Source organism: Bidens hawaiensis, unplaced genomic scaffold (genome assembly GCF_021521415.1).
Source record: "Bidens hawaiensis isolate Kalapana, Puna unplaced genomic scaffold, B.hawaiensis_p1.1 tig00014471_1, whole genome shotgun sequence".
NCBI classification, from domain to species: domain Eukaryota; kingdom Viridiplantae; phylum Streptophyta; class Magnoliopsida; order Asterales; family Asteraceae; genus Bidens; species Bidens hawaiensis.
In genome coordinates, this window is record NW_027492261.1 from 100217 (window position 1) to 172305 (window position 72089).

A 72089-nucleotide genomic window follows, 5' to 3' on the forward strand; every position below is an offset into this window, starting at 1 on the left:
ACAATAGAGAATCTTGCAAACTCTTGATGATCACCAAAAACTGCAGGAAACCGACTTTTGCTGTGATTAGTGTTCCAATACGCTCCAAAGGATCTAGTGTACTGTCCAACGCTGCGTATACGCTAGCAGGGAGTTGCGTTCCAAAACGCTCCATTGTGACTTTTTGTGCTTTGTCTGCAACAACCTGTCACATGCTATCTCATCAATATAGTGCGTTTTTAAATATATGCAAGTCAATTTTATGAATTCACTAAATTCAGCATATATAAATATTATGAAATGTTATATATTTTGTCAGGTCAACTTGTTATTAACTATTTACTCTGTTTAAACTTAATGTCAATACATCAACTCGTTTATGATCTATTTAAACCTGTTTACAAAACTTATTTGACTTTTTTAAAATAAATGGAGGCAAATTACATGATTTTAAGTGAACATTAGTGGGTTGCCATAAAACTACAATATATTCATGATTTCAAGTTTGATGAAATGGAGATATCTGATAATCATGTAAATGGTACCTGGTTGAAGACAGAGTTGTTTAACCTTCGCCTGACTCGCTTCCACATCACCACCATGTCCAATAGCTGATACACTTATCATCAACCTTGAAAGTCACAAACAAACACAATTTCCGCATTGTTTTGCATCGGGTTCTCAAGAAAGATCATTTATTACCCTTGTACAATTTGAAACACAATCATGTAACATCATTTTATACTTTAACCTCCACCAAACCGCCAATTTCCATTTACCTATCGACCTTATTATCTTTCTATGCAAAGCCATGTCATCACCAACTTCAACTTTCAGTAAACCATTTACTTTCAGAAACATACGACTCTCACCCGTCAACCCCGACAGCTCATTCTTAACCTCCATTATCGACCCAAAATCTTTATCCAAAACAGATAACAATAACTCGTCTTCTTCAACAGATGTTGATAAACTCTTCAAAACCAGATTACATTCATTTGCTAACCATTTCATAACAACAATTTCATTTTCATTTGATATTATTGATCCAGAATACGCAACGTGACGTACTGATTTCTGTAAATGTGTTGGCGCCGCCCATAATCGCATAACCGCAAGCAGAGCAAAAGACGGTTTTCCATTTTGGTGAATGTAAAGTGAGTCTATTGGCCATGAACAGAGAGAATAAATGTCAGAAGGTAAAGGAATATACGCTTTGTCGTTCGGGTTATTATCTAATATAAAACCATAGTGTTCTAGAAGCTCTAAATTGGTATATGTTCCATAGCTCAATAAAACCTGCAACAACAGAATAATATAGATTATTTCATACATACCCTTACAAACTTAAAAAAATTTTCATATATACCCAAATATATATGAAATTTCAAACTTGCAAAATATCATATTATATATACCTATGCAAAACTAAAAATAACAGATATGCTTTTACAAAGTAATTAATATATAAAATATACCCAATTCATTAAAAGCGATTTAATAAATGACCATTTTACCCATTTTTAGCTAAAACTATTTTCTAACCATTTTTTATTTCAATTTTTTTTATTAATTTGACCCAGAACAATAGATTTTTTTTCAAAATATATAATCCATGTCAATCAAAATCCAAATCAAAATTAGGATCTAAAGAAATATAGCGGAAAGGGGTAGCATGGTCATTAAGTAAAAAATTCATTAACGTTGGATATATATATAATACTATTGGTTTTGGTTGGGTATATATGAAATTTTTCAGGTTTGTAAAAGTATATATAAAATTAATTCAATAACCTAAGGTTCAATATTAACAAACACATTAACTAATACCTGCTCTCCTTTTTTGTAGCTTCTTCTAGCATAGAAGCAGTATGCATCAAATTCTTCTTCAAATACGCCATCTGTCAACCTAGGTGAGTTAGTTGCCACGTCAGCTTCTGGCAAATCTTTAGAGAAAACATGTTCATCATCAGGTGCAGCATAATTGAACAAATCACCAACCGGACAAAAACACCCAGCGGAATCCCATGGAATATGCATTGTGCGCGAAGATATCTTCACATAATATCAAACACATTATAAACATGATAATATCAATAAAAGTTCATTCATTTCATTATACACTTACAGATGCAGAAGCCCAAATCCATGCCTTGAAGCTCATGTAATGCGGTTTGAACATAAGTTCTTCCATGACAGCTGTTGCACTTTCCCACTCGGTTTTTGTCTTCTCTAACGCTCTCTTTGCAGCCCAAATAGCATCATCCAGCTGCAAATCACTTAAAAGTTAAAACATTAAAAATAACATATAGTATTTAAGGAAAGTGATTATTTTTATAAGTATATGTAAAGATTAAAAAAGTATATTCTCACTTGTAAAGCTTGTATTTCAAACGGATCAAAACTCGCCAAGATATCATAATTTGAAGGAAACTGTGTCAAATATGGGTACCACCAAGACCGTTTTCCTTTAGAAACTTCATTCAGCAACGCGACAGTCAATATCTGCACTATGAAATGTCATTATTTCCTTGAACTAAATGTGCTCAAATGTGCCCTAAACAGCATTGCAAAGTAATAACTAATAATTCACATCAACTGAATAAACTTGCTGTATTTTGATCAATTTCACAGAAAACAATATATAATAATAATAATGCTGAGAATAATATTAACATTAATATTAATCCCATGGTTGTAAAAATCCCGCCTAGGCACCAATTAAACTCCGATTATTCGTTAGTCGGCACCCCACCGACTACTCGCCGATTAATCACGATTGATTAAAATCGGTCAAAATTGAAAATTGGTATATAATATCTATTCATATCTGAAAAATTACATATAAAATACAATCCGATTAATTGCTAGTCCCTAATAATCGAGACAACTCGAGCCAGGGTGGGTTCAAGCTTGAGCTCGAAATTAAACGAGGCAGCTCTGCTCGGCTCGAGCTTGAAGAGAGCCTAAGATCAAGCCAACGAACCGAGCCGAGCTTGGGTCGAGCTCGACACAGTTACAAAAATGGGCCGGCTCGGCTCATGTCATTTCAAATCCAGTTTTTTTAGCTAGTTTTATTCAAGCGAGCTACAACACTGATAATACCTGAGTAGAAGACAAAGGAAACTTTGAGACAGATATAGAGAGGTTGTGATCATTCAACATTAGGGTTTGAGAGGTCATTAAAGCAGATTTTGGTACTCTGAGTATCAATTCACCTTTTTGAAGATCACCCACTGCACATAATCCTCTCCTGAAGAAGGTTGTTATATTATTAGAATCAAACACAAATTACATACAAAAAGTGAAATTTTAAAGAGATTAAAACATGTCATTTAGTTACCCGCCGGCGTTGGGGAAATAGGATATAGAGAGAGATTGGCCCAAGCATGAGAGGGTTTGAGGGTTATTATAAGGGTTTTGTTGGTCGTTGGTTACCGGAGAATCTGACATTCCGAGACTGGTTGCCCATTTCATGAAGGTTTCGAGTTTTTGTGATTCGTCCATCTCCGTCGTCCTTCAACTCACCGGAGCCACCGCGTTAAACGCTTATACCCTCCGGAGACCTGAATGAAGCAAATGATTCACTATTCACTTGTCTGATCAAATTGGGCTGGGCCTCCATTTCCTTAAATCGTTGGTTCATAAACTGGTTTGCTTATCAAACCGGTTCGGGTCGGTTTTCCATAAACCGGTCTCAAACCAGTTTTTTTGTACGCTTCTAATTGGAAACACACCACGCCCCAACCCCAAAATACCCCCCATAGCTTATTTTGGCATGTAATTAATCATCTTAGATAGAAGAAATATATAAACACCCCTTTAAAACTAAGGTAAACCAAGTTAAGCAAAGTCAGCTCTGTTTAAAACTAAACCAAGCCCAAGTTTACTCTGGTTGCGCTCAACTTGTAAACAACCCTAATTTTGGGTATAAGTTACTAACATTCATACCAACATCCAAAAAAAACATTTCAAGTCCAACACTACATACTTAACCCAATCAACAACCACCCCCATCTCAAATCTAACACATAAATTATTTGGTTTCTCACACACATGCTTGCACGTGTGATTACTTAAAATTAGTCCGGTGATCCAAAAATGTCACCAACCATTAAAACTAAAAAGTTCCATTCCAAACTTAGAAAAGAAAAAAAAAATACCCCATTTACCAATGATTGAAATTTGAAGTATTTGTACATGTACTAAAAATATATTCTCTTTATTTATATAATGCTGGTATATACTTGACTACTTTACACAATATTATTGTAGGTAGGTTGGATTTGCGCCACATTTTATATATACTCGGCAGACGTCACCACCACCACCACCACCACCACCACCACCACCTGTCCTCAACCGTGTTCCAGACTCCACAATATTATTACGTCTCTCTCTAACCTTCAACCCCAAAACCCCTCTTTGTTAGTTTCACCTCGATCGTATCATTATCAATCATTATGGCCACCACCGCTGCTGCTCACAATAATCTCAATGCTAAACTCGTAATCATAATAATAATTGAACTAAATCTCACTCTTAATTCCTTACTTACTTTTATTTGATTATGTTGTTGTAGGTTTTGTTGGGAGACATGGGAGCTGGTAAATCAAGTCTCGTTTTACGCTTCGTCAAAGGCCAATTCCTCGAATTCCAGGTTAGCTTTTTTTTTATATTTCACTCTCTCCGTTAACCTTCACCTTCTAGGGTTTCAATTTCATTATGATATGATCGGATTAGTTGTTGATTGTATTTGTATTTACAGGAATCGACCATCGGAGCTGCTTTTTTCTCCCAAACCCTAGCAGTGAATGATGCGACTGTGAAATTCGAGATCTGGGATACTGCGGGTCAAGAGAGGTACCATAGTTTGGCTCCTATGTATTATCGAGGAGCTGCCGCTGCGATTATTGTTTACGATATCACTAGCGCGGTACGGTTGTTATTATTATTATTTGGTTGAGTTGAAGCTTTTTATAGAATTTTGTTTGTATCTGGTTGGAGAGAGCTGATTGATTTTGAATATTATTATTATTGTGTTTGGAAATTGGATTCACTTGCTGTGTTTGACTATTTTTAGGATTCATTTACACGAGCTAAAAAGTGGGTTCAAGAACTTCAGAAACAAGGTGAGAAGATCTCATCTACAACACTAAATACTTTAGAAGAAACTTTAATTGTTAAATGAAATTGTATATTATATGTGATTGGTGCAGGCAATGCTAACATGGTTATGGCACTTGCTGGCAACAAAGCTGATCTGGAAGACAAGAGAAAAGTGACAGCAGAAGTATGTAAATTTTACTTGTTTTTACTTAATTGAAATTGACTCTCAGGAGAAGAAAGGAAACTCATCTTTTTTTTTCTCACACAATGCTCATTTTATTTATTTATTTATTTTTTACTTTGCATCTTGAACGAACTCAACTGCTACATTTACTCTACCTATATTAACTGGAAAACACTAATCTGGAGCATTTTGTTTTACTTTAATATGTTTAAATCTATCTTTTTTGCGACCCTGTTTATGTTTTTACACTTTTTAGATGTAAGGCCCCGAACCCGGTAGCCCTACTTTAGCGTCGGATTTACTCATAAACACAGTTCTTACAAATCAGAGTAATTAACTTTCGCGGAATATAAAAAAAAACTTTCATAAAACATTACAGCAATCCAAAACTTGCCTTAATTAAACATTCTTGTCTTTCAAAATAAACGTCAATTAACATTAAAACATCTTGAGTCTTCAGATGCCAGTCTCCTATTCGCCCACCATGTGCCCGCTCAAGCTAGCTGTCTCATTCTACTCACCTGCGTGCATACTAAAAGTCAGCTACGCTGAGTGAGTTCTAGTTAATAGGACGCCATACAATTCATACACATACATACATGTCCGAAGATACATATCCATACTTAATCCGTTACCCTACTACCATACATACATACATATCTACAATCACTAACCTCAGTCTACCGAGAGTACGTTCATAGTCCGTCGTCTATACCTGTACTCAAGATCGTGAACACGTAAAAGGTCCGCAGTCCTTACCTATGTTCACCATTTATGGTACGTGCAAGGTCCGCAGTCCTTCCCTATACCATCCTACATCCACAACACGTACAAGGTCCACAGTCCTTCCCTAAGTTGCAACCTAAACCATAGCACGTACGAAGTCCGCAGTCCTCCCCTATGCTACCACAATACAAATACAGCACGTATAAGGTCCACAGTCCTTTCCTATGCTGATGCCTATCTATAATACGTATAAGGTCCGCAGCCCTTAACTACGTTGTCGTCTATTATCTGTAACACGTATAAGGCCCACCGTCCTTATCTACGTTCACATCTTTCATCAATATCACGTATAAGGCCCGCAGTCCTTAACTACGCCCTCACCTGCCAAGTCTATGTCCAACAGAAGCTAGAGGGATTTGCCATCCTAACTTACTATGTCGACGTAGAACTCACATACCATTCGTGTACCTGTATACACATACTTCATATATACAATAATTACAGTATAGCATAAGAACACTCTAGGCGTTCTTCACCTCATTCATTTATCGTACTTCTTGTCGGTCCGTGCAATATCCGAAGATCGTTCACGCCCCGGCAAGCATTCATTCATAACGATCATACATCATCCATTTATAACATTCATATCTTTATTTACAACCTGACAGTACGCGCAATATCCGAGGATTGTTCGCGTACAGACAATCAATCATTCATATCTATCACATATATCATATATGGAATACACTTACCACTTAAGGTAAGTGTTTTAACTAATCACATCGAGTATGCACACAGCCCCGAAAAACATAACAAGGAATGGGGCTAGAAACTCACCTGAATCCTGTTACGCTCTCCGTTAATCGTTATTCCCTTCTTGAGCTGTGCACGGCTAACTGTATAATATTTACATGTATCAATTAACTACTACTACTCATATTGTATTTCTATCTTTGTATAACCCACAACGAACGGGGGTCCGGGGGCAGCGCCCCTGGCAGCGGGGTCTAGGGGCGGCAGCCCCTAGCAGGGTCCAAGGGGCAGAGCCCCTGGCTGGGGTCGAGCTGACAGGTCAGCTTGGAAAAATTTTATTTCCATTAACTGTCTTAACACATTTTTCATTAGGTTTTTAATTTACTTTCTAATCTGCTAACTCCAGCGAACTTATCATTAAGCGAACTTAACATTAAGCGAACTTAACATTAAGCGAACTTACTGTAAGCGAACTTAGATTAAGGCGAACTTAGATAAAGGCGAACCTGTATGTCAGCGAACTTACATAAGCGAAGTTAACCAGCATGTGAACTTATTCAGTAAGCGAAGTTAACCAACGGGCGAACTTATTCAGTTAACCAGCAAGCGAACTTATTCAGTAAGCGAAGTTAACCAACAGGCGAACTTATTCAGTTAACCAGCAAGCGAACTTATTCAGTAAGCGAAGTTAACCAACAGGCGAACTTATTCAGTTAACCAGCAAGCGAACTTATTCAGTTAACCAGCAGGCGAACTTAGTAAGCGAAGTTAACCAGCAGCAGCTACGGGTTTGGTTTTAACAACATTTAAACCTTGACATGATGCTAACCATTCCCGTAAACGTTCCGCCATCCATTTCCGGATAAGTCTTAACCCGGGGAACCATAAAGTTTGGACCTTTAGGCTTAAAACGTTAAATACTAGATCTAAGGTTTTCTTTAAACGAACCGTACATGTTTATAGGTTCGTTAGGTTTGTTTTAACGTCAAGTTTGCTACTTTAATACTCGTTTATACCCAATCTTTGCTAGGTTCGAGTTTCACGGATAACCGTTCATAAAAACGTAAACTTTAAGGATAAAGGACATACCTTACGTGTTTTTAAGGTTACGGTTAGCTTGGTGATGAACTAAAATCTTGTATCTTGCTTTCACGCTCAAGATCTATTAAGTTATAGGCTCGGTTTGGTCTCGGATTGCTCCTTAGCTCGCGGCCGTATATGGTGTAGGAAGTATGTGTGTGTTTTTGAGTGTGTAGAGATTAGGATGGATAAATGGATGGAATGGAAAGGATTGGGGTTTAAGGGGGTATTTATACTCCCTTAAGCCCATGGACCGAAGGCCCATATTTCCTTTTGGTCCATATCTAATCCCATCTAATTATCCTACTAAGTCTTCATATTTTGCTATTATTATTATCGTTCCACTAACTCGTTTATTTCACCCGACAAAATAATATATTAAATATTACTTTAGAAATTTCAGGATGTTACATTAAAACATAAATGACATGATATATGATTCTTCCTTCGCCTGAACTTAATTGACATGTTGCTGGACCTCTCTTGCTATTATTATTTGTATTATTTATTTTTTTTACTTTTCCGTCAATGGTTTCTACATCCAGTATATTTGCGCATTCCTCTTCATTGCCATGTCACTAACTATGGATATATATGTACTATCCAAACTATCTAGCCTTTATATGTCACATGACATAATCCATTTGAAAGCTTATGTTGCATTTGTAACATTCAACAAAACAACTTAATTGCAGGGCTAGGCCCCCAAACTATCTCTTAGTGTTGTTTTTTTTATTGTTTATCTTTGTGAAAATCAATTAGTTGTAAATAGAATAACTTCTAAAAGGGCGTTTAGTGGTGAGAATTCACATTCTTTGAAGAGTACAATAGTTGGTTATTCTGAAAAGAAATGCTTGAATAGAATAATCTCTAAAAGGGTGTTTAGTGATTAGAATACACGTTCTTTGAAGAGTAAAATAGCTGGTTACTCTGAAAAGAAATGTTTTCAGTTGATGCAGGAGTTCTTTTAAATTGCACATTTGACTGGACTTCTAACTGTAGCTAATTTAACTTGCATCATAAGCTGTATTAACTGTGTATCCAATAAAACACTTGAACACTGGACATTACATGCAATTAATTTAATAACAATTAACTAGTAATATACCTACCACGTCCCTAAAATACCCTTATACTCGTCTCTTACAATAATTAGTAATTTGTCATACAGGAAGCTCGTGCGTATGCAGATGAGAATGGTCTTTTCTTCATGGAGACGTCTGCTAAAACTGCTGCAAATGTTAATGACATATTTCATGAAATAGGTATGCTTTTCTGTTTAGAATCTTTGAAAACCTGCACCTTTTAATTTATAAATCTTAATAATAGCTAGCTTTTTTTTTTTGAAACAGCCAAGAGACTCCCTAGAGCTCAACCTACTCAAAATCCAGCTGGCATGGTTCTTGTTGACAGACCAGCTGAAGGGGCCCGAGCTTCATCGTGCTGTTCATAAGTAATGTCTTAATTCTCGATTGATATTATTATATTCTGTAGTGGTTTTTGTTTCTTTATGCCCATTTGTTTGAAACTCTTACTGGAGTAGCTTGAAAATTTGGTATTAATAAAAGGTTTACGTGGGTAGCTGTCCTTGTTAGTTATGTGCGTTTTGATTTGCCAGTTTGACCCTCAATTGGACCTTTGAATGATATATAACCCTAAACAAGTAATTTTGTTATGATGCCGGATATAACCCTGATGGCAGGTATGATTTAACTGTAACTATGATACAAACGTGGAAGCAGCCTACGGTTTCATGGAATCTTGGCATTCTCATTGTTTGATAAAGAATGTGAATTTGTGGTGGGGTTTCTTGTTTGAATATGTACATGACATGCAAATGACTGTTTACTGATTTTTTTTTATGAAGATGATGTTGTGGTTATGTTTTAATAGATGGCGAGGTGTATGTGTGTTGTTGGGTTGAGTTGCAGTTATGTTCTTATAGATGGCAGAGGTGTATGTGTGTTGTTGGGTTGAGTTGTGGTGTCATCTTGTATAGGGGTACATGAAAATCACGAGAAATCAGTTCATGAAATATCTGTATGTTTATTCAGACATTCATCTGAACGATCAAACATTTGATTAAGAGAAGCCCATGGACGAAGGCATAATGTGCGATCCAGGGTTGACAGTGGCAAGTTTGAGCCAATCAACAAGTTGTGCTTCGATTTTAAAACAATAACATCACTTAAATGAAACAATTTGTTTAACCAAGATTTGTGGTTGGTGTCAAATCTTTCTTAGGAGGAGATTGTAAAGAAAACCAAACCATGTAACAGAATCATATATTATTTTAGCAAAACTTCCAACCTTACGTTTGAATTCAAACATCTTTTAATATGGTCAAAGCCTTTCATATTTACTTAATAGTGTTAAAAGTGGGAAGATGTTTTAAGTTTGATTTTGCTAAAAAGGTCCAACTATCAGTTCGTTTAACCAAGTTGCTCATTCGTTATCATATCATGGTCCAACCATGGATAGAAGGCGTAGTATGTAACAATGTATACTTGTTTTTGAATTTACTCGCTCTTCTATATAAGCGATCTTTACCAACACTCAGAACAGCCATGTTGCAGACTTAAACTTTTACTTTATATACATTTCAAGTGATATCTTTGTTTCTAAACACGCTTTATATTAAAAGTGAGATCATAGAGTAGTGTTGAGTGAGCCAAATTATAGTAAATGGTATCCACCAAGATGTATAATTTAGGCACATTTTTGTGACAATTGTGACAAAAAAGTGCCAACCATTAGATTCACACAATCTTTTACCAACAAAAAAAGATACAATTCATCTTAATGTTTTAAGTACCAAAACACACCACCCTCAAACTGAAATTAAAAGGCTTCAATTACCACCTGTTTCCCCTTCCATGAGATCTTAAATCACTATTCCTGTTGGATTTCCTGTTACCAAACCTCCTAAACACAACATGATGAAACAATCAGACTTCTGTATATCCAAACCATCATAACATCAACTATGGTCCAAATACTCACCAGTTACTTGAAGCTCTTGATGATGATGATGTTGGTTGATTCCTCAAGCTCAATGCAGCTAACTGATTCGCCAACGACCAACTTGGATCAGTGTCCGAGTTCATTGGCCATGTAACCGGAAGCACCAAATTCCTGTTGACAGTTACAAATTAACAAATATGTTCCAAAACCAACAGTGGTAACTCATGATCAAAGTTTGTATATTCAAACATACCCTTCAGTGCGTCTTTCCTTGCAGTGATTCATCATATTTACAGTATAATTTCCATAAAACTTTTCCATTAACATTTTTGACAGTTCTTCAAACTTGGCAGCAGGTAAAACATCCCAGACCTTTAACACTTGAGTGCAAACAGAATCTTGTGCTACAATATCAACAGCCCAAATTAAACACAAGTCTTGTGTAACCTTATACTTCTCAAGAAGAGCACAAGTTTGACCAGCTTTCTCTGGTTCACGCCAACCACTCGAAAGTTTGACCAGTAAAGAGACCACTTTGTTACAACTCTCATGGTTAGCAAGTCTTGCAACTGTTTTTAGGAATGTGTCACTAAACTTCACCTATAATAAGCCCAAAAAACCACTTAAGATGTGTTTATAGTAGATTACATATGACACGACTCATTAGTAGTGCGCTTTCATACCTGCCATTTTGCTTCTTTAAAAAGTAAAGAATCCGAGTTTAATAAGCTATCAAATTGGCCAAGTTCAACCAAAGCATTCTTGGTAGCTTGAACCAAGTTTTTGTCTTCACTAGCGTTATAGAAACAGTTACGGTTCTTAGCATCAGCAACTAAATGCTTCCAAATAGTACCGCTATTCACCAAAGTTGATTCGTTCCCCAATATCCACAAGCAATGTCTACATAAACATCAAGTTCGATTTACGAAAAGATCATGTGATAGGAAAGAAAAGTGAACTAAAAGGTCATATGTTTATTTACCTGGCTCGAGTCAGTGCAACATTTGTTCTCTGATGATTTGAAAGAAAACCAACTGATCCTCTGCTGTTACATCTAACTGTGGATATTATAATCACATCCTCCTCACTCCCTTGAAAGCCATCAACTGACCGGACATTCACAGTGAAGTAATCTTCATCACCTGTGTACTTCACACCAATCTTTTCCTGTAACGCGCTTACTTGAGCTTTATACGGTGATATGCACCCAACACTTACCTTTTGTTTTCTTGCAACAGCTTCTGTAAAGACAAACAAAGCTTAAATGCTAAACATAAAAAAATTTAAGAGATTTAACGGGCGCGTACGTTTGAAAAGATTTGCAACAATTTCACCAACAAGAGCCACTTCCATGACATTTTTCGTGCTATGACTCTGATCAAACTCCTCTTTAGCAGAAGTTACATTTATAAATGAGTACGATCCATACATGTTTCCATCAAGAAAACACTTCCCGTAAGACTTGCTCTTTACATTCACACCATCCAAGATACTTTTGTTATAAAACTCCCTATTTGGGAACCGGCTTATTGATGGATGCATTCGGTACTGAACATTTAGAAGATGCTTTAAATGCCCAAGTAACACAAGCCTCTCAAATAAGCTCCTTCCGAACTCAGCCTCCTCACAAATCTTAAAACACATTGCAATATTAGTTAGCTAGTTACAACTTTATACACAATGTTAGTACTAGTTATTAGGCCAAAGATAGGTTTCTGACTTGTATTTACTGAGGGTTTTTCGGTTTCCCTAATTATAATCACAGTGTTTAGTTAAATATTAATTTCAGATTCTTTTAAATATAGCAAAAATGTACAAGAAAGTTGAAAACCTTGCTTTGAACCATGGCAGGAAGTTGTCTCTCATCCCCAACAAGAATAACACGACGGAGACCATCAAGCTGCAGAGGTATAACAGATTCACATTCTTTGAGCTGAGCAGCCTCGTCAATCACAAGAAACTTCAATGGATTTGATTCTTCTGTAAGCAAGTTGATGGAGCTCGATGCTGTGCAGAATAGCAAATAAGCATTTACCAAACAAAACTTTTTGATTTCATAATCTTCCTTAAACTCTGGAAATTGCAGTGTCTCTTGAAGGTACTTGAGTTTTGAACGCTGGATTCGGAAATCGAGTTTAATATTAATACCCCTTATTCTAGCATCACGAACTCCATTCAAGGCATCTTTTAACCCTATATTCATTTCAACTATTTGTTTTATTGATTTACTGATACTTTTAAGAGATTCAACTACCACCACCATCTCTTTGGCCACCTCAACGGAAATGAAAGATGTTGGCATGTGTGTGTACAAGCCTTCAATACAAGATATTAGATGTTTTCCAAGAAAGTCGAATCCGTTCATCACAAACTCCTCAAAAGTCAAAAGTTCTGGCTTACAATTCTGTTTATCTGAGGCTTGCTTTGAAGACTGCTCATTTTCATCCTTCTTTTCACTTTTCAAAGTACTTACAATGAATGCCTTCCAGTTCTTAGCTTTTAATGCTTTCTTCATATGCAAGTCACTTGGCTTCTCTTTCTCGGTTTGCAATTTTTCATCATTATCACCTTCACTGCTGCTATCATCTTTCTCATCACTACAATCACTCTCACTTTCATCAGGCATTATCTTATCCTTTAAGTACAGCCGATATTGTTCCTCGGGGTCCTCAAGGAAACGAATCATCCACTCACTGCTACCTTTCCAACCAGATAAAGGAGCTAAGCAATCAGCAAGAATCTCGACGCGTGAATTTAAGAATATATCAGAAAGGTCTTCGCATTCGTCTATCTTCATTCTCTCTTTATTTCCAAATAAAACTATGTCTCCTAAACCGTAAGTATCATTAACCAAAGAGTCCCTCACTAATCTCATAACTCGTTTAGTAACTCCTAAAACCGCAATATTTGTAGGAGCACATGTTAGAGTTCTGCATTTCAACCTCAGCAAGACAAATAATAATGAACTGATTGTTTTTGTCTTTCCAGTTCCTGGAGGGCCCCAAATTAATTTTATGGTATTCTTGTGACCGCAGTACCTTGAAGCAACACAGTTCAACACAGCAGCTTCTTGTGAGCTATCAAGATTAAAAGATTTGAGAAATTCCTTAATCTTTAATAAAAGCATGTCTCTATTTTTATCAATACAACATTCAACACAACTTTCTTCAACCTGTTAAATCATTGTAAAATGTAAACTTATTTCCCAAAAAAGAAACAGCATTTTGTTTGAAACTTTTGAACAAACAAATTATAAAAATATGCTTGATATATAACATTCTTACAGAATGATCAGTTCTCAGCAATGCTTTAAACATCTCCTTTTTCTGATCTCCTACTTCGGCATGAAGTGCTTGCGAAATACGAATATTTGTTGTCAAGTTTGTAAGACACACGACAAAATGTCTTGGATCACTCCCATCCAGATTGATTGGTTTTGATGATAAAACCTGAAGTTCACAAACTGAACTTTTCACCTTCGTGCGTTGAACTAAAGCTACAAGGTAAGACATGTGTGGCCTCTTGAGATCATCCACACATTTTGGCCTTACATCAGTCAACGCGATAAGATCTCCGCCTACAGGCACATATGATCCTAAACGTTTTTGAAGAATGATAGTGTAAAACAATGATTTGGGAAGTCTAAAATCTTTAGCAGGTTGTATCCCGAAAATCTGTGAGGTAGGACAACTCTTGACTCCTAGGATCTTGCAACAAAGGTCAGCATGTGTCTCCTCAAAAAGTGGATAGATGAATGAGTTAGTATACTCAGATACCGACGAAAACGTCTTCGGAATCTCTGATACCTGCTAAATTAGTACAAGGTTCAAAGGTGACAAAAAAATGTGAACAGAAATAAAAAATAACAAGCAAACACCAGAAGAAGAATATTAAGCAAACCTTGTCATCGTAGAGATTTCTGTTAAGAACATCACTAAGAGACCAAGAAAAAACCTCAGTAACCAAAGGGTTACCCTTGTTTTCAGGTCTCTTCTTATCCTTAGGAACATCACTAGAAAACCAATCCATTAGATATGCCATCATGATGCTTTCCTTAAATCCTTAAGAAACCATGAAACAGCACATATATTAAACGTAAGCAATGTTGATCATCAGAATGTGCCAATTTCTAGTAAAGATTTGTACCTTAGTCCTTAGACCTCTAGCTAATCACAGTTACGTTCTTGATAGATGTTTTAATCAAAAGAAACATACATGCAGTTCTTGAATTCTTATTCAAGAAGAAGATGAAGGGGCATGGAATCAATCGAGTTGTGGGTTCCAGAAAGTCCAAGTTGTATCTTACATAAAATCGTTACAGTTTCCCAGGAGTTCAAATCTGGACTACACGTACTCCTATTTTAATACAATGTTTAAAACTTTGAGCATTCTCATTCAATCCTTTATTTTATCTTCTTTTTATACGAGAAATGTTTTTATAATTATAGTGATTTAAGGTGTTGTTTGTGAAGATTTTTTATAATTTAAAATGCAGTGATTTTTCTATATACAGAGTATTTGAAAAGCTAGTGTTCACCCCCTATAATTTTTTAATATATTTTGAGAGTAGTTGTGAGTGAAAGAAAGAGAAATGATAATAATACATATATAAAAAGTATTATTTAATTGAAAATCAAAGAGAAAATATAATGTGTTTTAGTGTAATCTTATATTTAAGAGCATTCTCATCCAACCCCATATCTCTAAACAAAAAATTACATTAAAATTCACTACATTATCTCTCTCTATTCCAATTAAACAATTCTTTTTATACATTTATCATTATTTTTTTTCTCTCCTCACTCACAGCCACTTTCGAAAAATATTAAAAAACTATAAGGGGTGAAGAATATCTTTTCAAATATACATTAAAAACCAATACATTCTTTAAAATATAAAGATTTTTTACTCACAACACCTCAAATCACTCTCTAAGTTATATAACATTCATAACATAAAATATGGGGTTAGATGAGAATGCTATAAGTTTTAAAGATGTAACAAAATAGGAGAATGCATTCTATTTTCTCTCTCAATTCCAATTAAGTAATATTTTTTTTATACTTTAACATTATATTTTCTCTCCTCTCCTTCACTCACAATCACTTTTAAAAAATATTAAAAAATTATAAGGGGTAAACAGTACATTTTCAAATATACAGAAAAACTAGTACATTCTTTAAAATATAAAAACTTTTCACTCATAACATCTCAAATCACTTTCTAAATTAGAAAAACACTTCTCACACAAAATAAATCAGATGAGAATGCTCAAAGGATGGGAATGCTCAAAATGATAAAAACTAATACTGTTAACAGATGTTGGTCATTAATGATTATAGGAAAAAACGTGACATTTTCTTGTGTTAAAAATATATATTACATTTCGGTGCAAACAATCTCTGTTTAAATTTGGTTTTTGGATGGATATGATGAAAACAAGAGGCAAAGTGATCAAAATGCGAAAGCGTGTGTTGACAATTGACACGTGTTTATTCCTTTAACATTCGATATATTTGGGTTCCTTGTGGCCAATGTTGTGGAGCTACTTAGCCGAGTTCAACGGATTATGCATAGAATGTTACAATCCCAAGATCAATCGATGTGGTTTATAAAAGACTTGATATTGCAATCCAAAAGGGACTAGTGACGCAGCTTGTTGTCAAATTGCCTTTTATTTTGATGTAAATAAATATTGATGTAATTGGTGTTTCATGGTGTAAATTAATATTAAGAGAACTTGAAGAAGGTTGTTGTGCTAAGACAAAAATGGAGGATTGGAGGGTGACGAGCTACCTTTAAAAGCCGGGTGAGGCGTCTAGCTAGAGCCACCGAGCTCGCATGATTTAAGCACCCCCCCCCCCCATCTTTTGAGTACCTGGCGAAAAGATTTTCCGTTTATTGAAACTCGCCAGTGGACCAATGGTAAGCAAAAAAATGGTAGAAAAAGTCAACATGTCACTCCATCTTAAATATGCCAAATATTATATATAAAGCGCGGAGTGATTGACATCTTAATTTTTAATAGGTATCAAACTTGTTGCTTTAAGTACAAACCATAATGCATAAGATTAAAACATCTTAGGACAATTTTTTCTTTTAATAATTTTGTCTTTTAGCAAAATCATGTATTAAAGAGTAAATTATTGTTTGTGTCCCTGTGGTTTAAGGGCGGAGTCACAACGAGTACTCGGAAGAAAATTTGAACCGGTTGAGTCCCTGTGGTTTCAAAAATAAACCATTTGAGTCTCTACCGTTACTTAACTTTGTTAGCTTCAAGATTCAATTCGATTCGACATTTTACTTTTATATATGTATATATGTTGTCACTCTGAGTCATTGAAGTTTCATAATTAGTCACCCATGAGTCCCATTTACCTTTTAACAAAAATTAATGAACTAGACTAATTTTTTTAATAAAAATAAACAAACCGAACCACCTTTTCGACAAAATTAACGAACCAAACTATTTTTAAACAAAAATAAACTGACTAAGCTATTTTTTTTATCAAACTAAACGAACCGAATCACTTTTTTTAACAAATAATTCATTTCGTTTAACAAAAATAAACGAACCGATATTGTCCTTTTTAACAAAACAAATGAATCAAACTACCTTTTTAACAAAATTAAATGAACCGAACTTATTTTTTAGCAAAAATTAACAAAGCAAACTTATCTTTTAACAAAAATAAACGAATCGTACTACTTTATTTTTACTAAACTAAGCGAACCGAACCACTTTTTTTAACAAGCACTTTAGTTCATTTCGTTTAACAAAAATAAACGAATCCAACTACATTTTAACAAAACAAAACAAAAAGCGAATCAAACTTATTTTTCAACAAAGATAAACAAATTGAACAACTTAACAAAAATAAAGCTAACCGAACTACTTTTTAACAAAAATAAATATACCGAAATACTTTTTTTAATACAAATAAACAAAATGAACTATTTTTTTTACTAAACTAAACGAACTGAACAATTTGCTTTAACAAAAACAAACATATCGAACTACTTTAAAAAAACGAACCAAACTTATTTTTAACAACAAAAAATCGAACTACTTTTTTATAACAAAAATAAATGAACCAGACTTTTTTTAAACAAAAATAATCTAACCGAACTTATTTTTATCAAAAATAACCAAACTTTAGTCACAATGAGTTCGATTCGATTACTTATTTTAGAAGTAGTTACATTCGTTTAGTTGAGTAAAAAAACAGTTCGTTTATTTTTGTTAAAAAGGTAGTTCAGTCGATTATTTTTGTTAAAAAGGTAGTTTGGCTCGTTTATTATTGTTAAACAGTAGTTCGGTTCGTTTATTTTTGTTAAAAAATAATTCAGTTCGTATTTTTGTTAAAAAAAAGTTTGGTTCGTTTATTTTTGTTAAAAAAATTAGTTCAGTTCGTTTTTTTATTAAAAAATAGTTCGGTTCTTTTATTTTTGTTAAAAAAAAGTTCGGTTCATTTTTTTGGTTGATTATGGTTTGGTTGGTTGATTATTGCTTGATTGGTTATAGTTTGGTGGTTAATTATTTAATTTGTAGGTAATTTTTAAAGAGGGACTAAATCTAAGCAATCAGTTAAGCACAAGGATTCATACGAATCATAAAAAAGGGTAAACTAGGAATTCCACATTTTCAGTTAACGGCAGGCACGCAAATGGTTCATTTTTGAAACTAAATGGACTCAACCAGTTCAATTTTTCTTTCGGGGACTCATTATGCTTCCGCCCTGAAACCACAGGAACGCAAACAATAATTTTCTCTGTATTAAATTTTGTCTTTTAGCAAAAAAATCATGAATTAAAAAATTATTACATGTTTTGTCCTTTAACTTTAAATACATTTTATTAATTTATTAATTTATATAAAAGTCACATATATATTCCTTATTTTAAATCAACTATCCCCATAACGTTTAAATGTTTATAACTTTTTCACATCTAATATATTTTTAAAAACATTACACCATAAAAACAAATATTTTATTCTTTTTAATTTGAGTATAATATTGCTATACTTTTTTTCATTTTAAATACTTAAAACTTAACATGTTACTTGATTACCATTAAGGACCGAAAAGCAGGTCGGGCGGGTTTGGTCATTCGGGTCATTGATCTAGAAGGTTATGGTTGGAATGGGTAGATACAATAAAAAGTTGGTTTGGTTTAGGTCGGGTCGGGTCGAAAAGGGTCAAGTCAGAACAGATTTCGGGTTAGAATAAGTTAGGCGGAACAGGTTGCGGGTCAAGACGCGTTCAATGTAGTGTTACATGTGCACCGAAACCTTATTGCGCGCGTACAATCATTGTGTGATGTGCTTACTAACACCAACTAAGCTTCCAATGTCGCATTACGATCATACTATCATCGGGTTACGTGCGTGCTATTGTGATTTGTAAGGTCACACACGTGCAGAAACGATAACACCGATTGCGTGTTCGATATCATGTTTGCATTGCATACCTCGCTACATCGCACAAACACCCAACTATCATATTATAAACTATTGCATTCATATTTGATCATACAATATTGCACATATATATACAAAAAAAATATGATTCATTGTGTGAACCTGACTTGATCGTCAGAGTGCACGTGGGACTTAACCTATAATGACTATTTATGTGGCCGCAACAAGAATTCTTAAGTTGTTACCCAAAGACCATACGTACAAACAAAAACGTCTTTTTAGATTTCAGCAGAGTAGTGTAGATAAGTGACAATAAGTCATAAAAAGAAAGTGGGTAGATATTTTAGAATCATCTCATAATTTCATCCTCTCATGAGTTCTACGCATTCTTAAGAGTTGCTGTAACATCATATTTTCGATAAAATTAATAAAAGAAAATTTCGTTTATTCAATAATATGTCGTGTATCGGTTTAGATAATAAACTATAAGAGGGTAGGCTTGGACTTTAGAAGATGGAATAAGAGATGGAATGGGTCTTAGGTCCATGGGCTTAAGGGAGTATAAATACCCCTTAAACCCTAATCCTTTTCATTTTCATCTATCTCTACACCATAACCTACACCTTCAAAAACACACATAGACACTTTCCTTTATCCCGAACCAAGATCCGAAGGTGAGAATCCAAGCTTGATAGTGTTAGAGCATCGTAACGAGCCAAAGCCGATATCAAAACTAGATCGCGTGAGTATACCGACTCGTTTAAGGTACGTTTATAACGGAAACTTGTTCATATAGGTTCGAATTCGTTTAGTAATCATTAGATCTGTATGAGTATGGTAAAAACGAATTAAACGTGATAATTCATGTTAAAATCCGTTAACATTTGATAGGGTAATTGTTAGTATAAGGAAGCCGTAATATATATCAATCAAATACACCATCTACACACGAAAGTTTGGATGTTTGGTTGATTGGGGTTGATAGGCGATGTGTTTGCGATTCCAATGATACCAGATTCGTGTTGTTTCATCGCGGATTGAAGATTAATTGCAGATACGGCGTCTGTTGACTATTCTATGTTCTTGACAATTTTGGCCTTGACAATTTGGGTCAAAGATTGGATAAGAACTAATACTCATTCGTCATGTTAAACGAATCGCCAGTCATTCGTTATATAGTCATAACGAACATGATTCATTCGCGTGTCTTTGATGACGAATGAACCCTTCATTCGTCATAATGAATTAATGAATGGCATCCGCCATTCGTTATTCATCCATTCGCTATGATAAGACAACGAATCAGTTCATTCGATATAAGATACACTTACAGACTCTTGTAACGAATGAGCCCTCATTCGTCTTATAGAAAGCACGAATGGCCTGGTCATTCGTTATGCACCCATTCGTTTAAGATCAAACCATTCGCTATAACGAATGGAACCATTCGTCATAACGAATGGGATAGCGAATGAGGCTAAACCAGAGGTTATTCGTTATAACGAATGAGTTAGATAGTAAAATAATAATTTAAGAATTCTAATGAAAATTGTGTTAAGGAAGTTAACGAAAATAAAATTTTTCCAAGCTGACCTAGCAGGTTAACCCCAGCCAAAGGCTCTGCCCCTTGGACCCCGCTAGGGGTTGCCGCCCCTAGAACCCCGTTGCCAAGGGCGCTGCCCCCGAACCCCCGTTCGTTGAGGGTTATATCAAACTAGAAATGCGATAAGGGTAGAGATAGCTAATTGATACGTGTAATTGTTATACAGTTAATCACGCCCAGTTAAAGAAAGGAGTTACCATTAAATCTGAGAAGAACCGAGTTTAGGTGAGTTTCTAGCCCCATTTCCTTATTATGTTTTCGGGGCTATGTGCATACTCGATGGGATTAATTAATACACTTACCTTAAGTGGTAAGTGTATACCTTCTATGATTTTATGTATGAATGAATGCTTGATGGTACGTGAACGATCTTCGGATATTGCATGTACCGCCAGGTATTAGTGTGATATGTTATTGTTTTACAAATGATGTATGAATACTATATGAAAGTTATGAAAAAGATTAAGCGTATGTGTGAAAGCACGTAAATTTAAATATAAAGAAGACAATGTATGGTTGTATGGAGATATGCTTAAAGGGTTGCATACCCTAATAATATATGCGAAGGTTACAGGGTTGCAGACCCTAATAATATCTTCGAAGGTTACAGGTTTGCAGACCCTAATAATATATGCGAAGTTTACAGGGTTGCATACCCTAATAATATATGCGAATGTTACATGGTTGCAGACCCTAATAATATCTGCGAAGGTTATAGGGCGGAATGCACTTTAAAACGTAGAGATAATTACGTATGTATAAGTAAGCTAAAACAAGAAAGCACGAAAGTATGAAAGAAAGAAAGGAAACATGTATGTATGAATGAACGTAAGGTAACAGGCTAAGTACGTAATATGTATCTTCGGATACATATGTATGTAAGTATGTGAATGTATTGTATGTTGCCTGATTAACTAGAACTCACTCAGCGTAGCTGACTTTTACTATGCACGCATGTAAATAGACTGAGACAACTGGCTTGAGGGGGACACATGATAGGATTGAAGTGGCTGGCATCTGAAGTTTTGTCATTATCTTTTGACACTATGTTTTATGTTATGTTTTAAAAGATAAGTTATGAATGTCTGACCTTTATTAATATTCCGCGAAAGTTAAAATTAACTCTGATATTTAGAACTGTGTTTATGAGTAAATTCAACGTCAAAGTAGGGCATCGAAACCGGGGCCTTACAGTTGCGAGACGTCTAAATCTAGATACAAGTAGTATTGTATTATAAGGATTTAATGATCGTGTCTTGTGTTCTAACCTCTAATGGTTAAAGACTATAGAATATTAAGACTTTAAAAACTGAAATTTATTTGTGTTAATCCACGTGATTTAATAAATTTATATGGAAACATATCTTATAGCATAGATGAGCCTCTTCTTTGGAGAGGTGGTGCACCCGTTTCTAATATAATCTAATCTATCTATATAATTGTCTACCACAAAATCCTATGTGTCGCTCTCACGTCACTCCATGCCTTCTCTAGAGACGCTAGATTGCTTGATTTATGATTTATGAATGAAGACATCTCATTGACTTAACCCGCTTTGACCCATTTAACCCTTACACGGGTCATAACATCTCAAATACCAGCTAACCCATTATTTGTGAAACCATGTCTCTCATACGCCTATTGCCCACCACTAACCCTAACATTGTTCATATTCGTCTATGGATTAAACTGATAAATATAGCTTCATTGATGCTAATTAATTATAAGTGGAACAAGAAAGCTCAATTGATGCTAATTTATAATATTAAAATTGTGGGGGGTCGGTGGTGCAATAGGTTTTGAAGAAACACTAACCGGACCCCGGGCAGGTTACTGGTAACCTGGGGGTTGGAGAGATGTTTCCCACGAGGGGTTAGACCCTTGGAAGATGGTTCTTCTGATAACCTGCAAAACAGACACCGTGAGCTCGTCACTGAGAAGGGGGGGGTTCCTCCTTGTGACCACCCTCCGGCGTGAGAATCAGACTAGATTGCTCTTTAAATATAAAAGTATATTAAGAGATTGCTAGAGCAGATATCAGGTATATATGATGATAATATGATAAGATCTGATGATCATACCATTTGTGGTATTTATAGCCGAAGGTAGGTTTCCAAGGGGTTTAGCCGGCCCAACACGCTACCAACTGTAACCTATGCACGTGCCCTGCCTGTGAGTGGTGGATAGGTAGCGGCTGACACAGAGCAGGCGTGTCGTGCACTCTTCCTCTTCTGCCAACTACAGGCTAGGCACGTGGTATGGCAGGAGTTGGTGGGTAGGCGGCGGCTATTGGTCACAGTGCTGTGGCGTGCTGTCTGCCATGCTGCTGTCAGTGAGCTGTCGCATCTCTGATCAGATCTTTTGCCCATACCTCGTCAGGTACAGTAAAAGATCCTTCAGTATACGGACTGGCTTATTTGGGCGGGAGTATTCCCCCTCCCGCCTCTGTGCGGGATTGCTCCCGGCTTGGCTCATTCCTTCAGGTGACACTGAACGATTGAGAGCTAAGTGCCTTGTGCGTGTAGCCATGCTGCGCGGGTGGCCTTCCCTCATGGCTTGTATCCGAGGCTACGGGAACAGGCGGAGTCCTTCACCATGGGAGGCATTTCCTGCGGGACCAGCTTGCATACTGCGCGTAAGGACGTCACTTCTCTGAGCATGGTTGGTCCTGCGGATCCAGTTGGTCTCTGCGCAGACGTCCCTGTTTAAGGTGAGTCTTGCGGGTCCAACTGGGCTCTGCTGGGACCTACCTCTTCAATAGGTCCCAGCAGAGCCCAGTTGGACCCGCAAGACTCACCTTAAACAGGGACGTCTGCGCAGAGACCAACTGGATCCGCAGGACCAACCATGCTCAGAGAAGTGACGTCCTTACGCGCAGTATGCAAGCTGGTCCCGCAGGAAATGCCTCCCATGGTGAAGGACTCCGCCTGTTCCCGTAGCCTCGGATACAAGCCATGAGGGAAGGCCACCCGCGCAGCATGGCTACACGCACAAGGCACTTAGCTCTCAATCGTTCAGTGTCACCTGAAGGAATGAGCCAAGCCGGGAGCAATCCCGCACAGAGGCGGGAGGGGGAATACTCCCGCCCAAATAAGCCAGTCCGTATACTGAAGGATCTTTTACTGTACCTGACGAGGTATGGGCAAAAGATCTGATCAGAGATGCGACAGCTCACTGACAGCAGCATGGCAGACAGCACGCCACAGCACTGTGACCAATAGCCGCCGCCTACCCACCAACTCCTGCCATACCACGTGCCTAGCCTGTAGTTGGCAGAAGAGGAAGAGTGCACGACACGCCTGCTCTGTGTCAGCCGCTACCTATCCACCACTCACAGGCAGGGCACGTGCATAGGTTACAGTTGGTAGCGTGTTGGGCCGGCTAAACCCCTTGGAAACCTACCTTCGGCTATAAATACCACAAATGGTATGATCATCAGATCTTATCATATTATCATCATATATACCTGATATCTGCTCTAGCAATCTCTTAATATACTTTTATATTTAAAGAGCAATCTAGTCTGATTCTCACGCCGGAGGGTGGTCACAAGGAGGAACCCCCCCCTTCTCAGTGACGAGCTCACGGTGTCTGTTTTGCAGGTTATCAGAAGAACCATCTTCCAAGGGTCTAACCCCTCGTGGGAAACATCTCTCCAACCCCCAGGTTACCAGTAACCTGCCCGGGGTCCGGTTAGTGTTTCTTCATTGGCGCCATCCGTGCATAAAGCTAGAACTACAATTTTCTCCAGTTTTTTCAAAACTTTATACAAAAGATGGTTAGAGAAATTCCGGTAACCACAACCCCAGCTATTGGGGGGAATACCGGCAACACAGTTTTTACAAACACTACTCCGGCTACCGAAGCCGGAGCAAGTGAAGTAAATTTTACGAACACTACCCCACTTACTAAAGCAGGGGCAAGTGCAGTAAATGACCGCCTACTGGGATCCACCGATACCCAGTTTGAAAAACGAAGACTCCCCCGCCAGACTCTCGACGAAGTCAAGGCATGGGCGGAGGCACGACAAAAGGAATTCCAGGCTGAGTTGAACGAACGCTTGCGTTCCGTGCAACAGGCCGACGAATTCGAATACTGGGAGGATGACTCGGAGGAATCCGACTCCGACGCGAACCCTCGTCATAAGGCAAAAGGGAAGCGTAAAGAAACGGAAACCCAACCGAAAAGGCATTTTGGACAAGCCTTCAAACCAAAAAGCATAGATGGAAGTCCACGAGACTTCTCTAAAACGTTCAGACCAAACGTTACGAATGCAGGAACGTCCAAATTTGCAAGGGACATTGCTGAAGCAATTGCCCCGAAAAGTGCTAAACAAATGCCTAACATAGGCACATATGACGGCCTATCTGATCCAGACGATCATTTGAACAGGTTCATAGCGGGGGCAACCGTTAGCAATTGGACGGAACCCACGTGGTGTTACATGTTCCAAATGACGCTGGTGGGGGCTGCTAGGGCTTGGTTTGATCGTTTACCGGTTAACCACATTTACGACTGGGCAGACTTCCAGCAGAAGTTTAGCCAACACTTCAGCCAGCAGCGAAAGTATACCGAGGAGCAATGGACAATCCTCAAATGCACACGGGAAGAAGATGAATCTCTGCCAAACTTCATCACTCGCTTCAACTCAAAGAAGTTAAGTTTGAGCAATATCAGCGAGGATCTTGTTCGCGCAGCCTTCATCCAGGGCGCGCAAGACCCAGAGCTTATCCGCACCCTAACGGGTAAAGATGGAATGCCATCCACATGGGATGGCATCATGACAGCAGCCAAACGCTATGCGGAAACGGAGAAGCAACTGGGTAGAGACCTTCCGCAGAACACAAACCTTTACACCCAGAGGACGAGAGAGGACAACGTCCTCACCGCCCGGTTGAACAAAAAACGGAAGCAAGGCATTTGGCAGTCAAGGGTAAACTTTGACACCTCATCCGGCTTACAACACCGATTGGGTGAAAGGGATAATGTAAAGCCGCACCGGAACCCCAGATGGACGCCACTTACCAAAAGCGTCACTGACATATTTGCTACTGAAGAGCTCCCATGGCCAAAGCCTCCAGAAATCCGACATCGTCACGATGCTGATCGGAGCAAGTACTGTGATTATCACAGAACAAAAGGCCACAACACTGAAGAATGCATAGACGTAAAAGACATGGTCGAAACATTCGTCAGAGATGGGACGCTCGCGCACCTCGTGGCGAAATAAAAGCTAAGCAGGCAGGCAGGTGCGTGTGGAACCACGGCTGGGGTAAACACGAATAAAAAATCAGCTTCAATAGAGACTACATGCTGCGTAAAGAACGAGATCCCGAAACAGGTGCGTGTCGGCTCGATGGCGCTCCCATCCCAACATGGAAGGGAGCTCATTTACACAGTTTGCATGTAAATCAATTCCAATTTGTAAAGAAAAGGCCAAGAGCCACTTCTAATGGAAATGATTCTCTCTAGAACATCGAAGCTGATGATTTTACATTTATACTTTTCTGGACACTAATATGCCGGTTTTCACCGCATAATTACGTGAAGTCATTGCATGGGAAGGCGGTCCTACCCGCACGAACCCAATAACGTAACAAACCTTCACGCAGGTCAGTTGAAGGGGAAAAAATTCAGCACCCAAAAATGAAAGTGCCGGTCTATCCGCATGAATCATTAAGGAAACTGAATAATAACCTGTCAACAACCGCGCGTCGAACGGTTAAAACTATCCAACACTGGACGACATTCATATTACGTGAAGTCGTTGCGTGGGAAGGCGGTCTTACCCGCACGAACCCAATAACGTGGCAAACCTTCACGCAGGTCAGTTGAAGGAGTTCATCCCATTAAATGAAAGTGCCGGTCTATCCCGCATGAATCATTCGAAGGAACTGCACCAACAACCGCGCGTCGAACGGTTCAAAACAAAATTCTTAAAAAGATGAGAAAAACCTACACGCAGGTCAGATAAGGGTAAAGTTCTGCCATCCTACTAAGTGCAAGTGACGGTTCTACCCGCACAATCACGAAAGAGGAAGCAAAACTTCACACCTATTATCAACCACGTTCAAAGGTTAACTTATCCTAAAAAGATGAGAAAAACCTACACGCAGGTCAGATAAGGGTAAAGTTCTGCCATCCTACTAAGTGCAAGTGACGGTTCTACCCGCACAATCACGAAAGAGGAAGCAAAACTTCACACCTATTATCAACCACGTTCAAAGGTTAACTTATCCTAAAAAAAATAAGAAAAACCAGCACGCAGGTTAGATAAAAATTAAAGTTTAGCCATCCTACCAATTGCAAGTGACGGTTCTACCCGCACAATCACGAAGGAGGAAGCGAAACTTTAACCCACTATCAACCACGTTCAAAGGTTCTTATTCTGAACACTTGGAAAATTGCTAATTTAAACATGCAAGTCATATGTTTATAAAGCAAGGAACCCAAAGAAGGAAATAACAGTCTTATACGCAAAAAGATTAATATTTCAATGATGTATTACAACAGTGGCCGGGTAACTACCCGCCTAAAAGAAATCTATACAAAGCTAAGTCTATCCTAGCGGTGGGAAGAGATCTTCAGGATCAGGCTTCAGGGCCACCTCCGCTTGGACCAGCACCGTCTGAGCGTGGCTGCCCAAGGAAAGCCTTAAGGATGTTTAGCCCATCATCAGCAGCAGCAGCCTCATTCACCTTCTCCACCACTGGATGCGGGAAGGCAGCGTACTGGTTCACAGCTTGGTCATAAGCAGCTTCAGTATTAACATTGAATAAAGGGAAGTTGGAGGGCGGAAAGCCTCTCTCAGCAAACCCTAGACCAAGCAGGAAGCCAGTCTTCTCCCCATCCTCATGAGAAGCGTTGAGGGCTGCGCTCATCGCATCGTCATAAGAGGTCTCTGAAAGGACCCGACGCGCAACCTACAAAAGAATACAAGTTAGAACATTTTCTAATTACAAGTAGAAAAGAGAGAAAAAAAGAGGATACCTGAGGCAACGCTTCTCGAAGTAGCCATTGGAGGGTAGCTTGCACTTCGTCACGGGCGCGTTCGGCTTCGCTTTGGTTCAGATTGGCAAGTAATACTTCCTTTGCGGCAGCCTCTTCGACGCCCTTAAGCTTCCGCTCGGTTTGGTCAAGCACCCCCCTCTGGTCAAGAATCTCTTGCAGCTTCTTGGCGTCTTCCATTGCCAAGGCGTCATGAGCATGCTGAAGAGCCTTTAATTTGCATTTAAGCTGCTCATTCTCTTCGCGAAGTGGCTCAGCAACAGCTTCAGCCTTGGCAGCCCTCTCAGTTGAGTTTCGCGCAGTCTCCTTGGCCAGCCGAAGCTGTTCATTCACAGCTTGGGCAGCCTTGGAGCGGGCCTCGAGTCGCGCCTGGACTTCAACCTCGAGGGCCTTGAATGCCTTCTCCTTATCGGCTGCGGCAGCGGCCAACTGCCGGTTCTCCTCCCGAAGAGCCCGCGCTTCAGATACATCTTTGGCGCGAGCTGCTTTTAACTTGTCGTTTTCACGACAAAGCAGCTCGACGCGGGGCTGCGTCCGGGCCTGGAGAACCCGAAGCTCATTGGTTAGCCTACCCTCTTGGTAGCTAGCCATGGCTTCCCCCAACGCACCATGAGGAGCAGCGTGGCGAGCCCAGTCCACGCACTCCACAGGGGTACGAAGGGTTGTTCCTCGGCGTATGTTCCATCTTGGAACATACACTTCATTGGAATCCGACACTGCAAAAGAAACAAAGGCAGTTAGGAAAAGATGATAAAAATATATAAGGGAAAAAAGAACCCTACGTACCTGTAGGGTCAATAACAGGCCGATAGCCGCCAAACCCATCACCTGAACCTAAAGGAAATCCATCCAACAGGTCAGGCAGACGGGAAGGTGGCATAGATCGGCGGGAAGCCTGGCGCATACCTGATGGTCCGGCCGTCGGTGCCGGTGGCGCAGGTATAGTGGCAGCCGCTGTGGTAGCCATGTTTGGCGCCACCTCCTCAGCAACAGTAACCGCCGGCTCCGTGAAAGATGCTGTAAAAATTGCACTCACGGCCGGCGGAGACACCTTCTCAGCTGGAACAGCCTCAGGAAGGCTGGAACCAGCGGAAGCAGGCGTAGACGCCTGGGTCGACGCCTCGGGAAGGCTGACCGAGCCTACCGTCATTGGCGGGGGAACACTTGCTCCAACTCCACCCTGGAATGCGTCAACATCCACACCTGCACAAGCAAAAGTGTTAGAAAAATTTATTTGAAACAACAAATTTAGACAAGAATTATGGGGATACTCACGGGGTTTCTTGAGCTTGAACGCACGGACGAGCGGGGGCGAACCCGATGGAGCCGGCCTCTTGACACCGGTAACCGTCGTCGTCGCTGCCTCCCCGGAGGTAACACCTGCAGCCTCCGGAGCGGTGGTCTCCTCACCACCGGGCTTCCCCGCAACCTCTGCATTATCTGACTCCGAGTCAGATAGGACTACCGGGTCGGTCGTAGAGGCCACCTTCTCCTTGCCCTTCCCGACGGCAGCCTTTTTCTTCCGCACCAGTGGAGGACCTTCTGCGGATTCCTCAGAAGAAGAAATGTCATGAACTCCAGCAGCAGGCACAGCATTGAGAGGTTCAGGGTAGAAGATAGGCTTACCTGGCCGTCGGTGGCTCAGGATCTCTTGGCCTGGCGGGTAAACCTCCACGAACCGACCCGCGGTCTGCTCTAAGATGGGCAACTCGTTCTCATCCAGAGCACGAGTACCCATCCGCGCGGGACCATCTTCCTCCCGCGGGTTCAGGAGCGACTGAAGATCGTTCCCCTCTGAAATCAACAAGAAAGTTAGTAAAAATCGAAGTCAGCAAAATGAAACAAGACGTACCATAAGGGACAGAGTTCGAACCATATTCAAGGACGATCGGAACCTTATCCGCATTCGCCGCCTTCCACACCCGGCTCATCCCCAACATCACCATCGCCGACTCCGGAAAACGGAAAACCGGGGACTGGACCCGGGAAATCTTCGAGAACCATTCCGCCTCCTCGTAGTTGAGGGCGGGAAGGTTCGGAAGCGCCTGGCCATTCTTGAACTTCATGGCGATGGGGATGGCGCGAGCGGATATGAAGAAGAACTCTCTTCTCCATGAGCGAAGACTCCGCTCGGTGGTACAAATCTTTAAACCCTTGATACGGGTTGTAAGAGTGTACCACCCTTGGATGCACCTCCATGTATAGAAGGTCATCAGGCGATCAACGAGGGGCTCAAGGCCCAGTATCCGGCACACCCACTCAAAGTGCCGGACCTTGGCAATGGCCATGGGGTGCACCTCTGTCAGGTGCACACCGTGCCTCTCTAGGACACGGTACACAAACTTTGTCAACGGAAACCTAAGGTTCCCGTAGACAAAGAATGCAGCATAAACCCCGATCTTGCCACTAGGGGCATCGTACACAGTATGGTGGGGTTCAGGAAACTCAGGCTCGAGAGACTCGAGCATGAACTTCCTGATGATATACTGGTACAGATCGACAGGAAGAGAGCACTGGCATTCGCCAGCAGTCTTCTGGTCATCAGCATCATGAGAAGACATGGTGGAAGAAAGACGAAAAGAGATTTCAGGGTAAAGCTTTACTGAACAGAAAAATTCGCCGGAAATTACTTGAGAAGAAGAGATGAAAGTGGAAAGTGTGAATTGCAAATAACCCTCTCCCCCTTTATATAGTAATCGCAATTAATGCGGTGAATTTAATGCGGAGGAGAGAGAAATCAAATGTGCAATGAAACTATGACACGTGGCAAAAAGCAAGCTGGCAACAGCTGTTGAAAGGACGTGTGCCAGTAATTTCGCGGCCACGCGCCCGAAAAATCGCTCCCACGCGCCTGAAAAAGCGACTGGAATGACCATGTTCTGTCACGTCACCATAACTCCCTGCACGTCCTGACACAGTCAGAAGAAACCGTCGCACGACGTTTCAAAGGTTTGGACTTATCTTTTCACCAACCTTTCGAATTTCAAAATTCAAAATTTAAAAAGAAGACGGATGCGGGTACAGTGTTAAGGCAAAACCCTTCACATACCTAGCACCCGCAGGGAATTGAAGCCAAGAAAACCTTGGCGAACAAGTAACCATAAGACGGATGCGGGTACAGTGTAAAGGCAAAACCCTTCATATACCTAGCACCCGCAGGGAATTGAAGCCAAGAAAACCTTGGCGAACAAGTAACCATAAGACGGATGCGGGTACAGTGTTAACGCAAAACCCTTCACATACCTAGCACCCGCAGGGAATTGAAGCCAAGTACCTCGGCAACCAAGTAACTATAAGACAGGTGCGGGTACAGTGTAAAGGCAAAACCCTTCACATACCTAGCACCCGCAGGGAATTGACGCCAGGAATACCTTGAGAGTAAAGTAACCGTAAGACGAGCGCAGGTACAGTGTTAAGGCAAAACCCTTCACATACCTAGCGCTCCGCTGGGAATTGAAACCAAGAAGGATCTTCTGGGCAATGCTTGCGGAAACGGAAATAGCATCCCCGCATAGCGGGAACATCGAGAACTACGTTGTTTGAAGCTCCAGGATGGAATTGGTGGTCTTAACATAATTGATCACTATGTTCAAAACTACCAAAACCTCATGGAAAATACATACAACTGGGACTCAATGCTCCTGACTTGCGAGGAGGTTACAGACCTACCCGCATCATACCCAAAGACCAAGCAGGAAACTCGGGCATTTCTGCAAGTGACAAGGACTTCCGCGGAAAGAATCCCCATGGAAAACCTTACAAAACCCTTTTCAAAACCCTTTGCTCAAGTCCAAAAGTTCACCTCACTTCATTAAACACTCATGAGAAGAACATTGGACTGGGGGGACTTGAAGAGGTAGGTCCCAGCAGAGCCCAGTTGGACCCGCAAGACTCACCTTAAACAGGGACGTCTGCGCAGAGACCAACTGGATCCGCAGGACCAACCATGCTCAGAGAAGTGACGTCCTTACGCGCAGTATGCAAGCTGGTCCCGCAGGAAATGCCTCCCATGGTGAAGGACTCCGCCTGTCCCCGTAGCCTCGGATACAAGCCATGAGGGAAGGCCACCCGCGCAGCATGGCTACACGCACAAGGCACTTAGCTCTCAATCGTTCAGTGTCACCTGAAGGAATGAGCCAAGCCGGGAGCAATCCCGCACAGAGGCGGGAGGGGGAATACTCCCGCCCAAATAAGCCAGTCCGTATACTGAAGGATCTTTTACTGTACCTGACGAGGTATGGGCAAAAGATCTGATCAGAGATGCGACAGCTCACTGACAGCAGCATGGCAGACAGCACGCCACAGCACTGTGACCAATAGCCGCCGCCTACCCACCAACTCCTGCCATACCACGTGCCTAGCCTGTAGTTGGCAGAAGAGGAAGAGTGCACGACACGCCTGCTCTGTGTCAGCCGCTACCTATCCACCACTCACAGGCAGGGCACGTGCATAGGTTACAGTTGGTAGCGTGTTGGGCCGGCTAAACCCCTTGGAAACCTACCTTCGGCTATAAATACCACAAATGGTATGATCATCAGATCTTATCATATTATCATCATATATACCTGATATCTGCTCTAGCAATCTCTTAATATACTTTTATATTTAAAGAGCAATCTAGTCTGATTCTCACGCCGGAGGGTGGTCACAAGGAGGAACCCCCCCCTTCTCAGTGACGAGCTCACGGTGTCTGTTTTGCAGGTTATCAGAAGAACCATCTTCCAAGGGTCTAACCCCTCGTGGGAAACATCTCTCCAACCCCCAGGTTACCAGTAACCTGCCCGGGGTCCGGTTAGTGTTTCTTCAGGTTTGTACTTTGTTTATCAACTTTTGTACGTCGGACTATGAACAATGGCATCGTACTTCTCTGGCACGTGTTCTCAAACTCCACTACACGTGTAGCTAACCGCCTTCTCCATCCATGCCGGATTCTCAAAAACGATTGACACCGTCTCTCTCTCCTTCCGTGTATATTACACTCCAGATCTACTTCCTTTCCACCCCTTGACGATGGTGAATGAACGTAGATTTCTACATGTTTTTGTCCTCTACCGATGACCGTTGTCGACGCCTGCTGTTGGTAGAGGTGGTTGCGGTTGTGGTAGGGGATGAATGTCCATTTGACGGTGGTGTAGTTTCCTTCCTCAATCGTTGTTTTCGGGTTCGATTCAGAGATGGTGTTCCGGTCACCTGTCTCCGCCATAACCTCTGTCCATTCCTTTATCTTTGTAGACTGAAACCTTAGAGGCGGTGATGGTGGTCAACAAATCTACATGGTGGCGGTGGCAGCCGATGATATGGTGATGAGAGGAATGAGGTTCTAGAATCGAACCCGACATGGTGTTTGTGGTCTCGCTATGGTGCTGCTCGCCTGATGTGATGTCTGACTTAAACCAGGTGTCTCTATATGTTTCAAATATTTTTCAACAAAACTTATCCTTTGGTTCATTGGTTGTATTCTCTTAGTAACGATTTGGAATTTAGAAATCAACTACCGATCCTTTATGCAATTTATCATGATATGCAGGCTTTGACTGACGGGTTGATGTGGGAGTCACATTGGGGTGAACATATTTGGAGCATGATTATTAAAGTTAATCATTTTATCAAACAAATTTTATTGTGATAATTTATTTAGAGAGAAGCAACTATACTTTCTTAAATTTCATCCCGAAAAACGTATGGGAACTGTTCAGGTAACGGTATTAATCTGGTTTCCATTTGATAGCTTGAATCCGTTAAAACATTGTAATTGGGTCAAACTGGTCAATTTGTGAACCCTCGATTATTTAAAGCGGTGATGGCTTCTTGAGCTTTAAATTCGACGATGTTGACTGAGCTTCCGTGGTTCCTATTTTTGATAGCTTGAATCAATTAAACACCATAATTGGATTAAACGGGTCAACGTGTGAACCTGTCGGCTACTTAAAGCTGTGATGGTTTCCTGAGCTTTATAGGCAATGTTTTCTGAGCCTCTTTGATTCTTATTTTTGACAGCTTGAATCGGTTAAACATTGTACCTCGGTTAAACGGGTCAATGTGTAAAATCGTCATTGGTTATATAAAATAAGATGTGTATATATGAAACTGTTGTATACAGATTTATTGAATTTTTGTTGTTAGTTAGTTAGTAAAATTCTATAGTTTTTTATACATGCAGATTTTTAAGTACACTTCAATAGTTTCACACGGTGGTGTGATGGTGGCGGTGGTCAGGCAGGTTGCATGCTCTACGATTTATCGCATACTTTTGCCGGGTTCGATTAGAAACCCCAAGTGGGTGGTCTGGTAGGATAAAACCCTATCGTCGGGTCCGATTCGGAACCCTTGGTGGCGATGGAGTGGTGGTGGCCGTTGTGACGGTGGTTGTGAGTCGGTGTTTTTCCGGCAGCTTTACTGTCTGTTTTTGGTCGATTTGCTTTGTAAGGGCTATGATGATTTATTAATTAAAATCTGAATATGAGAGATTTTGTGATGCTCTTGTCGCAGGTTTTCGGCCGTCTATGGCGGCCTTATCTAAGCCTATTTGTGATTTTCACTCTTAACGAGAATAATTTATGATTAAGTTTGCTTTATCGAGTTAAGTCTTAATTTTAGGTTAAAGATCATACATGATTTCCACTAAATATCATCATAAACATTTGTACACAGTGATTGATATTTGAAATTCATATGAATGGTTTTTGATGGGTATCTTTCTGTAGAGATTAACTTTTATGAAGCAATACACCAGCATACTTTGATATTACAAAGCAACACCACCTGCAAGTAGCAATGCTTCAACTTAGGCTATCTTTTGTATGTTGTAAATGGACTTGCAATCCTTCAACTTAGGCTACCTTTTTTATATTGTAAATGAACAGACGTAACGAATATGGGTTATGGGCATCATATAAACTGTTATACAGTTCTCGGAGGGGGGGTCGCACCTATCTCAATAAAGTTTATGATTGGTTTGAAGAGCGTCTTGAGATTCAGGCGATTGCAGATGATATAACTAGTAAATATGTTCCTCCTCATGTAAACATATTTTATTGTCTAGGGGGGATTACGCTTACTTGTTTTTTAGTACAAGTGGCTACAGGATTTGCTATGACCTTTTACTACCGTCCGACCGTTACTGATGCTTTTGCTTCTGTTCAATACATAATGACTGAAGCTAATTTTGGTTGGTTAATCCGATCAGTTCATCGATGGTCGGCAAGTATGATGGTCCTAATGATGATCCTACATGTATTTCGTGTATATCTCACCGGGGATTTAAAAAACCGCGCGAATTAACTTGGGTTACAGGTGTGGTTCTGGCTGTATTGACTGCATCTTTTGGTGTAATGGTTATTCTTTACCTTGGGACCAAATTGGTTATTGGGCCGTGAAAATTGTAATGGGTGTACCTGACGCTATCCCTGTAATAGGATCACCTTTGGTAGAATTATTGCGCGGAAGTGCTAGTGTGGGACAGTCCACTTTGACTCGTTTTTATAGTTTACATACTTTGTCATTTGGATATATGTAACCGCTTTATATGTAGCCGACATTAAATACAAGTATGTCGGAATTTGTTGCTAACATTCATACAAAAACAAATACAACAAAGGAAAGTTGTCGACGCTCTCCACAGCCGAACCCCAATGCTCTCCACAACTGAACCCCGCCGCATCGCGACGGGTTATCCAACTAGTTAATTATAAGTGCAGAAAGAATTATTTAAATGCCTTGAGTTTCATGTTTAAAGGTAAAGGGTGATAATTAATCCCGATTCGCTAAAGATAAAACCGAGGGGTGGCTATGTTGATCTCATGGGGAGGATAAGGATGAGATCAAAATTCAAACATACTATTATTTAAGTTTTAATTGTTTTAAATGTTTATGTTTATCTTTTTAGTATTCTAGTTCAAGTCAAACTCATATTGTTTAGTTTATAAATAGGGTTCTTTATGTTGAGTTTTTATTAATAAGAAAAAGAGACTTAAGAGTTAAAAAAACCCATTCTGTGCTTTCTTCCGATTTCCGTTTTTCAAATTATACATCACCTCAATTATTATTATAAATCCACTTGCACTTCACTTTGCCAAAGAAACAGTTTCTACCTCCGACGAATAATATCGATTCCGTATTCATTGTTTGCAGAATTTAATTATTAAAGGTTCAATTCCAATTTGTTTCTCCAACAATTGGTATCAAGAGCGTAGGCGATCTATGATCTTTGGGAAAGAGCGGTGTGGGGCGAATAACCACATCCGACTGACGGGAAACAATTCAGCCGTAAGGAGTACGGTTCACGTTTTCCGATCAATCAACAAAGAAGATGGTGAGTATGGGAGACGCGGTAGCGGGTGGAACCAAGTTGTGCAAGCAAGGGAATCAAGTTCAACTTCGTTGCAGTGTCCGAAGTTAACAAAAACAAATTACAACACGTGGGTTGTAATTATGGAATCGATCCTTGATGCTCAAGGATTATGGGAGGTGGTGTCCGGTGAAGCCCTAGACGAGAGAAAAAACAAGGTGGCTAGGGCTATTGTTTTTCAAGCCTTACCGGAAAACGTGTTGATGCAAGTTGCAAGAACCCGTGATGCTCATGAGATTTGGGAATCACTACGGGTTAGATTTCTCGGTGCCGATCGAGTGCCACAAGCTCTCTTACGTTCGTTAAAGCGAGATTTTAATCAATTGAAGATGGGAGAAAAGGAATCCGTTGAAGACTTTGCCGGGAAGGTAACAGAATTCGCCTCGCAATTTGATAGTTTGGGTAGTTCGATGGAAGAACATGAACTCGTAAAAAAATTGCTCGATAGCGTTCCGGACCGTTTTATTGATATTGTAGCAACTATCGAACAATGGTCCGATCTTAACACTATGGTGTTTGAAGATTGTATAGCAAGGTTAAAAGCTTTTGAAGAGAGAATAAAAGGCAAGGAAGCTATGGCCGAGATGGGAAAGTTATTGTATGCCAAAAACGATAATCAAGGAAAAAAAGACACCGATCATGACCGCAAAAGTTATGCTCGGGGTCGTGGCTCCTCGGATTATGACCAACGGGGCCGTGGAAGAGGCCGTGGTCGAGGTTCGAGTAGAGGAAGGGGTCAGTTTAATCAAAACTATGATAACCGGAGAGACGGTAACTAACCGAACACGAACAAACAAGGTAGAGATGGAAATCAAGGTAATGATCATAATAATCAAAATCATGGTAGAGATAAAAGCGGTGTTCGGTGTTATAATTGCAATGTTTTGGGCCACTTTGCGTGGGAATGTCCGAGCCCACCGACTCAAGAAGCGAATCTTAAGCAAGCTGAGGCTAAGCCGCCAACTCTTATGATGGCCTCAGTTGAAGTTGATAAAGATCAAGTTATGTTAAACGAAGAGAAGGTTCATCCAATCCGTTACGCAGACGACTCGGTAAGCGATTCAATTTGGTATTTAGATAATGGGGCGTTTAATCACATGACTGGATATGAAGCCTGATGTACATAGAAATATACATCTTTTCGGCATCAAATAATCTCTAAAAACTGCAATTTTTATCTAATAACATAGCATAAAAGGCTACTTAACATAATAAAACATAATTTAAGGTGAAACCAAACCCCAAACGAAGAAACAAGCAAAAAGACGAAGAAAAACAGAAGAAAACACAAGAAAACAAAGAAACACGCCCCCATGCCTCAAGAAACACGCCCCCATGCTTCTGACACAAGAAAAGACAAAATCTGGAAACAAAAGCACGGGTCCGTGCTCATCATGCACGGGGTCGTGGACGGGAATGCAGAAAAGACAAAGAAGAATTGAGCACATGTCACCAAAAACCACGGGGTCGTGCCTACTAACCACGGGGCCGTTGGCCACCTCACACAAAAGACAAAACAAATCTGGCACATGTCATAAAAAGCCACGGGGGCGTGCCTCAGGAAGCACGGGGCCGTGCTTACCTTCCAAAAACGGCAAAAACAAATCTGGCACATGTCATAAAAATGCACGGGGGCGTGCTCACCAAGCACGGGGTCGTGCCTCACCATCCAGATTGCCTATAAATAGTGGTTCATGTTGCATTCATTTGGTGTGCCTTGAAAATAATTCTCTCCGGTTTTCACTTATAAAAACACACACTAACACTCACTTTGAAGATCTAGTGAAGAGTTTGAAGGTTTGGAGGTCATCACCACTAATCATCATCATCAACCATCATCAACATCATTAAGAAGAAAGATTTATCTACATTTTGTTAGATTGTTCCAAGTTTAATCATGTATTTGTTATTATCAATCATCTTAATGTTTATCATCATGCTCATTATGAGCTAAACTCCTTTTACCATCTAAAATCTATGAAGAAGCTTTGTTTTACTTGATAATTAATCAAGACATGTGATGTAGTCTAGTAAAGTACATGGTTATATTACAATTATCTTTTGATGAGAAATGTTTCACCATCTTAAATCACTAATTCAAAGTTGGTGGTTGTCAATCTCATTGGCAATCGTTCATGATCGATTCAAGTTCTTGAAAGATAGAAATACTCTGATACATTATCGAAACATGGATCCTTATATTGTACTTAGAAATGATGAGATATAAGTTATGGTGTATTTTTCTAAACCTTGGTAATCCGAAAATGGCTTTGCTTAGGATATCAAATTAGTTAAAGAAACCATATGTTAACGGAATGTGTAATTATAACCTACTTAAATCAACCAAGGGGAGGTTGTGTGATGAACTACAACCACCCGAAGTTGTTAGAATTGGTATTCGAGAAATTGAAGTCAATCCTAATTTTTCTACTTTACGAGACTACTTGCCAACTTAAATTGACATCATTGAGATGGTATGACATTAGGAAAGGGTGGACTTTAAAATACGCATATCATCTCCTTAGTGCCAAAGATGCCCACTTAAGGTTTAAGGAGCTATCTATCATATATGGCTACGGTAAGTTTATCACATGTCTACATATTAATTATCAATGCTAAAATGGAGTGGATTCTTGATCTTAGATGGTAACCTTCGCATAATTGAACAACTCGTTTAGAATTTATTGTCTTGGTCACCTATATATTATATATAAGTATTTACATTTTATAAAAAGTTCAAAAAAAAATTAACCCCAAAATGACTAAAACCTCCGATTGAAGTAAAACAACGATTTATTATTAGAAACATGTGTGTCCACGGATCGATACTTGGTTCTTACCAATACTATTCTATATATACGATAGGTACACTTGCCTATTTTGTGTGTGTTTAGTCTTTGTAGAAATCACTTTTATAAATTTAAAACACGATCTTGTGCAAAAGCTAAATATCCAATCTATCATATCAAGCCGCGCACACATCCCCATCAAAGCCCACTTTGCCCAAATTGATTATCGAGTGAGCGGTTTGGTGAAATTTGGAGACGGGTCCAAAGTGAATATTAAAGGGAGAGGTTCCATTATTTTCGATTGCAAAAATGGTGAGCAGCGGGTTATGAATGATGTTTATTACATACCCGACTTATGTAGCAACATATTGAGCATCGGTCAGTTAACCGAAAAAGGGTGTAAGGTTTGGATAGCAAACAACCACTTGTGGTTATACGAGGAAGGAGATTGCTTGCTAATGAGAGTCCCGAGAAGTCCAAACCGTCTTTATAAGATCGAGCTTAGAATCGAAACCCCGGTATGTCTTTTAGCTTCCGTTAAAGACCAAGGATGGCTATGGCACGCTAGACTTGGTCATGTTAGTTTTGAAACATTAATTAATATGAAGTCTAAAAATATAGTACGTGGTGATATTGAAACTTTACTGGTGAGCATGTTTGCAATGCATGTATGCTAGGCAAACATAGTAGAAACCCGTTTCCTAAAGCCACCATGTTCCGGGCCACGAGACCATTCGAGTTGGTTCACACCGATTTATGTGGACCAATCTCACCTCCTACTTTAGAAGGAAACCGGTATTTTATGCTTCTTGTAAATGATCATACGAGGTACATGTGGGTTTATACTATAAAAAATAAGAATGATGCTTTGGGTATTTTCAAGAAGTTTAAACAGGAAGTGGAGTTATAGCATTCGTTAAAAGTTAAAGCTCTAAGAAGTGATCAAGGTGGCGAGTTTCTCAACAAACTTTTCACCGAATATTGTGATCAAGAAGGAATAAAAAGAATGTTTACGGCTCCTTACTCTCCTCAACAAAACGGTGTAGTCGAAAGGTGAAACCGAATGATCCTAAATGCAACAAGAAGTATGATGAAAGCTATGGACCTTCCACAAAATTTATGGGGAGAAACGGTGAGACACTCGGTTTACGTATTGAACCGGGTACCAACTAAAGCATTGAATACGGTAATCCCCTACGAAGCCTTGATGGGCCGAAAGCCCAACATAACACACTTACGAGTGTTTGGGTGTTTAACGTACATGAAGATACCCACCGTCAACCTTCAAAAGTTAGATGATCGGAGTATGGAGGTTGTACATCTCGGAACCGAACCGGGATAAAACGCTTATAGGTTGTACGACCCGTCTCAAAACCGTATTTATGTGAGCCGGGATGTCCGTTTCGAATAAAGTCAAAAGTTTGACTGGTCTCGACATACCGACTCGTTTCAAGTTGGAACCGGACCCGAATGGGTTGAATTTATAATCGAACATGTCCAAGAAGAAGTTCAAAAAGAAATTCCAGTTGAAAACGAAGACCCTACAAACCTTAACGTGCCTGAATTTGAAGACCAACCGGAAGAAAATCCCAAACCTGAGCTGCGAAGAACTGGTCGTCAATCGGTCCCACCGAAAAGATTTGAAGATTATGTAATGTTGAGTGAAGGAAAATGTCTTCTCTTAGATGAAGAGCCAGCTACCTTTAAAGAGGCAAAGAATTCAAAGAAATGGCGAGAAGCAATGAGATCCGAATTAGTCTCAATTGAACATAACAATACGTGGGACTTATGTTACCTACCAGCGGGTCACAAGGCGATTGGTTTGAAGTGGGTGTTTAAAACCAAACGTGATGCGGACGGATCAATAACAAAGTACAAAGCAAGATTAGTCGAGAAGGGGTACGTGCAAGAGCACGGGGTAGACTTTGATGAGGTTTTTTGCCCCGGTGGCGAGAATGGAAACTGTACGCTTGATTTTAGCAATTGCAGCGAATTATGGTTGGTTCGTTTACCATTTGGACGTTAAATCGGCGTTCTTAAATGGCGAGTTGAAGGAAGAAGTGTACGTGAAAAAACCTGGTGGTTTTGAAGTTCCCAGGAAACACAGTATGGTTTATAAGTTACGAAAGGCTTTATACGGTCTTTGCCAAGCACCACGAGCTTGGAACGAAAAACTCGACAAAACGTTGAAGGGTTTGGGTTTTATTCGATGTCCAAGAGAACCAGCGGTGTGCAAGCGGAATACGAGAACTGACATTCTCATTGTTGGTGTATATGTCGATGATCTTATCGTGACTGGTTCGAGTCAAGCCGAGATTGAGAAATTCAAAAGTCAAATGAAGAATGAGTTCGAGATGCAAGATCTCGGAATGCTATCTTATTATTTGGGCAGTAAAGTAACCCAAAAGAAGCATGAGATCAAGTTGAAACATGAAGCTTATGCTAATAAAATTTTAATGAGTGCAGGTTTAAGCGAGTGCAACCCGACTCGATTTCCTATGGAACATCGGTTGCAAGTGAAGAAAGATGAATAAGGAGAACCCGTTGATGCAACCGAATATCGAAGAATAATCGGTAGCTTAAGGTATTTGACACACACGAGGCCCGATTTGAGTTACTCAGTTGGGGTTGCTAGTAGGTTTATGCAAGAACCGAAACAATCCCATATGCAGATTCTAAAGTATATATTAAGATACGTACAAGGCACGAGTGGATATGGTTTAACGTATGGATGCGGTGGTAGAGAGTTGGTTGGTTTTTGTGATAGTAGTTACGGTATGGATCAAACGGATGGACGAGGTACCACCGGAATGGCCTTTTATTATGGTGGTGCATTGATCTCATGGCTCTCACAAAAACAACAAACCGTAGCCTTGTCGTCATGTGAATCTGAGTACATGGCAGCTGCAACCGCGGCTTGTCAAGCTATATGGTTAAGGGGAATGTTAAGCGAGTTGACCGGGCATGAAGAAAAGGTGGTGACTTTACATGTGGATAATAGATCCGCTATCGATCTGATGAAGAATCCCGTGTTTCATGGAAGAAGCAAGCATATTAATATTAGATTTCACTTCATTCGTGAATGTATTGAACGTGGTGAAGTCTAAGTTGAGCACATTAGTGGAGAGAAACAAAAGGCGGATATTCTTACAAAAGTACTACCGAAGTTGAAGTTTGAAGAGATGAGGAAATTGCTCGGGATTGAAGATCTAAAAGGAACGAATCAAGATTAAGGGCGTGAATGATAATTATAATCCCGATTCGTTAAAGATAAAACCGAGGGGTGGCTAGGTTGATCTCATGGGGAGGATAAGGAGAAGATCAAAATTCAAACATATTATTATTTAAGTTTTGTAAGGCCCCGTTACCGGTAGCCCTACTTTCGTGTTGGATTTACTCATAAACGCAGTTCTAAATATCAGAGTTAATTAAAACATTCGCGGAATATAAAAGCTTTCATAAAACAGTTCATAACAAAACACCTCTTGTCTTAAAACAACATCTTGTCTTTCAAAATAAACCAAAACATTAAACTTAAACGTCTTGCGTCTTCCGATGCCAGCCCCTTATTCAGTGCCACGTGTCTCCTCACGCGAGCTGCCTCATCCTACTCACCTGCGTGCATACTAAAAGTCAGCTACGCTGAGTGAGTTCTAGTTAATCACATAATCATACAATACCTTCTTACATTTCATACTTAACCTCTTAACTTTCTTACATACACACGTAAGTGCATATACTTTCATTCTTACCTTCATACTTCCTTTACATACATAATCATTGGTTTTAAAGAGCCTTTCGCCCTATAACCTCACAGATATTATAAGGGTCTGGTCCCTAACATCACAGATATTATTAGGGTCTGGTCCCTAACATCACAGATATTATTAGGGTCTGGTCCCTAACATCACAGATATTATTAGGGCCTGGTCCCTTTGTTTCGTTTAACTGTACCGTACCTGTTCATACATACTTTCCTTGACAATACGTGCAATCTCCGAAGAGTGTTCACATACCATCATCATAACATACATACATTATGCATACATCATATATTCATACATACATCCTATCTTTCATCATACTTATCAATCATATCTTAACTACCACCTGACGGTACATGCAATATCCGAAGATCGTTCACGCACCGTCAAACAATCATCATACATAAATCATACAAGGCATACACTTACCACTTAAGATAAGTGTATTAACTATCACATCGAGTATGCACACAACCCCGAAAACATAACAAGGAAGTGGGGCTAGAAACTCACCTCAAGGCGGTTGCGTTCACCGTTTACGGTTATCCCCTTCTATAGCTGTGCGCGACTAACTGTATAATAATTATACGTATCAATAACTATCACTATACATATCGCCTTTCTAGTTTAATTATTACCCTCAACGAACGGGGATCCGGGGGCAGCGCCCCTGGCAGCTGGGTTCTAGGGGCGGCAGCCCCTAGCGGGGTTCATGGGGCAGAGCCCCTGGCTGGGGTTAAGCTGCCAGGTCAGCTTGGAAAAATTTTATTTTCATTAACTGTCTTATCACATTTTCCATTAGCATTTTGAATCATTGAATAATATGCTACTTAAAAGTTCAAGGGTTTATTTGTAATTAAATCATTCTTTTCTAAGTCCAGGGACCATTCTGTCATTCTGTTAAACTTCTAATTCGTTACTTATCCTTAACGAACTGACTTACCATGACGAACTGGTTCTTGTAACGAATTGGAACCTTTAACGAACTGGACTCTTAACGAATCAGTCCATGTAGCGAACCAGTCCAAGTAGCGAATTGGACCTTCTAATTCGTTATCTATTTTAACGAACTGGTCATAACGAATCAAGGGTGATTCGTCACCCCTTTCCCTTAACGAATTGAACACGAACTGTAATCAGTTCGCTATGTTCCCATGGACGAACTAGCTAGCGAATCACCTTTAATTCGCTATATTCCTGTAGCGAACTAGGGTTAGGTCAGGAATGTTAGAACATTCCCTGACATTCCCCCTTAACCTCGTACCACTTTCCGGCGCCGTCATTGCCGGAAAGCCGCCGGAAAAACGCGATTTCACCGGAAAAACGGGTTTTAGCTCGTTTTTCACCGTTTTTCGTCGCGTTCAATCCAGATCTGAGCTAGGGTGACTCCTAAGCTCATCATAAGTTCGGTTTATACCCGAATCCACCCGGATCTCGTGACTTAAACGGTTTAACGGTGTCGGCTCGTCGTTTCATGATTATATCTAACGGATTTAAGCTCAAACAATAAATACTAACATTACCTCGGGTCGGTTCTCGGTTTCCTTCTTGATATCGGTTTAGAGAGAGAGAACTAGAGAGAGAATCTTAAGTGTGTGTTTTGGATGGTGTAAGGGATATGTGTAAATGAATTAAATGGAGGATTAAGGGTATATATATTTTTGATCATGGGCTTAAGCCCATAGTCTTTTCTTCATTCCTCCATAACCCAAGTCCATAACCCATATCTATTTGCCTAACACAAGTCCATCTCGTATTCTATTCAACTAAAACGATAACGACCCGCTAAAAAATAAACGAACTTTATTTTATTAATATAACCGAAAGTAGGATGTTACAAGTTTTAATTGTTTTAAATGTTTATGTTTATCTATTTAGTATTCTAGTTCAAGTCAAACTTATATTGTTTAGTTTATAAATAGGGTTTTTTATGTTGAGTTTTTATTAATAAGAAAAAGAGAGTTAAGAGTTAAAAAAACCCATTCTGTGCTTTCTTCCGATTTCCGTTTTTCAAATTATACATCAGCTCAATTATTATTATAAATCCACTTAGCACTTTACTTTGCCAAAGAAACAGTTTCTACCTCCGATGAATAATATCGATTCCGTATTCATTGTTTGAAGGATTTAATTATTAGAGGTTCAATTCCAATATGTTTCTCCAACAATTAATTATAAGTGCAGAAAGAATTATTTAAATGCCTTTGAGTTTCATGTTTAAAGGTAAAGGGGTCTTTCTGCATACAACCAGTTTATAAAGTTAGAGCACAACTCAAGACTCCCATTTGTGTATTTAGTGAGAAAACTAAATCTTATTTTTAGTTTTGTGTTAACCTAAGTTTGAACGAAGTTTAATAGTGTATCTATACATAAAAAATAAGAGAGATCCTTTTAACCCATGATCATAATTGTTAACTTTTTTATATTTTTTAATGTCATATAACTATGAATTATATTTTACTTTTTAAGTTAAAATCAGCTTAGGTTGACCGACTAGATGTGATTTTTTGGTTGAGATTGACTACCTCTACTCGATTTTTAGAACTAGGCGGAGTTAAAGAAACTCGCTTCGACACCATACCTTGTAGCGAGTAATCGGCATTATATACCTACTTTTACAACATTTCCAAAATGTCAAGCTTGAAAGTCATATATTTCAAGATATATATGCTATTGTTTGTTATTGCTCATATCTTATTATTATAAAGGCATAATAATGGCCGTCTCGTGGGTAAACTAAATGAGGTAATGGCTTTAGGCCTCTAGACTTATTGGTCCATCATCTTAAATAAGAGTTACGTATTATGAGATTTTGAAAGTAAAGTTCTTTTAGGTAGCGTTTGGTATGCATGAATGATAGGCGGAATGGAATGGACCATTATGATGGAATGAAAAAAAATGTGTTTGGTTGGTCAATGGAATCACCCATTACCATGTCTATTCCATTACTCTAAAACACCCTAAATTCATTCCATCCACCCCATTGTTTTATTTTTCATTTCATCCTTTTTTCACACCATATCACCTCCACCAGCATCCCACCGCTACTACCCATTGCCCTCTCACCACCACCACCCATTGCCCTCTCACCACCACCACCGCCTCCACCTCTCGCCGCCACCAACACCCGCCTTTGCCGCCCCCGTCACCAATACCGGCCTCCACTGCCCGCCGCCACCACCGCCGGCCTCCGCCGCACGTTGTTATTCCGCCACCCGCTGCCACTACCACTTGCCTCCGCCTCCCGCCGACACCACCACTTGTATCCACCGCCACCACCACCTACCATCGCCGCCCACCACCGCCACCACCAACCATCGCTCCCAACCATCACCACCATCACCCGACGCTTACACCACCATCACCCGACGCTTACCACCGCCACCACCGCCACCTATCACCACCACCTGCCACCACCAACAATCGCTCTCGCCGCCCACCACCCACCATCACCATTAATTCTCGTCACCATCCCACCGCCAGTCACTACCATTTTTATCTTATTCTGACTTTTTCTAGCTTACCAAAAAATAAAAACTAATAATTCATGTCATTACCACATGGTAATCAAACATGTCAATGGAATGGTAATGATCCATTCCATTACCTCTTACATTTCATTCCCTTGCTCATTCCATTCCATCGCTCATTCCATTACCTCATACCAAACAGACCTTTAGAATTAGAACTCAATGATAAGCCACAAACTAATGATGATTGCTTCATATTCATTATCACAGCATATCATTCATATTCTATAATTCATGTATACTTTCTAGCGTTATACGCATAAAAAAATATAAAACGCTTCAACATTTTAGTTAGTTTTAGGCCTCCGAGAATGTTGAGACGAACTTGGACATAATCCACAAACTTAAAATTCTATACCTGAAATAGACATCGTTCTTATTCATAATTTATCCATGTCACTTTTATACAAAGATTAATATAGCCAAATCCATGATATCATTCTCCAATTCATTCCAAAATACTTTTCTAATTAGCTAACAAGTAATAGATATCGTGGAATTTATATAAGTTGACTATTATATATTTTATTCTTCAATATGAACTTTGATTTGATTGTTCGATGATTTGTGTTTGTGAATATCTTGAAAGGTTTCTTAGGATTGATCGCAAGTTTGAACGATGTTAATTATTGGATTTTTTTTCTTTGATTTCTTGATCGGGTTGTTAGGGGTGAACTTTCGGGTTTTATTTCAATGATTTCGTGATCACCGTGGCTTTGATGCGTTGTTTATTTCGCTGTTTATGCACGTAATAAAACCGTAACCCTTACATGTTTAGACCCGTTTTTAAAAGAAACATCTTATATGAAAAGGTGAACGTATATGAACTAACGTAAACAAACATAAACAAATATAAAACATTAAGTAGATTATTCATTTAATGTTTTTTCAAATGAACATAACTAAAACATAAATGGATCAAAATAAGTCAAAATATATTACAAACTTCCTTACAATGAACATAACCAAAACATAAATGGATCAAAATAAATCAAAATATATAACTTTCTTACAATAAATTACATTAAATTCAAAAAAAAAATATATATATATATTCACAATATTAGAAACGACAAATGTAAAAAAATCCCCGTAATACGAAGAGTCCAGTGAAGTTTCCAAGATTGGTTCTCTCCATTCGATAGGTTTAATCAGTTTATGCTTTCAGTGTTCATTATCATCAATTCATGATTTTTGTGTGTTTTGTGTTAAGTATTGGTTAATATGTGGTATTATTTTTATTTAAATTCATGAACTCTTTGTCATTTAAGATTTACAACCATAAATGTTATAAAAAAAACTAAAAACAATCCACGTAACAAGCGAGAATAAATAATTTAATCCTAACCATCCCATATTTTTCCATCGTCCCCATGAAACAATTCATTTTGATGGTTCAAAACAATTAACTTGTTTTACACATCTAGTTTTAACAAACTAAAAAAATATTTAATAGGATTTTTTAAAAATAAAGCTTTAAAAATATTTTTAACAATTGTCACTTGAAATGCCAAGTGCAAATAGTATGGTCAAAAAGGGTGTGTGATACTATTCACACTTATCATTTGAAATGGTGGATGTCAGTTAGGGCTGTAAACGAGCCGAGTCGAGTCGAGCCAGAGTGTGCTCGAGCTCGAGCTCGAACTTAATCGAGCTGGCTCAAGCTCGTCTCGTTTTCTTTATCGAGCTTGAGCCGAGCTCGTCGAGCCGGACTCCTTTAATTTTTTTATTTTTTATTAATTATCTTTTTTATTTTGTATTTTACATATTTTGAAATATAAAATACAAAAAATATAATTTTAACATTTGTATTATAATAAAAATATAAACTAGAGAATTTATAAATTAATTTGTTTTATTTTTGTTATTCTTTTTATAAGGTTTTAACTATCGAGTGACATAATATATGTATAATTTTATTTATTTATTTCTTTGTATGATATTATTATATATTGATATTAAAATTTAGGGGTTAATCTAAACGAGCCAACGAGCCGAGCTAACGAGTCGAGCCAAGACCGAGCCACGAGCCAAGCTGACCCTGGATCGAGCTCGGCTCGTTTAGAAATCGAGTCGAGTCGATTCGAGCTCATTTAGAATCGAGCTTTTCGAGCTCATTTAGAATCGAGCTTTTTCGAGCCGAGCGAGTTTCAAGCGAGCCGCGGGCTTTTTGAACAACCCTAATGTCAGGCACACTTGTCATTTCAGATGGTTAATGTCTTTCAAAAGTTAAAAAAATTATATGTGTAGGCTACTACCCGATATGCCAATCCAATTAGCGGAAGAGTGTCAAGTGACTTCTGCCATTTTAAATTGCGGATCACATGATAAATGTCTGACTTTCATCATTTCAAATAGCGGAACACATGATAAACTTCCAACTCAACAAACATAAACTGACACTTTCTGAAATAATTTTGGCATCCGTCATTTCAAATGACAGTGTCCTAGAAATCTTCGACTCCTATTCGATCTCCTAAAAACTATTATACTCAACAACTTCTCCTATTTATTTTTTTTTTGTTATTTTCTTGTGTTTTAGTGAGCAACTTCTTCCTGATAAGATTTGGGGACGGGGCATCCCGTGATAAGCTTCAAACCCATGTGGTAGCACCGCTGTCACGGTGGATCTAGGATTTTTTTTCTATGGGTTCACCTTTTTCGGTATTCAAATTTCACACAACGAAACGTTAATTTTTTGGGCCCTTCGTGCCTTATCAGATAATATGATATAATACGATACTGTAATAAAACAATAAAATAAAAAAACATGTAAGGTCATTAAAAATGAAAAAAAAATTACAATAAATTTGTGGATGTGTGGTGTGTGAATATGTACTTTGGAAATAATCGGAAGCGAAAACTTTATTTTTTTAGCTATTAAAAACCTCAACTAAATACACAGTGATGGTTTACCAAAAAAAAAAGGTTACCCAAATGGTATTTAAAAAGACTTGAACTTGAGATCTTTCAAGTAAAACCAAAACTAATAAAACAACGATGGTTACCAAAAAGAAATTTTTTAACCAAAATAGATCTTTGAAAGACTTGAACTTGAGACCTTACAAGAGAATTAGGAAGAATCAAAAGGAGTTTACCACTAGACCAGTTTAAACTTTTTGATATTGTTTAACTTCTAAATATCTTATCGTTTACTAATACTTTTTATATATCGTTTTAACGCAAAATTTGAAAATTAGTGGGTTCCCGTGAACCCGGGGAACCCATACTAAATCCGCCCATGCCGTCACCTATGTGGGTATGCATGACTTCAAACCCATGTGGGAAATCTTTGTCACTTAATCAACCTATATTTATATTAAGTTTAATTTAGTTTAAATTACAAAAAAAAGAGTTTTAGGGTACTTATGGATAGGTATTGCCAGTGATTTTGTAGTTTGTGGATAGTTGAAAGAAAAATAAATGATAATGTAAAATTAACTGTTATATGGGTAATACTCATAAATGTTCAGAAGGCAAGCTTTTGCATGTGATTTTACTAAGCCTAAAAGTTTTAAGGACCATTATATGTGGTTCTTATTAAACCTTCGTTAAACAAGTCTTTGATTCCTGTTGTCTAGTGGCAAGCTCCTTTCGCGACGAACTCATTTGTTGTTGATGGCTTAGTTATTGGAGGGCCTAAAATACACTCTTAATTATTTGTTAATTCTTTACTATACTTCTCCTGTTTTGGTTATTGTGAACCTTCAATTATGTTTGACACGTATTTGGAACGCCGTTGTTGAGCTTTTCGTATTTTTCTCTTGGTTAATACCACTGTTACGGGTGATCTTTGTATTTGCACGTCGGCTATTCTAGTAATGTATCAGTTATAAATATAAAACTCAAAGATAGAAAAAAACCCATCATGCCCAAAAGAGGATATCCTTTACCAGCCTTTTTAACCATATTGAGGATATAATTTCTTAGGCCTTCTGTAGTGGAATCACGGCAAAGTGAAAAACGTTGTGGCACGTCATTGACACATAGGTGAAAAACATCCAGTAAAAATCGTATATAATGGTTCCGTTCACGTTATTTAATTAAAATACCGTTTAAACTGAAAAAATAAAAATATAAGTAAATAAAGTGACGTGGGTGACTGTTATTGTGATGGGTGATTCATACAATTACATGTTGTGGTCTTTTGATAGGCAAAGGCCTCACAATCTCGTGGTTGTGGTCACTGAAGAGGTAGGTCCCCGCAAAGCCCAATTGGACCCACAAGACTCACCTTGAAGAGGTACGTCTGCGCAAAGACCAACTAGATCCGTAGGACCCACCATGCTCAGAGAGATGAAGACCTTACACGCAGTAAGCCAGCTGTTCCCGCAGGAAAGCCTCCCTTGGTACAGTACCATGCCTGTCCCCGCAGCTGTGAATACAAGCCAAGAAGAAAGGCTACCCACACTAACAGTAAGGCTACACGCATAAGGCACTAACTCTTAATACTTCAGTAATGTCACCTGAAGAAGGAATGAGCAGGGCGGGAATATTCCCGCCCAAAAGAGCCAGTCCGTACGCTTCTAGAAGATCTTTTGTACTATACCTACCAAAGTATGGACAAATAGACAAGATCTGACAAAAGCAACCCATGAACCAATCACAGGGTGACAGCTCACCGACAATAGTACGAGGAGGAGCACGCTCCAGTCCAAAATGTCACTATCAGCCGCTGCCTACCCACCAACTCCTATCGTGGCACGAACGTAGCCCATAGTTGGTGGAAAATGAATATTATATACAGCTGGCCGTACCTGCTTGGAAACCTACCTTTGGCTATAAATACTCCAACACCTTGGAACGGTATCATCATCTTCTCTCTAGCTATTTCTCTCTATATACACTTATATTCAGAGCAACCTAGTCTGATTCTCACGCCGGAGGGTGGTCACAAGGAGGAACCCCCCCTTTTCAGTGACGAGCTTACGGTGTCTGTTTTGCAGGTTGAGAAGAATAACCATATTTGCCGGACTTAACCCTCGTGGGAAACATCTATTTACCCTAAGATTATCCTTAATCTGCTGGGGTCATTTAGTGTTTTTCTTCATTGGCGCCATCCGTGCATTAAGCTAGAACTAATTCTTTTTCTCAGTTTTTTCTAACTTCTGGAAAGATGGTTAAGGTGACTCCGATGCCAAGGCCACCGAGTGACCAAGAAACTCCGGTAACCACAACCCCAGCTACTGGGGGGAACACCGGTGAATACACGATTGTTACGAACACTACCCCGGTTACCCAAGCCGGGGCAAGTGCAGTAAACAATCCTCTCCTGGGATTCATTGATGCCCAGTTGGGGAAACAACAGACGAGACTTCCGCGACAAACACCAGAACAAGTTAAAGCTTGGGCGGAAGCACGTCAGAAAGAATTCCAAGCCGAGTTGGACGAACGTTTACGTTCACTCCAACAGGCCAACGACGAATTTGGAAGCACTTGACAACAGCTCAACATGAGCAATGATTGCGACCATTTGGATGACGAAGATTGGGAAGAATCTGATAGTGACGCAAACCCTCATCATAAGGCGAAAGGGAAGCGTAAAGAAGCAAACTTCCACTCGAGAAGAAATTTCGAGGAAACCTTCAAACCAATGAACACGGAAGGAAACCCACGTGACTTCTCCAAAACTTTCAGACCAACTGTTGCGAATGCGGGAATGTCCAAATTTGCAAGGGACATTGCGGAAGCAATCGCTCCAAGGAGTGCCAAACAGATGTCCAACATAGGCACTTACGATGGCATATCTGACCCGGGCGATCACTTGAACAGATTTATAGCGGGGGCAACCGTCAGTAATTGGACGGAACCCACATGGTGTTACATGTTCCAGATGACGCTCGTCGGGCCAGCCAGAGCGTGGTTTGATCGTCTACTGGTCCACCACATCTATGATTGGGCAGACTTCCAGCACAAGTTCAGCCAGCACTTCAGTCAACAAAGAAAATATACTGAAGAGCAATGGACGATCCTCAACTGCATCCGAGAGGAAGACGAATCTTTGCTAGACTTCATCACTCGCTTCAACTCAAAGAAGCTAAGTCTGGGCACTATAAGCGAAGATCTTGTTCGCAGCCGCTTTCATCCAGGGCGCTGAGTACCCAGAGCTCATCCGCACGTTGACAGGTAAAGATGGCATGCCATCCACGTGGGATGCCATCATGACGGCAGCTAAACGCTTAGCCGAAACGGATAAGCAACTGGGTAGAAATCTTCCCCAGAGCACAAACCTCTACACGCAGAGAACAAGAGAAAATAACTTCCGTACCGCCAGACAAAATAAAAAGAGGAAGCTTGGTATTTGGCAGTCAAGGATAAACTTTGACACCTCATCCAGCTCTCGCCCTCTCTTAGGCGGAAGGGACAACATGCACTCGTCGAACCGGAATCCCATATGGACGCCACTCACCAAAAGCGTCACCGAGATATTTGCCACCGAGAGGCTCCCATGGCCAAAGGCTCCAATAATCCGACAGCGTCAAAACGCTGATCAGAGCAAATCATGTGACTTCCACGGGACAAAAGGCCACACCACTGAGGAATGCACATCCTTGAAGGATGTCGTCGAAACATTCGTCAAGGATGGGAAACTCACACACCTCGTGGCGTCAATCAAGAACGGAGGGAGGAAAGACAATCGGTACAAGGGCAATGGAAGGAAGCCCGTCGACATCAGCATTCACATGGTTCACGGCAACATCAGCGGAAGAAAACAACGAACAACAGAGCCAAGTGTGTGGAAGGAAGCAGAAGTTCGCTTCCCGCGTGTGCCAGGGGGGCCCAACAAAGAAGGCCCCATAGTCATCAAAAGCCAGCTAGGGCACTACTGTAACACCCCGACCGATGGCGGATTATACATCGGGGCGCCACGTATTGTTTCATTACTCGTGACACTATTTGGGTGTCAATATTTAATAAATACGTTTTCATTGCGCACGCGCAGAACACAAATCGTAAAGTAACATAAATCATATCATAACTCAAAATATTCAAATAACATAATTCGTCTTGTTACATTTTAATCTAGGTCCAAAGAAAAAGAAAACATCCTACGTGTCCTTGAGATTCCCAAAAGCAGCTACAGCAAACCTGAACATGTGTTAAAATAAAACGTCAACACTTGCGTGTCGGTGAGAAATCAAGTTTAATAGATATAAATAGATAATACAAACACTGCGCGCAACATGTGCTTAACTGGGGTTTAACATAGGGTGTAATCAGATTGTGATCAAGCCTTAGATCATAGCTCATAGTTCAATCCGTGCTCCCAATTGAGCACAAAAACAAGAAATCATACGTGCATGTGTAACAAAACAAGAAAACCGTAAACGATAGGTCTCCCGTGTTCATCTAATGGATCCATGAAAACTTCGGAATAGGCCGTCAAAGCGGTTAATGAGTCACACATACAAATAAACAGCCAAGTAAACGTCCATAACACATGGGGTTTTGCGCACATAAATTTCATAAAACAAGTTTAAGACTCAAGTTGTACGAACACATGAACATCCCAAAACGTTAAAAATAAAAGGGGATTAAGTACGAGATTACTCACCTGGAAAAGGTGTGTTGAAAGATAATGCTAGTACCGACTTTTAAACAAGCACAAGTTAACCTATAAATAAGAGTTTGTTGGTTTAACGATTGGTTTTTATGTCTTGAATATATGTAAGTCACTTAAACAAGTTATTTAAAAGGAAAAACTATATATTAATTATTTACCGAGATTCTGGGCAGAACAGAAGAGAAGACGGAGGCAAAGAGAGGAGTGGCGCTGCTGGAGAACGACGGCAGAAAGCAAAGGGAGAAAGATTTGGGGAGTGTTTAAGTGTAGTGTGTGTAGTGTTAAAAGAAAATAGTTTTATTTATAGGAAAACTCTAGGGAACACAATCCCTTAAAAGGAGGAAAAGATCTTAACAAAGCACAAGAAAACAAAAGCAAAAGATATCAAAAGATATGCCGGCAGCTGCAGGGGATGGGGAAAAGCTGACAGGTTACAGGTCAACGCATGGGAGGTGTCAGATAAAACACTGTTCAAGACATGCAAAAGAAGATTTCAAAAGATTATGTCAGTCACTTTTTCTGTCAACCAATAGGATTGGTGCGCATGCTGCGCCGAAAGTGGCTTTTCGGACAGATGTCGGAACTGACCTACAGTGCTCATACAAAAGATAAGATATTTCAAAAGCATACAGGCTGACCTAAACAGAAGAAAAGACTTAAGGTCTAGCGCGAGAAGATTCGAGCGCGCGCGAGGGCGGAGGCAGACAGAGAACAATTCTTAGCGCGCCGCGGGAAGAACTATAATCCTTAGCGCGTCGCGGGAAGAACTACAATCCTTAGCGTGTCGCGGGAAGAACTACAATCCTTAGCGCGCCGCGGGAGGAACTATAATTCTTAGCGCGCTGAGGGAACAGTTCGCCTCGCGTATCGCAGGAACAGTTGGTCTTCGCGCAGGCTTCCTTGTAAGGAGTCTGGCGCGTGGAGCTGCGCAGACATCCTTAGGCGGGAAGAACCAAAGGACAAGCAGAAAGTTAAGAGAAAAAGGGTTTCAAGGCTTAAGGGTTAAGCAGAGGGGCGGGAAGGCGACAAGAGAGAAAAAGGGAGGCGGGACGGCGACAAGAGAGAAAAGGGAGGCGGGACGGCGACAAGAGAGAAGAAGAGGCGGGACGGCGGAAAGGAATTATTATTATTAGTAAGTAGTATATATAAAAAAAATATATATAATTTATTTAATGTTAATTTTACAAAGATTAATAATCAAATTTTAAATTATAAAAAGAATCGGATTCGAAAACGGGTACCTGGGTCGGGTCGGATTTGGGCAGTTGTCACAGTCTCCCCTACTTTAAGAAATTTCGTCCCGAAATTTATCTCGAAGTAGGATGCGCAGAGAAAAGGTGCGGGTACTTGATCTTCATTTGATCTTCCATTTCCCAAGTAAACTTGGCTCCGCGCTTGGACTGCCAACGAACTTTGACAATAGGGATGCGACTGCGCTTGGTTTGCTTTACCTCGTGATCCATAATCTCAACAGGCTTCTTAACGAAATGCATAGACTCATCAACTTGAACTTCATCAAGTGGTATGTGGAGGTTCTCGTCAGCTAAACATTTCTTGAGATTGGATACATGGAAAGTTGGATGCACATTGCTGAGCGCGGGCGGCAGGTCCAGTTTGTAGGCAACTTTTCCCACCCTCGCAAGAATCTTGAATGGACCAACATAACGAGATGCAAGCTTACCTTTCTTCCCAAAGCGGACAACACCCTTCCAGGGCGACACTTTGAGGAGAACAAGATCACCAACTAGAAATTCGAGAGGCTTCCGCCTGCGATCTGCGTAACTCTTCTGTCGGCTTCTGGCAGTCAGCAGATGATCACGGATCTTGGCGATTTTATCGGTTGTCTCTTGAACTAGTTCGGGTCCTGTGATTTGAACTTCACCCACTTCGCTCCAACAAATCGGCGAGCGGCACTTTCGACCATAAAGTGCTTCAAATGGGGCCATACCGATGCTGGAATGATAGCTGTTATTATAAGAGAACTTGATCAGAGGTAGGTGCGAATCCCAATTACCTCCAAAATCAAGAACACAAGATCGAAGCATATCTTCAAGGGTTTGGATGGTTCGCTCAGACTGTCCGTCAGTCTGAGGATGATATGCAGTACTCATGTCCAAACGAGTTCCTAACGCAGATTGGAGAGATTTCCAAAAGCGAGATATAAAACGGCCATCGCGATCGGATATGATGCTCAAGGGAGTACCATGACGGCAGACAATTTCTTTAACATATAGATGTGCAAGTTGTTCAACACGGTAGGTTTCACGAATGGGCAGAAAGTGGGCAGACTTGGTCAATCGATCCACTATTACCCAAATGCTATCATGTTTGCTTGCGGTCAAGGGTAACTTGGTGATAAAGTCCATTGCTATACTTTCCCATTTCCACGTAGGAATTTCAGGTTGTTCGAGCAAACCAGATGGGCGTTGATGTTCAGCTTTTACCTTAGAACAAGTTAGGCATTTAGCTACGAACACAGCAATATCCTTTTTCATACCAGGCCACCAATAAGAAAGGCGCAAATCTTTGTACATTTTGTCAGCACCAGGATGAATGGAATACCGAGTTTTGTGCGCTTCACTCAGTATGACAGAGCGAAGATTCTCATCATTGGGGATCCAGATGCGATTGAGATAACAGAGAATTCCATTCAGGTTAGGGACTAGATGTACTTCTGCACCACACGCTAACTCGGCGCGTAGGTTGCCTTTGCTGATCGATGCGCGTTGCGCGTCGCGAATGCGCGATTCAAGATCGCTTTGGATCGACGCGAAACGAAGCTGCGTGCGCGGCAAGATACAGTTGAGTTGGCTGGGTTTGCGGCTGAGCGCATCGGCTACCACATTAGCCTTTCCAGGGTGATATCGGATCTCACAATCGTAATCGCTGATGAGTTCGTTCCATCGGCGTTGTCTCATGTTAAGTTCCTTTTGATCAAAAATGTGCTGAAGGCTTTTATGGTCTGTGTAAATGATACACTTAGTCCCATAGAGGTAGTGTCTCTAGATTTTTAAGGCAAATACAACTGCACCAAGTTCGAGGTCGTGAGTCGTATAATTCTTTTCATGAATTTTAAGTTGCCTAGACGCGTAAGCGATAACCTTGCCTCGTTGCATAAGTACACAACCGAGACCTTGGTTGGAGGCATCACAATAAACGACAATGTCGTCAGTACCCTCAGGTAACGCTAGAACAAGAGCTTCGCACAACAATCGCTTGAGCGTTTGAAAGGCTTCTTCTTGCTTAGAGCCCCAAACATACGGTTTGCCTTTGTGCGTTAATGCTGTTAAAGGCAAGGCGATTTTTGAGAAGTTCGAAATGAATCGCCGGTAGTAACCAGCTAAGCCCAAAAAGGAACGGATTTCGGTAGGAGTGGACGGTGTAATCCAGTTCTTGATTGCTTCAATCTTGGATGGGTCGACATGAATACCCATCTTGTTTACAACATGACCAAGAAACTGTACTTCATCCGACCAAAACTCACACTTGGAGAGTTTGGCATAGAGTTGTTATGTTCGAAGCTTTTGCAACACCAACTGAAGATGTTGTTCACGCTCGGCCTTGGTTTTGGAATACACCAGAACGTCATCGATAAACACGATCACGAATCGGTCCAAGAAAGGCCTACACACCCGGTTCATTAGATCCATGAAAACAGCGGGTGCGTTGGTTAAACCGAAGGGCATGACCAAGAATTCAAAATGACCGTAGCGGGTTCGAAAAGCAGTCTTGGGAATATCTTCTTCGCGGATACGCAACTGGTGATAGCCAGAACGGAGATCGATTTTGGAGAAACAAGAGGCACCTTGGAGTTGGTCAAAGAGGTCGTCAATACGCGGTAAGGGATACCGGTTCTTAATGGTGAGCTTGTTCAGCTCGCGGTAATCGATACACATGCGAAACGAACCGTCTTTCTTTTTAACGAACAACACCGGAGCACCCCATGGCGAAGAGCTAGGGCGAATGAATCCTTTATCGGTCAACTCTTGAAGTTGACTTGCCAATTCTTGCATTTCAGCGGGTGCAAGTCGATAAGGAGATTTGGCTACGGGGGATGCACCAGGGACAAGATCAACACGAAACTCGACTTCCCGAGCGGGAGGTAAACCAGAAAGATCATCGGGAAAGACTTCAGGAAAGTCACGCACGATGGGGATTTCAGAAAGTTTCTTCTTTCCTTCATCGGGTTTGACCACATTAGCTAAGAATGCGACACATTTCCTTCGTAAAAGTCTTCGGGCTTCAGAGCATGACATAAGTTTAAGGCCGTTAGATGGTTTCTCGCCGTAGATATGAAGATCTTGACCATTTTCCCGAGGAATGCGAATCAACTTCTTGGCGCAGATTACATCGGCGCGATTTTGCGAGAGCCAGTCCATTCCAATAATCACATCAAAACTTCCAAGAGGCATGGGAATGAGGTCGATTAGAAAATCATGTTCATTAAGGTTAAGCGTGCAATCTTTGATCACGGAGTTTATTAAAATAGTTTCACCATTAGCCAATTCAACTGAAAAGTTTTCGTTTAAGTTTACTCGTGGTCGCGCAAGTTTTTGTTCAAATGCGCGAGAAATAAAACTTCTATTCGGCGCCAGTATCAAAAAGTATAGATGCATATTGTCCGTTAAGTAAAAATGTACCATTAACCACGTCATTATTCGCTTGCGCTTGGTGCGCGGTTATATTAAAAGCTCGTCCGCGCGTCACTTGGTTTGAAATTTGGTTAACCGGATTAGCTTGCGTTATTTGTACTTGCAGTCTCGGGCACGCGTTCCGGAAATGACTGGGGTCACCGCAGTTATAGCACGACCTGGGTCGTGGATTAGGGTATGTTGGTTGTGGGTTTAGCGGGTAAGTTGGTGGTGTTTGCGCGATTGGGTTGGCGGGAAGGACTCTACAGTTCTCAGCAGTGTGACCAGTACGGCCACATCGGTTACATTGTCGACACGGGACTTGAGTTGGATGGTGAAGTCTACAGGTTGGGCAAAAGGGTTGGTTTCCTGTGTAAGGTTTCTTAGTTGACGGGGTAGGGAGTGCGGGATTGGTTAAGTCATAGTTATGGACTACAGGGGGTGTTGGGTAGGTTGGCGGTGGGTTAGGAGCGTGTACTGGAGGTTGGTAGGCGGGTTGCTGGACAACGAGCGGGTTGGTAAGCGCGTAGGCTTTGCGCCTGCGCTTGAGGTTGTTACGGTTAGTAGCTTGGTTTCTGTTGGTTCAGGGACAGTCTTGGTGAGTTTGGTCTTTTCGGCTCCCCGCAGGAACAGGGTTCCTGCCCTGACATGGTTGTCGCTGAGCACAGCGGCCAACTCGATGGCGTCAGAGAGGGTTGCTGGGTTCCTGGCCCATACGGAATCTTGAATTTCCATGGGAAGACCCCCAAGAAATTTCTCGATGGCTCGGCGGGAAGGGGTAACTAGGTGTGGGACAAGCAAACTTAGTTCGTGGAAGCGTATAGCGTACTCGCGCGCTTCGCCACTGTACTGCTTCAAGTTCCAAAATTCCTCCTCAAGGCGCTTTATTTCGTTGGGAGGGCAGAATTCTCTAGTCACAAGTTCCTTGAATTCCTCCCAGAGCATGCTAGAAGCAGCCTCTGCGCCACACGCGTGAGCTACTCCGTTCCACCAAGTAAGCGCCCTTGATTCTAGGACACTTGAGGCGTATAAGGTTCGTCGGTCTGGAGGGCAATGGGTATGGAGGAAAGTGTTCTCAATTTTCTCGAGCCATTGGAGCATTACGGTGGCTCCTTCAAGCCCTGTGAAGTTCGGAGGGTTACCCGCATTAAAGGATTTAATATTGTATCCGGAGGGGTTGGTATTGTTTTGGTTTAAGGCTTGGGCTATTGCGGCGGCCATTTCCTGGGAACGTTGCTGCCTACGTCTGCGCGCGGCTTCTCTCCTCTGATGACGGCGAGATAGCGGAGGCACTCTATAAAAGTTTTAGTTTTTGTTAATATCTGGGTATGGGAAATCGTTTTAGCGCAAAGTATATCGTCGTAAAGCTTGTTTCGCGGAGATAAATGCTATCAACTTTTGAAGTAAAATATGAATTTATATGCAAACTAAATACAGGTAATGAATTCGAATTGAAAATCGACAATTCATGTATCACCATGACTTTTCAAATCTTCCATTTAAAATATCGAGTAAATGAATATTGGAGATTGACAATTCATGTATCACCATGACTTTTCAAATCTTCAATTTAAAATATCGAGTAAATGAATATTGGAGATTGACAATTCATGTATCACCATGACTTTTCAAATCTTCAATTTAAAACATAAAGTTAATGGTAATTGAAAATCAACTATTCATGTACCACCATGACTTCTCGGATTTTCAATCCCCACAACAAACGAATATGCAAGTAAAGAAACAAATTGAAATTTAACAATAAAAATCGAAAGATCGCGAAATAAACATGAAATCATGTGCTGCGTATGCGCAAGCATATTTTATAAATATCGAGTAATTAACAATTAGCGCGCATACATGAGATATTTCTCATGCGCGAGAAGGGACTCTTAGGTATTCTAGGTCGTTACGTCTGACCACCTATCCTAAAGTCACGGAGCTCTGATACCAATCTGTAACACCCCGACCGATGGCGGATTATACATCGGGGCGCCACGTATTGTTTCATTACTCGTGACACTATTTGGGTGTCAATATTTAATAAATACGTTTTCATTGCGCACGCGCAGAACACAAATCGTAAAGTAACATAAATCATATCATAACTCAAAATATTCAAATAACATAATTCGTCTTGTTACATTTTAATCTAGGTCCAAAGAAAAAGAAAACATCCTACGTGTCCTTGAGATTCCCAAAAGCAGCTACAGCAAACCTGAACATGTGTTAAAATAAAACGTCAACACTTGCGTGTCGGTGAGAAATCAAGTTTAATAGATATAAATAGATAATACAAACACTGCGCGCAACATGTGCTTAACTGGGGTTTAACATAGGGTGTAATCAGATTGTGATCAAGCCTTAGATCATAGCTCATAGTTCAATCCGTGCTCCCAATTGAGCACAAAAACAAGAAATCATACGTGCATGTGTAACAAAACAAGAAAACCGTAAACGATAGGTCTCCCGTGTTCATCTAATGGATCCATGAAAACTTCGGAATAGGCCGTCAAAGCGGTTAATGAGTAACTCATACAAATAAACAGCCAAGTAAACGTCCATAACACATGGGGTTTTGCGCACATAAATTTCATAAACAAGTTTAAGACTCAAGTTGTACGAACACATGAACATCCCAAAACGTTAAAAATAAAAGGGGATTAAGTACGAGATTACTCACCTGGAAAAGGTGTGTTGAAAGATAATGCTAGTACCGACTTTTAAACAAGCACAAGTTAACCTATAAATAAGAGTTTGTTGGTTTAACGATTGGTTTTTATGTCTTGAATATATGTAAGTCACTTAAACAAGTTATTTAAAAGGAAAAACCATATATTAATTATTTACCGAGATTCTGGGCAGAACAGAAGAGAAGACGGAGGCAAAGAGAGGAGTGGCGCTGCTGGAGAACGACGGCAGAAAGCAAAGGGAGAAAGATTTGGGGAGTGTTTAAGTGTAGTGTGTGTAGTGTTAAAAGAAAATAGTTTTATTTATAGGAAAACTCTAGGGAACACAATCCCTTAAAAGGAGGAAAAGATCTTAACAAAGCACAAGAAAACAAAAGCAAAAGATATCAAAAAATATGCCGGCAGCTGCAGGGGATGGGGAAAAGCTGACAGGTTACAGGTCAACGCATGGGAGGTGTCAGATAAAACACTGTTCAAGACATGCAAAAGAAGATTTCAAAAGATTATGTCAGTCACCTTTTCTGTCAACCAATAGGATTGGTGCGCATGCTGCGCCGAAAGTGGCTTTTCGGACAGATGTCGGAACTGATCTACAGTGCTCATACAAAAGATAAGATATTTCAAAAGCATACAGGCTGACCTAAACAGAAGAAAAGACTTAAGGTCTAGCGCGAGAAGATTCGAGCGCGCGCGAGGGCGGAGGCAGACAGAGAACAATTCTTAGCGCGCCGCGGGAAGAACTATAATCCTTAGCGCGTCGCGGGAAGAACTACAATCCTTAGCGCGTCGCGGGAAGAACTACAATCCTTAGCGCGCCGCGGGAAGAACTATAATCCTTAGCGCGCCGCGGGAGGAACTATAATTCTTAGCGCGCTGAGGGAACAGTTCGCCTCGCGTATCGCAGGAACAGTTGGTCTTCGCGCAGGCTTCCTTGTAAGGAGTCTGGCGCGTGGAGCTGCGCAGACATCCTTAGGCGGGAAGAACCAAAGGACAAGCAGAAAGTTAAGAGAAAAAGGGTTTCAAGGCTTAAGGGTTAAGCAGAGGGGCGGGACGGCGACAAGAGAGAAAAAGGGAGGCGGGACGGCGACAAGAGAGAAAAGGGAGGCGGGACGGCGACAAGAGAGAAAAGGGAGGCGGGACGGCGACAAGAGAGAAGAAGAGGCGGGACGGCGGAAAGGAATTATTATTATTAGTAAGTAGTATATATAAAAAAAATATATATATAATTTATTTAATGTTAATTTTACAAAGATTAATAATCAAATTTTAAATTATAAAAAGAATCGGATTCGAAAACGGGTACCTGGGTCGGGTCGGATTTGGGCAGTTGTCACAACTACATCACCTCCCGCACCCTTGCTGATAATGGCGCTTCCTCAACGATCATGTATAGGCAGTTCTTCGACAAGCTAGACGACGAAGACAAGGAACGCCTAGAAACAATTTACGCCTCGATGGAAGGGTTCGACGGCAGCACAAACACCCCCTTGGGAATCTTATCTTTCCCCGTCACTCTCACGGATGGGAAGTACTCCCGCACGGAAGACGTGGACTTCGTTGTAATGAGGAAGCCACACCACACATACGACATTCTCTTCGGGAGAGACGGGATGGCAAGATTTAATGCCGTGGTGTCTTCGGTCCATGGTATGATGGGATGGCCAACAGCTGAGGGCGTCGCGATGATCACGGGCATTCCCCAGGTATGCATCGCATCCGTCTCATCTAAACCCAAACCAAAAATGGCTAAACCAACCATCGCTGAGCCAGAAGAATGGGCCTTCAATGGCAAATACCCTGACCAGGCTGTTACCATTGGCCTAACGATCACTAATCCCACACGCACCTTACTCAAACGCTTGTTGCGAAAAAATGCCGATATCTTCGCGTGGACACCAGCTGACATGACTGGTGTACCTCGAAGTAAGGCTGAGCATAAGCTCAAGTGTGACCCAGCGTTTACACCGGTCATACAAAAGCGTCGCGTAATGGGTGTTGAGCAGGCTAACGCGTGTAGAACCCAAGTCAAGGAACTCCTTGACGCAGGCATCATACGCGTTAGTAAATATCAAACATGGGTTGCAAATCCCGTCATGGTACCAAAATCCAACAAACAATGGCGCATGTGCATAGATTTTAAAGACCTAAACAAAGCATGCCCCAAGAATTGTTACCCGTTACCCGAAATCGACCATAAGGTAGATTCATTAGCACCGTTTCGCCTTAAATGTTTCCTTGATGCGTATAAAGGGTACCATCGAATCCACATGGCTGTTGACGATCAGGATAAAACCGCATTTCGGACGCCCGATGGCACATTTTGTTACCAAATGATGCCATTCGAACTAAAGAATGCCGGATCCACATACCAACGCCTGATGGACAAAGAGTTTCATGCCCAAAATCGGGAGGAACTTGGAAGTCTACATGGATGACTTGGTCATCAAAAGCCTCGAGCCAGAGGCGATGTTGAAAAACATCGAAGAAACTTTTAACACGCTCAGAAAGATAAATATGAAGCTCAACCCGAGCAAGTGTTCCTTTGGGATGGAAGAAGGGAAGTTCTTAGGAGTCATCGTTACCAAAGATGGCTTCAGAGCGAACCCTGAAAAGGTCGAAGCCATTATGAAAATGGAATAACCTGCTACCATCAAACAGGCTCAGACACTGAATGGACGACTAGTCGCACTTAACCGCTTTTTGGCAAACCATGCGGATAGGTCGTTCCCATTCGTGTCAACATTGAGAAATTGCTTGAAGAAAACGCACTTCCGCTGGACAACAGAAGCGGAAGCAGCTTTTCAAGAGATTTGGTCAGGCTTGATCGAACTCCCAACGCTCACAGCACCAGAAGTGGGGGAGGAATTAATTCTCTACCTCTCCGCCACAGACAGAGCAACCGGGGCAGTCTTACTAGTAGAATGAAAAGGCATCCAGATGCCCATCTACTATGTAAGCCGCGTCTTAACAGACGTGGAAACCCGGTACTCCACCCTGGAAAAATTAGTCTTAGCGCTTGTACAGGCTTCACGCAGGCTAAGACGATATTTCCAAGGCCACCCAATCACCATTCTCACCAACTTCAAACTTGCAAACGTTCTAGGCAAACCCGAGTTGTCAGGGCGCCTAGCCAAATGGGCAATTGAGTTGGGAGAATACGCGATAAAGTACAAGCCAAGACCAGCCATAAAAGGCCAGGTCTTGGCCGACTTTATTGCAGAAGTCCCCGCTTCGCGGGAAAAAGAGTGCCAGGAAGAGGCTCAACCCTCTCCAGCACAAGACATTAACGATGTCTGGCGACTCTATACTGATGGAGCAGCCAACAACGAAGGTTCAGGCGCAGGGTTGAAACTAACTAACCCATCAGGCCAAGAATACACTTACGCTATTCGGCTGGATTTCCCAAGTACGAATAACGAAGCGGAGTACGAAGCATTCTTGGCCGGATTAAGAATTGCGCGAAAGATGGGGGTGAAAAACTTGGAAGCCCACGTGGATTCCATGCTAGTAGCCAACCAGATAAAGGGGACGTACACAGCCGTGAACGACACAATGGCCCTGTACCTCGCACTAGCAAAAACCCTTATGCGCGATTTCAACGATTGCAAAGTTGTGCACATCAAGCGAAGCGAAAACAAATCTGCGGATGCGTTAAGCAAGCTTGCATCGTTAGCCTTCACCCACTTGGGAAAGGACATCCGCGTTGAACTCCTTGGAGCACCATCAGTCCCGCACAAGGAAATTTGTTTCATCCAAACCGGTACGGAAACATGGATGACGCCAATCATAAATTACCTTGCGACGGGTGTACTACCATAGTCAAAGACACAGGCAATAAAGATACGCTTTAAATCACTAAACTATCAACTCGTTGATGACATACTTCACAGGCGTAATTTTTTTGGCCCACTCCTCAGGTGCGTTGACGACCAAGATGCCGACTACCTCCAAAGGGAAGTACACGAAGGCATCTGTGGGATACACGCAGTTCCACGCGCAGCTGTAGCTAAGCTAAACAACGCGGGATACTTTTGGCCGGAGATGCACACGGATGCGCTGGCCTACATCAGAAAATGTAGGTCCTGCCAGCTCTACGCACCCAACACGCATCGCCCGAAGAACGAACTTGTTCCAGTCACTTCTTCATGGCCATTCCAGAAGTGGGCCATCGATGTGACGGGCCCATTTCCCACAGCAGCAGGGTACGTTCAGTTCCTAGTGGTAGCCATCGACTACTTCACCAAGTGGATAGAAGCAAAACCCCTAGCCCAAACAACCGCAAAACATATCAAAAAATTTATTTGGGAATTTATTATTTGTCGTTTTGGACTTCCACAGAATTTGGTGAGCGATAACGGCACCAACTTTGCTGACCAGAAGCTACAAAAGTGGCTGAAAGAGCTTCAAATCACCCACACCTTTGCCTCAGTGGCACACCCGCAGGGTAATGGTGAGGTGGAAAGAGCAAACAAGAGCATCGTCGACGGCATAAAGAAAAGACACTTGGAGCATAGATCCGGCTGGGTGGACGAAGTTCCACATGTATTTTGGGCAAACAGAACGCTGAAAAAAGCAAGCACGGGCGAAACCCCGTTCAGCCTCACCTATGGCACTGAAGCCATGGTTCCAATCGAGATTGGTCTACCCTCACCAAGAGTCATAACTCAACCAGAAGACAATGATGCGGAAAGACGGTTAGACCTTATGCTAACCGAAGAGCGCAGAGACTTAGCAGCAACGCATGAAGAGAACTACAAGCGATAAATGCAAAAGTACTACAACACGAGGGTGAAACTCTGCAACTTCAATGTCGGAGACTACATACTGCGTAACAACGAGGCTTCGAACCAGGAGCGCCCAGGAAAGCTGGCCCCGGTCTGGGAAGGGCCATACATTATTAAAGAAGTTCTGGGAAAGGGGCACAACCCGCATAAACACAAAAACAGAATTTCTATGGGGAAGATGAGGAAAACCTTCACGCAGGTTAGATATAGATGAAGTTTGGTCGTCCTACTAAGTGAAAGTGACGGTCCTACCCGCACAATCATGATAGAGGAAACAGAACATGAACCTATTATCTGACACGCGTCGAAAGGTTAACTTATTCAAAACACTTAGAAAATTGCTAAGTTAAACTAAAATATGCATGAACAAATCATATAATGTTTACAAGGCATGGCGTTAACAAAACATTTATATTCACATTAAAAGCTGTTCAAACATTACAAAATGGCTAGGTATCTACCCGCCTACAAAAAGTACAAATCTATCCTAACGGCTGGGAGGAATCTCAAGATTCAGGCTTCGGGACCACTCCCTCCAAACCCACTTTAACCCGCACCATCAGTTGGCTGCGGCTGTTCAAGGAAAGATTTGAGAACGGCTAGCCCGTCATCAGCAGCAACAACTTCGTTCACCTTCTCCACAACCGGATGAGAAAAAGCAGCATAGTGGTTCACAGCTTGGTCGTAGGCAGCTTCAGTATCAACATCATGTAGAGGAAATTTGGAAGGCGGGATGCCTTTCTCTGCAAATCCTAGACCAAGCAAGAAACCAGCCTTCTCTCCATCCTCATGAGAAGCGTTGAGGGCTGCACTCATGGCATCATCATAGGATGTGTTCGCGAAAATCCGATGCACAACCTACACAAAAAAAAAACTGTTCTAAGTATAAAGAAAAAAGCAAAAAGCAAAGAATAATTGAGTTGTGCGTACTTGCGGCAACGCTTCTCGTAGAAGCCAATCTTTATTGGACAAGGACTCTTGAAGGGTAGCTTGAGCTTGATCGCGTGCGCGTTCGGCCTCATTCTTATTAAGGCTGGCAAGCAACACTTCCTTGGCAGCAGCCTCCTCAACGCTTTTAAGCTTGAGCTCAGTGCGATCAAGCACACCCTTCTGATCCAAGAGCTCCTGTAGCTTCTTGGCATCCTCCAAAGCCAAAGCCTCATGAGCCTGCTGAAGCTTCTCTGTGACATCTGACCAATCCGACCCGACCCAGGTACCCGTTTTAGAATCCGATTCTTTTATAATTTAAAATTTTGATTATTAATCTTTGTAAAATTTACATTAATTAAATCATAAATCATATATATATATTTTTATATTACTTACTAATAATAATAATTTCTTGTCGCCGTCCCGCCTCTCTTTTCTTTCTTGTCGCCGTCCCGCCTCTCTTTTCTTTCTTGTCGCCGTCCCGCCTCTTTTCTCTCTTGTCGCCGTCCCGCCCCTCTGCTTAACCCTTGCGCCTTGAACCCCCCCCTCTCTTTGATTGTCCTTTGGTTCTTCCCGCCTAAGGATGTCTGCGCAGCTCCACGCGCCAGACTCCTTACAAGGAAGCCTGCGCGAAGACCAGCTGTTCCTGCGAAACGCGAGGCGAACTGTTCCCGCAGCGCGCTAAGAAAGGTAGCTCTTCCCGCGGCGCGCTAAGGATTGTAGTTCTTCCCGCGGCGCGCTAAGAATGGTAGTTCTTCCCGCGGCGCGCTAAGGATTTGTAGTTCTTCCCGTGACGCGCTAAGAATTGTAGTTCTTCCCGCGGCGCGCTAAGGATTGTAGTTCTTCCCGCGGCGCGCTAAGAATGGTAGTTCTTCCCGCGACGCGCTAAGGATTGTTCTCTGTCTGCCTCCGCCCTCGCGCGCGCTCGAGTCTTCTCGCGCTAGACCTTAAGTCTTTTCTTCTGTTTAGGTCTGCTTGTATGCTTTTGAAAAATCTTATCTTTTGTATGAGCACTGTAGGTCAGTTCCGACATCTGTCCGAAAAGCCACTTTCGGCGCAGCATGCGCACCAATCCTATTGGTTGACAGAAAAAGTGACTGACATAATCTTTAGAAATCTTCTTTTTGCATGTCTTGAACAGTGTTTTTCTGACTCCTCCCATGCTTTACCTGTAACCTGTCAGCTTTTCCCCATCCCCTGCAGCAGCCGGCATATCTTTTGATATCTTTTGCTTTTGTTTTCTTGTGCTTTGTTAAGATCTTTTCCTCTTTTTAAGGGATTGTGTTCCCTAGGGTTTTCCTATAAATTAAACTATTTTCTTTTAACACTACACACACTACACTTAAACACTCCCCAAATCTCTCTCCCTTTGCTCTCTGCCGGAGATCTTCAGCAGCGCCACTCCTCTCTTTGCCTCCTTCTTCTCTTCTGTTCTGCCCAGATTCTCGGTAAATAATTAATATATAATTTTTCCTTTTAAATAATTTGTTTAAGTGACTTACTGCATATATTCAAGACATTAAAAACCAATCGTTAAACCAATAACCTCTTATTTATAGGTTAACTTGTGCTTGTTTAAAAGTTGGTTCTTGCATTATCTTTCAACACACCTTTTTCAGGTGAGTAATCTCGTACTTAATCCCCTTTTATTTTTAATGTTTTGGGATGTTCATGTGTTCGTACAACTTGAGTCTTAAACTTGTTTATGAAATTTATGTGCGCAAAACCCCATGTGTTATGGACGTTTACTTGGCTGTTTATTTGTATGTGTGAATCATTAACCGCTTTGTTCGGCCTATTCCGAAGTTTTCATGGATCCATTAGATGAACACGGGAGACCTATCGTTTACGGTTTTCTTGTTTTGTTACACATGCACGTATGATTTCTTGTTTTTGTGCTCAATTGGGAGCACGGATTGAACTATGAGCTATGATCTAAGGCTTGATCACAATCTGATTACACCCTATGTTAAACTCCAGTTAAGCACATGTTGCGCGCAGTGTTTATTATCTATTTATATCTATTAAACTTGATTTCTCACCGACACGCAAGTGTTGACGTTTATTTTAACACATGTTCAGGTTTGCTGTAGCTGCTTTTGGGAATCTCAAGGACACGTAGGATGTTTTCTTTTTGTTTGGACCTAGATTAAAATGTAACAAGACAAATTATGTTATTTAAATATTTTAAGTTATAATATGATTTATGTTACTTTATGTCGTGTTCTGCGCGTGCGCAATGAAATGTATTTATTAAATATTGACACCCAAATAGTGTCGCGAGTAATGAAACAATACGTGGCGCCCCGATGTATAATCCGCCATCGGTCGGGGTGTTACAGATTGGTATCAGAGCTCCGTGACTTTAGGATTGGTGGTTAGACGTAACGACCTAGAATACCTAAGAGTCCCTTCTCGCGCATGAGAAATATCTCATGTATGCGCGCTAATTGTTAATTACTCGATATTTATAAAATATGCTTGCGCATACGCAGCACATGATTTCATGTTTATTTCGCGATCTTTCGATTTTATTGTTAAATTTCAATTTATTTCTTTACTTGCATATTCGTTTGTTGTGGGGATTGAAAATCCGAGAAGTCATGGTGGTACATGAATAGTTGATTTTCAATTACCATTAACTTTATGTTTTAAATTGAAGATTTGAAAAGTCATGGTGATACATGAATTGTCAATCTCCAATATTCATTTTCTCGATATTTTAAATTGAAGATTTGAAAAGTCATTGTGATACATGAATTGTCAACCTTCAATGCTCGTTTACTCGATATTTTAAATTGAGAACTCGGAAAGTCATGGTGATGCATGAATTGTCGATTTTCAATTCGAATTTATTACCTGCATTAAGTTTGCATTTAAATTCATATTTTGCGAGAAGCCGCGCGCAGAGGAGACGTAGGCAGCAACGTTCCCAGGAAATGGCCGTGAAATACTTTGCGCTAAAACGATTTCCCATACCAAGATATTAACAAAAACTAAAACTTTTATAGAATGCCTCCGCTATCTCGCCGTCATCAGAGGAGAGAAGCCGCGCGCAGACGTAGGCAGCAACGTTCCCAGGAAATGGCCGCCGCAATAGCCCAAGCCTTAAACCAAAACAATACCAACCCCTCCGGATACAATATTAAATCCTTTAATGCGGGTAACCCTCCGAAATTCACAGGGCTTGAAGGAGCCACCGTAATGCTCCAATGGCTCGAGAAAATTGAGAACACCTTCCTCCATACCCAATGCCCTCCAGACCGACGAACCTTATACGCCTCAAGTGTCCTAGAATCAAGGGCGCTTACTTGGTGGAACGGAGTAGCTCATGCGCGTGGCGCAGAGGCTGCTTCTAGCATGCTTTGGGAGGAATTCAAGGAACTTGTGACTAGAGAATTCTGCCCTCCCAACGAAATAAAGCGCCTTGAGGAGGAATTTTGGAACTTGAAGCAGTTCAGTGGCGAAGCGCGCGAGTACGCTATGCGCTTCCACGAACTAAGTTTGCTTGTCCCACACCTAGTTACCCCTTCCCGCCGAGCCATCTAGAAGTTTCTTGGGGGTCTCCCCATGGAAATTCAAGATTCTGTATGGGCCAGGAACCCAGCAACCCTCTCTGACGCCATCGAGTTGGCCGCTGTGCTCAGCGACAACCATGTCAGGGCAGGAACCCTGTTCCTGCGGGGAGCCGAAAAGACCAAACTCACCAAGACTGTCCCTGAACCAACAGAAACCAAGCTACTAACCGTAACAACCTCAAGCGCAGGCGCAAAGCCTACGCGCTTACCAACCCGCTCGTTGTCCAGCAACCCGCCTACCAACCTCCAGTACACGCTCCTAACCCACCGCCAACCTACCCAACACCCCCTGTAGTCCATAACTATGCCTTAACCAATCCCGCACTCCCTACCCCGTCAACTAAGAAACCTTACACAGGAAACCAACCCTTTTGCCCAACCTGTAGACTTCACCATCAAACTCAAGTCCCGTGTCGACAATGTAACCGATGTGGCCGTACTGGTCACACTGCTGAGAACTGTAGAGTCCTTCCCGCCAACCCAATCGCGCAAACACCACCAACTTACCCGCTAAACCCACAACCAACATACCCTAATCCACGACCCAGGTCGTGCTATAACTGCGGTGACCCCAGTCATTTCCGGAACGCGTGCCCGAGACTGCAAGTACAAATTACGCAAGCTAATCCGGTTAACCAAATTTCAAACCAAGTGACGCGCGGACGAGCTTTTAATATAACCGCGCACCAAGCGCAAGCGAATAATGACGTGGTTAATGGTACATTTTTACTTAACGGGCAATATGCATCTATACTTTTTGATACTGGCGCCGATAGAAGTTTTATTTCTCGCGCATTTGAACAAAAACTTGCGCGACCGCGAGTAAACTTAAACGAAAACTTTTCAGTTGAATTGGCTAATGGTGAAACTATTTTAATAAACTCCGTGATCAAAGATTGCACGCTTAACCTTAATGAACACGATTTTCTAATCGACCTCATTCCCATGCCTCTTGGAAGTTTTGATGTGATTATTGGAATGAACTGGCTCTCGCAAAATCGCGCCGAAGTAATCTGCGCCAAGTAATTGATTCGCATTCCTCGGGAAAATGGTCAAGATCTTCATATCTACGGCGAGAAACCATCTAACGGCCTTAAACTTATGTCATGCTCTGAAGCCCGAAGACTTTTGCAGAAGAAATGTGTAGCGTTCTTAGCTAATGTGGTCAAACCCGATGAAGGAAAGAAGAAACTTTCTGAAATCCCCATCGTGCGTGACTTTCCTGAAGTCTTTCCCGATGATCTTTCTGGTTTACCTCCCGCTCGGGAAGTCGAGTTTCGTGTTGATCTTGTCCCTGGTGCATCCCCTGTAGCCAAATCTCCTTATCGTTTTGCACCCGCTGAAATGCAAGAATTGGCAAGTCAACTTCAAGAGTTGACTGATAAAGGATTCATTCGCCCTAGCTCTTCGCCATGGGGTGCTCCGGTGTTGTTCGTTAAAAAGAAAGACGGATCGTTTCGCATGTGTATCGATTACCGCGAGCTGAACAAGCTCACCATTAAGAACCGGTATCCCTTACCGCGTATTGACGACCTTTTTGACCAACTCCAAGGTGCCTCTTGTTTCTCCAAAATCGATCTCCGTTCTGGCTATCACCAGTTGCGTATCCGCGAAGAGGATATTCCCAAGACTGCCTTTCGAACCCGCTACGGTC

The 72089-nt window shown here is 41.0% G+C and overlaps 4 protein-coding genes across 6 annotated transcripts; 2 read left to right on the forward strand and 2 right to left on the reverse strand.

The window, feature by feature from the left end:
- Nucleotides 1–475: 475 nt before the first annotated feature.
- On the reverse strand, nucleotides 476–3499 carry LOC143546839 (protein SET DOMAIN GROUP 40-like). 2 transcript variants are annotated; one of them, XM_077038409.1, is made up of 7 exons: nucleotides 3323–3499; nucleotides 3085–3232; nucleotides 2353–2484; nucleotides 2108–2248; nucleotides 1810–2034; nucleotides 631–1278; nucleotides 476–559 (listed from the first exon to the last, which is right to left on the reverse strand). In XM_077038409.1, exons 1-6 carry the CDS (start codon nucleotides 3484–3486, stop codon nucleotides 661–663), a joined length of 1428 nt encoding a protein of 475 aa, XP_076894524.1. In that variant the 5' UTR covers nucleotides 3487–3499; the 3' UTR covers nucleotides 476–559; nucleotides 631–660. The 2 variants fall into 2 exon arrangements, with proteins under 2 accessions (XP_076894524.1, XP_076894523.1); XM_077038408.1 differs by having other exon boundaries at nucleotides 519–1278.
- Nucleotides 3500–4361: 862 nt separating this feature from the next.
- LOC143546853 (ras-related protein RHN1-like) lies at nucleotides 4362–9718 on the forward strand. 2 transcript variants are annotated; one of them, XM_077038418.1, is made up of 8 exons: nucleotides 4362–4487; nucleotides 4562–4639; nucleotides 4748–4915; nucleotides 5063–5111; nucleotides 5199–5272; nucleotides 9003–9096; nucleotides 9184–9284; nucleotides 9534–9718. In XM_077038418.1, exons 1-7 carry the CDS (start codon nucleotides 4443–4445, stop codon nucleotides 9282–9284), a joined length of 609 nt encoding a protein of 202 aa, XP_076894533.1. In that variant the 5' UTR covers nucleotides 4362–4442; the 3' UTR covers nucleotides 9534–9718. The 2 variants fall into 2 exon arrangements, with proteins under 2 accessions (XP_076894533.1, XP_076894532.1); XM_077038417.1 differs by lacking the exon at nucleotides 9534–9718 and having other exon boundaries at nucleotides 9184–9425.
- Nucleotides 9719–10686: 968 nt separating this feature from the next.
- Nucleotides 10687–33031, reverse strand: LOC143546844 (uncharacterized). The gene is made up of 10 exons (XM_077038412.1): nucleotides 32692–33031; nucleotides 14696–14856; nucleotides 14080–14601; nucleotides 12627–13967; nucleotides 12103–12427; nucleotides 11778–12036; nucleotides 11479–11695; nucleotides 11049–11395; nucleotides 10835–10966; nucleotides 10687–10756 (listed from the first exon to the last, which is right to left on the reverse strand). The coding sequence occupies exons 1-10, from the start codon at nucleotides 33029–33031 to the stop codon at nucleotides 10687–10689; spliced, it is 3714 nt and encodes a 1237-aa protein (XP_076894527.1).
- A 2996-nt stretch (nucleotides 33032–36027) lies between these two features.
- LOC143546845 (uncharacterized) lies at nucleotides 36028–37293 on the forward strand. The gene is made up of 2 exons (XM_077038413.1): nucleotides 36028–36946; nucleotides 37025–37293. Exons 1-2 carry the CDS (start codon nucleotides 36028–36030, stop codon nucleotides 37291–37293), a joined length of 1188 nt encoding a protein of 395 aa, XP_076894528.1.
- Nucleotides 37294–72089: the final 34796 nt, after the last annotated feature.

Excerpts from the sequence above, each read along its gene's own strand:
- LOC143546839 (XM_077038409.1), bottom strand. The coding sequence starts at position 3,486 with ATGGACGAATCACAAAAACTCGAAACCTTCATGAAATGGGCAACCAGT. Across the intron at positions 3,233-3,322 it reads TATTTCCCCAACGCCGGCGG|GAGAGGATTATGTGCAGTGG; the intron begins GTAACTAAATGA and ends AACCTTCTTCAG. Across the intron at positions 2,485-3,084 it reads TTCCTTTGTCTTCTACTCAG|ATATTGACTGTCGCGTTGCT; the intron begins GTATTATCAGTG and ends TTCATAGTGCAG.
- LOC143546853 (XM_077038418.1), top strand. The coding sequence starts at position 4,443 with ATGGCCACCACCGCTGCTGCTCACAATAATCTCAATGCTAAACTC. Across the intron at positions 4,640-4,747 it reads GCCAATTCCTCGAATTCCAG|GAATCGACCATCGGAGCTGC; the intron begins GTTAGCTTTTTT and ends TTGTATTTACAG. Across the intron at positions 5,273-9,002 it reads AGAGAAAAGTGACAGCAGAA|GAAGCTCGTGCGTATGCAGA; the intron begins GTATGTAAATTT and ends TTTGTCATACAG.
- LOC143546844 (XM_077038412.1), bottom strand. The coding sequence starts at position 33,031 with ATGGCGGAGACAGGTGACCGGAACACCATCTCTGAATCGAACCCGAAA. Across the intron at positions 11,696-11,777 it reads GTTGCACTGACTCGAGCCAG|ACATTGCTTGTGGATATTGG; the intron begins GTAAATAAACAT and ends ATGTTTATGTAG. Across the intron at positions 10,757-10,834 it reads TCAAGAGCTTCAAGTAACTG|GAGGTTTGGTAACAGGAAAT; the intron begins GTGAGTATTTGG and ends TGTTGTGTTTAG.
- LOC143546845 (XM_077038413.1), top strand. The coding sequence starts at position 36,028 with ATGATCTTTGGGAAAGAGCGGTGTGGGGCGAATAACCACATCCGACTG. Across the intron at positions 36,947-37,024 it reads CTATGATAACCGGAGAGACG|ATAAAAGCGGTGTTCGGTGT; the intron begins GTAACTAACCGA and ends ATCATGGTAGAG.